Below are 70,508 nucleotides of genomic sequence, written 5' to 3'. Positions count from 1 at the left end.
TAGTTTTAGCATGAAACTTGGTTCATCACTGTGATTCAAAACGGGAAGACACGGTTGAAGAGACAACAGAGAAAGGAATTCTAAAGGGTGCAAAGGAGTGAATTTTATATTGCTGAAAAGATTGATATTATAAAAAATGTGTTGGAACGAGAGAAAGGTTGAAGAAAAGGTGGAAATTTGTAAGGCTTATGTTGTGCAGAGGAATAGATCGTTGGTGAATGATGAGATGGGAAACCAGAGCCAGCCACAGGCCCACAGCCAACATAGCAAATTATAAACTTCTTGAAATTGATACTCCACTCGCTAGTGCCTTAAGCCATAAGATCACTCCGTCTTCTCCAGGACAAAAACAAATTTCCCAGCCGCTGTTTGGTGAAAGTGTCAGGTCTGCAAAATCTGCGGATAAAAAATTTCCTCCCAAAACTTGGAGGGAAAATGTGATTAACTTGTGCAATTATTTTGGTAATTAATTACTCACGACCTTTCCAATACTGGAAATTCTCACTTAAATTAACAGTGATTAATTAAATTTGAACTTTGAACATTATCCTAACTTTACAATAACAACAACAGTATGTAAAAGGCCAAAGGACTCTCTCCCATCTAAGTATTAATTTTTAAATATATTTTTATTAAGATGATTTTTTATTAATATATATATTTTTTATAATTTTAAGCTAGATATTTATTATAATTCATAAATTTATTATAAAACCCTCGATCAAATAAATAATATAATCAATATATACAATTAAACAATAATAATCTGCCAAGTCTTCCAATCCAATTTGAATTATATATAACAATTTATTTATTTTTATGACAAAAAGCGACAATAAATACAAAAACACAGGGAAAAAGGCTTGAAGATGAAAAGCATTCATTTTATTAGAATCAAGATATTTTTGACAAATGGAAGGGTCAAAAAGTGGAGTGGTGTCACTAAAAGTGTCAATTCCCCATTTAGTAGTCAAACTAACGTCATTAACTATAACTTTTTAATTTTATATTTGAAATTATTAAAATATATGTAGATTTTACATAAAAATAAATGTGAAACGTATTTGTTAATTGTATATAATCTGAATTAATTAAAATAATTAAATCTTCTAAAGTAAGCAATCTTGGGACAGTAGGGAGCTAGGGATGGCAATTTTGATTCAATTTTAGGGGTTTTGACCATCTTTAATCTTAATAAAGAAGGGATTTTCTGATAAAAACAGAGAAATAGATGGATACGAGAATAAAAAAAATTTTGTAATCGAGAACAGAGATATATATGTTCCCTCCCTATCTTACCTTGCCCCCCCCCCCCCCCCACCACCACCTCTGTCCCCGTCGTCATCCCCATCTCTATCTTCGTCCCTTTATATTAATATATTTATTTAAAATATTAATATATTTTTATAAATTTAGATTTTTTAAATTTATTTAGGTTTTTGTTATACATATTAAAGTGGTTAATATATTATATTTATTATATTTGAAATAGTAGATTGATTTTAATTTTACTTAATTTTATTATTTAATATATTTATATTGTGTTTAAAAAATATAAAAAAGAGATTTTTTTCTTGTGGATATGAGGATGAGATTTTTTCTCACGGGGATGAGAAGAGGATGGAGAGGAGATTTTTCTTTATAAGGAGGGGATGGAGAAATCATTTTTATCCTCGTAACGGGAAGGGGATTGAGATCCTCTCCTCGCCTCTCTCTGTTGCTATCCCTATAGGGAGCCTCTTTGGCGGACTTCTTGTTTTAATGTTGTCCAGTATGCACAATTTGATTTAATACACTTTAAAAAAAAAATTATATTAAATTAAATTAAATAAACTATTTAAAATTTTAAATCAAACAAAAGAAATATAGTATGATTTGATTTTAATTACAGTTTAAATATAATAAAATTATTTATTTTTTCATATATGTTATTTAATTAAATAAATTGAATTATAATTTTTTAAAATATAAGATAAACATATAATATATATATATATATATATATATATATATATATATATATATATATATATATATATATATATATATAATACACATGTAAACAAATGATAAAATAAATATAAAAAATGTTATACTCCTAATTGTTTATTAAAAAATTATATCATATGTAATTATATGTGTATTTTACAAAATACGGTTTATAATTTGATTCATTTGAAAATCACCCAAATAATAACCTAAACTGAAAACTGTTTTTAAAAAATTTGTCAATTCAAACCTAACCATTTTATAAACTAAACCAAATTATAATTTTCTAATAGTTTGATCCAATTTTATACTTTGAACTAAATTATGCCCAAACATAATGATATCCTTACCAAATAAGAGTTAAACTTATTTAATTAAATATATAAATAGTTTCCATTAATATAATGATAAGATTTCTAACCCATTATATTCACCCGGTTTCATTGCTCTAATTTTAATTATTAGTTTGTTTGGTAACATAAGAAAATAAGTTAACAAATCTAATGGTCAAAATTGGTCCATAATGTTAGGATAGAAAAAAATATATTTTGCCTCATTATTAATATTTACGCTAACTTATAATTAACAATTACAAATGTTATTTATATAAATATAAAAAATAATATTATATATACATATTTTTTATATATAATTTAAATAAATAGATAATATATTATTATATAAATAAATATTATTTTATTTTTAATTTTAAAAAAATTAATTATATAATAATATATTATTTATATTGTTAAATTATATTAAAAAATTTATGATTATGATCAATGGACAACTATAAATGTCGTTGTCACAATCTATTAATGCCCATTTATGAAATAAAATTTGAAATTCAAAAGGTAATAATTCATTGAATTTTGTTGGTATGGGCTGGCAGCACCAAATCATTTTCAATAATCTGTTTGAACTTTCAAAATCAATCATATCTTGTTTATGCCATTTTTTGAAAAATTATAAATTAAAATATTAACCCAATTAGGAAAATAATAAAGAAAGGAAAAAAACACACAATGTTGCAAGAGCTACTAAGTTGGGTTTCGGTTTATGAATGCATAGAAGCCCGATCCATTACAAGTATTAAAATTTTTGAAGAAAAATTAGATTCGAGTTTTTACCACATAAAAACTTGATTTGAATTATTTATAAAAAGGAATAATAAATTATAAAAATTAATAAAAAATTAAAATTATATAATACATACTTATAATATACAAAAAGTAATTTAATAAAATTTACAATAACTAATCAATTAGTTAATCAACTTCGAATTTTCATCTCATTAGATGGATGAGTAACTTATCATCATTTCCTTAATGACAAGAGCCCTTGCCCGATTGATAGTAACAAGGCACAAATAAACATGTTCTTCAAGCTCTTCAACTTGCTTCTGAAATCCAACATGGCTCTTCTTAATCTCCTTCACCAAATGCAAACAAAATTTATCATCTTTCCTATCCAAACAGAATTTAACCATCGCCTTATTGTGTTCAATTTCATCGTGAAGCCTCTCAACAAGTCTCCCCATCGTGTCAAAATCCCTGTTCAAAATATAAGTCCCTTTGGCCGCCACATCGATCTGCTCTCGAACTTTTGTCAGGAATCTGCTCCTTAAGAATTTGAAGCTGAATTGCTTTATCCGGAAACACTTCGCCGGGAAGCTGAACAGCACTGGCCCCATGAGAAAGGCCGTAAGGGTATGTGCCGCAAGAACGACCGCTGTGACAGCGATTAGGCTGCAAGCTGCGGTTATGCAAATTCGTGTTGCTTTATTTGCATACTTGATCAGCTTGATTTTCCGAGTAATCTTTTTTCTTTTCGATTTTAAATGGTGCAACACTGCTGAGTACTTCTCGTGAATGAGATTGAAGTCGGTTTTATTCGGATTGGAAAGCGGATTGTTTAGTATAACGAACGAGTTCAGCTTGGAGAAGATCGAAGGGACTTTTTCCGGAGAATAATAGTAGTCTTCAATGGAGTCGAGTGCGCATTGAATGAACCGATATTGGCATTGGATACGGCCGATTTTCTTGAGAAGATGGGCGCAAATAATTGAAGCTTCAGCGCTTATGTCAAAATAATTAAGCACGAGGCTCTTCAGGTCAGGCAGTTTTGAAAGAATAGCCGATTCCAGAAGGCTCGAGATCGTCTCTTGATCAGGTTCCAGGAGGATTTCTGAAAACTTTTTGTGGCAATAAGATGGAGAAGAAGGCTCGTCGTTGACCAATAATTGAGCTTTTGAGAAGAATTCTGCATAAGATTTTGTTCTTAATGCACTAACATATTCTTCGTTCACATTCAAGCGTACTCCCTTTTTGTCATCATCTGAAATTCATAGTAAAATTTCCATTTAACTATATATAATATAAGATACATATATATGCATGTATACATGATCAGATAAATATTTCAACATACCAGATTTTTTGAATTTTGCAGCTCTAAGTTTTCCCCACATCTTGAGTTCTATCTGAATTTTACAGGAACAAAAACTCAACAGTTCTAAAAAATTCAAGGAGAAATTCAGAAACCCAGGTAGATTCTTTATAAGATTTAAAAAGGAAAGGAAGAACCAGAAAGGTTTAAAGAGCTATTGATTATCAAGATCATCAACTTTTATCAGCTGAATTAAGGATTTTGTTTGGTTTATATGCATAAAGCCTATCCAAACGGTGGTTTAAGAATTGTATTTGAAGCTACAGAAATATTTTGGATAAGCTATAAAAACCCTAATCTGATGAAGAAGAAGGGAAAAAGAAAAAAGATTTACTTGTTTATCCAATATTTGCTAATTTACAAGCTTTATTGCTGATTATTTGGTGAAGAACGTTCCTTTATTGCTCTTCTAGCCTCCTCTATTGTGTCTTGGCCTTCATTATGCATGTAACTTGTCGTCGTTACATTGTTGCAAGATTTTGTAAACTACTTGGTATGAGGCCACCGATGTTTTCCTCCTTTGCAAGTATGGCATGCAATTACCATACTACCCTTCATACTAATCACATACATAATATATATATATATATATATATATATATATATATATATATATATATATATATATATATATATATATATATAAACTCTTCCTTTACTTCCATCGATCATTTTATGATCATTGACTAAATTCTATGAGCTTGATTATATAAGTTTAATGTTGAGTTACATGTTAGATATGGGAAACCAACAAGCTAGTATCTATCAATATCACTTTCGTCATCCTCAATAAATGTTATTAATAATTTAATTTCCTTTTACGGGTCTCCAACCTTATTTAACATCTATCTTCATGGTGTAGCCATGAATTTTTATAGAAAAATGGCAAACAAAATAATAAATTACAAGGGCATAAAAGGCAATAATTCTCCTGGTATATAGTTGGGTTTCGTTTGGAGAACAGTTAAAAGGAAGATTGAGGTTTGGTTGCAGGAGAAGACAACCTGGAAAGTGTAAAGGGAGAAGGAGAAGCCGATCTTCCTAACAACCCTCATGTTTTTCTGCTGTGAATTAGTGTCTTAAATATTACTAAAGTCTTTTTTTTTTTTTTTTTTGAATAAACAAGGGGTCTGTTGATGTATATGATATATACAAATGTGGAGCTTATAATATATAGTTTTCATGAATCATGCACGAGAAAATTAACACATTCAAAGAACTAACAGGTTGAGAAGAGATAAAGCCATGTATGCAAGCAATCAATCTCTCTCTTGAAGAATTAATATTCAACCTATGCAAAGGAGAAGTGAATAGATATTTCAATTAGATCATATGACAAATTTGGCCCGAATTTAAGTTGTTCGCCTTACCTTTACTCTAATGGAGAAGGGAATCCCTAACAAAAGTAGAGAAAAATATAATGACAAGGATACATATGTGTCTTACCTTGTATCTATCATCATCCCAATCCTGTGATTTTATATTAATATATTTATTTAAAATATTAACATATTCTTATAGTTTTAAATTTATTTATTTATTTAGTTTATGCAAATTAAAGTGGTTAATATATTTTATTCCTGACATTTAAAATAGTGAGTTTGTTTTAATTTTAGTTAATTTTATTATTTAATTTGTTTATATTAGTTTATTTAGAAGGTATGAGAGGAAGAGATTTTTTTCTCACAGCTAAAAGATGAGGAAGAGATTTTTTTCTACAAATAAGAGACAGAAATTTTTTTTCATCCCCACAACAAAGATAGTTTACGGAGGAAGATTAATATCTCATGTGGGGACGAAAAATAAGATATTCGATCACACCCCTTCTTTTATCATCCCTAATCTCAATTTTGTGAGAAACAAGGTAAATTAATTCAAATAATTATTTTTAATCAAGTAAACATTTTGTCAAATGTTTATCATCAAATAAAATTACCTAAATTAACCAGAATTAAGATATAGATTTTTGAAATAAAATAAGCATGTTTGTTATTATATGTTTAAGGATTAAGTAAATTATTAGGTATTACCTTAAAATAAATTTTTTTATTTTCATAATTTTAAAAGTCTATAAAATATTTATAAATTATTGTTTTTCACCCAAATTTTAGCCCAATCTCGACCCACACCCACGAGAGATAACAAGCTCAAACTTCCATCCATAGCCAAACTTCTGTTAATTTTTTTCTATTAAAAAAAGGGGTAAAATAATTATTTTATTGTTTATATTAAAAGTTATAAAGTTTATTACTCCCTCCAGGTTTTAGAAACTTAACATCTCAACTTTACTTAAAGTTTTAAAACTTTAAAAAATAACATTTTCACCCTCAAACCTAAGGTTTTCATATTTTTCAAACTTAGTCGCCCCTCATAACTTTCAAAAACAGCAATTTCACTCTTACTTTTCAACTTTATCTTCCGACATCGTCTCCGGTCTCCTCCTTTCTTCTGGTGAGACTGCAATGATGCGATAATGAGATCTCTTTTCGTCGCACCACCTAGATGATGAAAGACAATGAAATGTCGTCCTTCGTATGTTCTTTTAGATTTGAACGACTTTTCGTCATCCTTCGTCATCCTTTGTAACCGAAGATGGGAGATCGGTGAAAAGTGTTGGTCGTCGATGGTGGTCAGAGAATGAAGTAAACCCTAGGGGTGAAATATAAATTTTTCAAACTTTAAAAATGAGTTAAAGATTAGTTTTTAAAACTTGGAGGGGGAAAATAATAAAAATTTTAAAGTTTTAAAGTTTATAGGTAAAATGATGATTTTACTCTTATCTCTAATTGAAAATTTGAATGATAGTTTGACTATGGGTGAGAGTTTAGGTTTTTTTATCTCTCGTAAGTGTGAATTTGAGATTGGGATAAAATTTGCGTGGGAAATAGTCATTTTCCCTCAATAATATTATTGCTTGTACACATCAATAAGGCCCATCTCTTCATAATGATAACATTTTATTTTCCAGAATATTGTAGAGTGTGAGCGACTGAGTTCGTTGTCCACAACAATTCAAATTTCTGCTGTATTCAAACTTAAATAAAAAGAAATCTCAATATGGAGATAATTAAAATTAACCTTATTTATTTATTTATATTAGTTCTAAATCCGATTAATTTAAATTCAGAATCCTTACCAAGTTTTATAATTTCTCCAATGTGGGGGGTTGAGTTTAGCAGCGGCGAAAATTCAGTACGAACGGTTGAAATTTCTTGCTTCTTCTTAATTCACTGATACTTTCGGCCATGTTACATCAATTAATCAAATGAGTGCAAGACACGCCACGTTAACGAAATCCAATCTCTTCATTTCGACCATATAATTAATCTAATTAATTTTGTTCTTTTCTCATCAATCATTTTGGTTTAAAGTTTTAATTTAATTTAGTTTAATCTAATCTAATCTAATCCAATTATGGTTTTAATTGGAAACTAATGTAAGTAAAAATAAAGTGAAATTTAATGGTTCTAAATAAATATTGAAATCAAGTTTATTCAACTAATTTTGTTTACCATTTGGCAAATAACAATAGTAATGTAATATCCTTCATACTGAATTGATTAACTCACTTAAATGAAATTTATATTTAATAATCGTTCCTATAAATACTACACTTTCCCTCCTATTTTTTAATGTATTTCCGAATAAAAAATATCATTTTTATTAATGATAAAGATATAATCTTTGTCAATAATGAAAACGATTATTTTCGTTTCGAAGATGATATATTTGTGTTCTTCATCTAAAAATGCATAGGAAAAGAGAGAAAGAGTGAAATTAAGCCAATAATAACAACAACAAAATAGATAAAAGAAAGAAATTTTAAGAAAAATAAAATATTTAAAATTTTAAATATAAAAAATTGATTAATTTTTTAAATTTAAAAAAATTAATTAATTATATTAATTTTAACCACCAATTTACGAATGCAACCAACAGGACCTTCGGCCATTAAGTCTCTCGATCTTTGGAATAGTCAATTGCGAAATCCTAAGTTAGGATGCCACATCACAGGCCTTGAGACCCATATTGAATTGATAATGGGCCGGGTTAATCCATGGACCATGCTTTTCACCGTGGGTACTTCACCCAGATCCAACGATTGATAATAATCCACACACCAATTCCAAATCGACACGACGCCCTGACTTAACCAGTCAAAATTAAAATCATTCTGTCATCCATCGTTTAATAAATGGCCAAAATCTGTTAAAAATGCCACACTCTTCCCACCAAAGGTTTAATGTAAATCAAACTCCCACCCACCAACTTTCCAAATCCAAAATCTTACCCATATATCAAATTTAGTTAAAACACTCAATTAAATTTGAGGGTAAAACTATTATTTCAATAACAATATTAAAAAAATATATAATTTGTTATATTATTTTTTTATGTTTTAAAAACTAATAATTTTATTTTTATTAAAGTTTTTCAGTTTTAAAAAATCATATTTTTTATCCAAATTTAGATTTTTGTTTCACTTCTCTAACCATTATTTTCATATCCAACGATTATCGAATCTACCCTAAATGATTGCCATGAAAGTCCCTTCACCTCTTGGCCACAAGACTCGTTATCTAGACAAATCCTTTGGAAGCGTCGTTATTTAGAAAGAAGATTTCAGAACCATCTTTTATCTTCATTCCCAACTTCATTTTGTCAACAACCATCGACAAAATAGAAGAGATAAAAGATAGATAGCCGACGAGAAATCAAAGAAAAAGAGAGAGGTCATTTGAGAGAAAAAGAGTGTTGACTGATACATTCAATGAAAATAGATTAATGATAATATTTTAAAGGCCAAACGACTATTTCCCACCCAAGGTTTGATGATTTCTCAAGTTTCCACCCTTTAACTATGAAAACACCAAACACCCACCCATGGCCGGTTAGATTTAACAAAACTCTAACAGTGGTAAATTTAATCTCATTTTCCCCCTTAAAAGTTTAAAAACTAACATTTTTTCCCTAAGCTAAGTTTGAAAATATCACATTCCCCCCCCTTAGGGTTTGAAAATATCGCATTTCCCCCCTAGGGTTTATCTCTCCGGTGCCATCACCGACCATCTTTCCCTTTCGATGGTTTCTCTTCCACCGACGACCGCCCTAAACTCTTGCACTACTCATCCGACGCAGAGATAAGTCGTCTGGGATGAAGATGAAGATTATCTGACGACGATGATCGCAGTTTTCTTCATCGTAGTTGGAAGATGAAGACGAAGATTAAGCCCGATCGCAGTTGGAAGATGAAGACGACGACGACTGGGAAGACGAAGTTCTTCGTCTTCCACGGCTTCTCCGACTCCGATGGGGGGTCCAAATGGGAGGAAAGAGATCGTCGGAAGGAGAGGATGTTTCGGGAGGGAGAGACCGTCGGTAATGGAGCCGGAGATGTCGCCGGAGATTTCAAAAAGAAACCCTAGGGTGAAACTGCGATTTTTTAAAACTTAGGCTAGGGAAAAATTTTAGTTTTTAAAGTTTAGGGGGGCAAAATAGATTCTATTTAAGTTCATTTTTAATATTATAGAGAAAATGACGATTTTACCCTTGCCACCGTTAGGGTTTTATTAAATCTAATTGGTCATGGGTGGGTGTTTGGTGTTTCCATAATTAAAGGGTGAAAACTTGAGAAAACGTCAAACCTTAGGTGGGAAAATAGTCATTTGGCCTATTTTAAAAGCTAAAACCCTTAAGGTAGGAGTGAAACAATGTTTAAAAACATTAGAAAAAATTATTATTTTTCAAAAGTAAGGTGAAAAAAGTTAAATTTTTATTTTTTATTAATATTATTGAAATAACAGTATATTTTTTAATATAGGTTGAGTTATAGGTGAGATTTTTAATTTTTAAAAGTTGATGGATAAAACCTTTCATTTACATTAAACTTTGGGTGTGACAACTCTTTTGGCCGTAACCTGACTGTCTCGATCCTTCCGTTTACTGTCAGCTGTCACAGCCTCCGCCACTGTACCGCACCACCACAACGACGAACCACACGCTCTCCATCACTTTTTTCACTCAGTCACAGAGTCCTCAGTCAGAGTCAGTCTCCCTGACCCTGATCCCAACAGAATAACAAACCAGAAACGCGTCGACAAATTCCCAGACCCTAGAAAACACATTTTGTTATTTTAATTTAAACTAAACAGTGAAGAAGCCGAGTCAAAAGAGAGATAAATCTAGAGGGAATTGTTCAGTAGAGGACCCCTGAAATGGCGTCCTCTAAACTCATGAAATCTTCTAATTCGCCAAATTCGGATCTCTCTAAACGTCCTTCTTCTTCTTCTGTAAAACTACAGACTCAACAACAACAGCAACAACCACAACGGCAGCAGACTCTCGCATCAGCAATGACGGTGGATGGAATTCTCCGCAACGTGTACAACTCGACGGCGGTGTCGACGACGACGGAGGCCACTATGATTGACGCGCGGATCACGTTGATCGAGACGAACGATCATAATATTGATAGTAAATATGGTACTAATGATCAGAGTGAGGAGCAGAACAGTGTCGTTTCCATGAGTTTGGGGAAGAGTGTGGATGACGTGTGGAGGGAGATCGTGTCGGGGGAGAAAAACGAGATGAAGGAGGAGGCGCCGAACGAGATAATAACGCTGGAGGATTTTTTGGCGAAGGCTGGAGCTGTCGATGACGTGGATGAGAAAGGTGGAGCTGACGTCGACTTGAAGTTGCCGATTACGGAGCGGTTGAGTGGTGGGGTGTATGCATTTGATCCGGTCCCATCGCCTAGTCCCTTTCAAGTGGAAGACGCGATTGTGGGGTTCGGAAATGGAGTGGAAGTGATTGGTAGTGGTGGTGGAATGAGTGGAGGGAGAGGTAAGAGAAGGAGAGTGATGTTGGAGCCTTTGGATAAGGCAGCGCAGCAGCGGCAGAGGAGGATGATCAAGAATCGTGAGTCCGCTGCAAGGTCTAGGGAAAGGAAGCAGGTTGAAGATCGTGCTTTCTTTTTGTGGAAATGATTGTTTTTTTTTTCAGAAACGTAATTTATTTTATTTGTTTATATATTATATTTATTTATTTTGCAGGCCTATCAAGTGGAATTGGAGTCCTTGGCAGTGAGGTTGGAAGAAGAGAATGGGCGGCTGTTGAAAGAGAAGGTAATTCTACTAGTAGAATGGTTTGACCGAAGGATATTTGTTTAGTTAATTGTATTTTTTTAGCAGCTTTCTATACTTTTTATTTGATATTGGTGATAGTTATAGTGTCTGAAACCTATTTGAGAAATTATCATTGTTCACTGGGGAAACTGAATAAGATTAATGACTGATTTATGATATCTTGCAGGCAGTCTAGATTTTTTTTTTTTTTTCTGAGTAGTAGTACTATATATGTTTATTAGATTCTCAAATGGTTTTATTAGTTATCAGTTTCCAAACGGTTTTATGAGTTATTAGTTTAATGTTATTGTGCTGTGTGAGTGCAGTTATGTTTAGCTGCCTGGTATTTTGCCTTACGAGCTCCTATGTTGTAGTTATTTGTGCATATGTGAATGATTTTATTTAGTTTGTTTGGGATGAAGGGGTGAGATGATATTCTCTAAAAGCAGATATCAAACATAGCTCATTTGTGTTCCTTCTGTGACATTGTCATATCTCTTATTCTATGTGGGTAATTTGGTCAGGTTATGAAACACAAATGTATTTCTGTGCCTTAAGTTTAAGTATTTTGGTCTTTTTACAATCAAGAAATAATGCTTTTCCCTTGTAATCTCTTAGATTCATATTCCTGGTCTCCTTGACCTCATGTTTTTCAATTCCATTTATTGTTAGATGTGCCTTGACTTCTCTGGTAAATCTCTGTTAAGTTACTTACAGATGGCACAAGTCGAGAATCTCTTTACATTTATGAAATATGAATTGATTCAGTTTATTAACCTTTTCTTGGAGAACTGAACTGATTGTTTTAATGCATATTGGACTAGTCAGTATAGACCACAACACTGACAATGTCATAACAACATCAAAAACTGCATTTCTTAATTATGCTCTGTTCGTTTGCTAATTCATTGGTCCCCAATTGAAATTTGAAATTTTAAACCTTTTGGCTCTCTTAAACTTTGTAATTGACTTGATAGAAAAATTTTGGCTTATCTAATTAGATGGTCCTAGTAGCCCATCCGATGAACATCTTTTTTCTGTTGGTTTTCTTGATGCACATTTGGTTTATATTTCCTAAAGTATGAAATTATATAGACTTGTGAAATTAGAACATGTGACGATGACTATGGCACTGTTTCCAGAAATAGTGTGTATATATTTTACAGAACTAGTCGCTTATAGTTTATGGCATTTCCAGCAATGTTTGTAATGCCAATAAGTTTGAGGGAAGACTAGTTTTGAAAGAAAAGAAAAAGAGATTGAAAACCTATTAGTCTGATTGGTCATAATGGATGTAGTTAGGGTGAATTCGCTTTAAATAAAGTGAAGAATATGGATGATTATAACAGTGTATCTCAGGATCACTTGTTACTTTTTTCATTCCCTTTGTTTTATCGTTCCAAGTGCTCCTTTTTAATTGAAATGGATACATTATATCTCAACGATAGTAGCTACAAGAGCCTTAGAGAAATTTAGCTTTATTGTAACGTTTTGTGCTCATTGTTATATTCTTCTGCATCTGATTTATGCTATAAAATTATGTATAATAATTTATGTAGGTTGGTAGTTGAATTATTACTGATTCCATTGTGGTCCAAAAATGTGGTTATATTGAACTTTGTATAAATTTCTACTCTATTGTTTGGTTGGTGCAATGTGGTTTAGATTTCTGCTTTTGTCCAATTTGATTTAAATGATAGCTTGGTCTGTAATTTATATGTGAACAGAAATTTGCTCAAGTTGCATTATTATACCAATTGATGTTTAGAACCTAGTATTCTATTTCAGTTTTCTTTAGGTCTTGTTGGCAAGTTGGAATTTTCTTATTCCTGACTAACTTAATGTCTTCATGTGTAGGCTGAGAGCACCAAGGAAAGGTATAAGCAGGTACAGTTTTTGTTGTCTTCTTCTCAATAAGCAATCATTGCATTTTGGTATAGGAAATGATTATCAGGTCATTGGTGAACTAATTCAGGACCAAAACAAGAAATCCCTTTTCTGAGCTATATTCAGGTTTGCAATTATATATGTAATAAGGGACAAGCAAAATTGGACAATTATATGCTGAGAATGATAACTCTGTTAGCATACACACTTCAGACAATCTTAGTATCTTACATCTTTAGTAGTCAGTATGATTTGGATCACTTTTTTAAATTAAAAAAAGAGTTTTGTAAATTAAATATAAATTGGCTATTACCCATTATCTTTACTAATGTTTTCTAATTTTATAATAGTATATATACATAATTGGTTCAGTTTGGTTTTTGAGATATGATACATCTCTAATCGCTGAAGTGAATCAAATATAAATGTGTTTTAAATTGCACGAACATGGAACTGTAGAAAGCCAAATAGGTTGGATTGGCTTAGTTTTTTGATGCAACATGTTCTCTTTCAGAGCCCTATCTGTTAATACACAACCTTCAAAACATTTTCAAAATGGATCATTATCTCTTATCCAAGTACTTGTGTATCTAGTTAGAACATTCTTGGAAACATTTTTCTTTAAATAATCTGAACTTGAGGACCATAAGTCTTCTAGGTGCTCCCTGACCAGTTAAGTTTGTAGTATAAGATGTTATTCTCAGGTCTCAAAACTCAACATCTTATTGTGCTTAAGGGAATTATGTCTGCATTGTCTTTTCTTTTAAATTTACTAGTTATTTCATTTATCAGAAACTAAAAGAAGAGCTAATGTGAAGGAAACTGATTTACTGAATTAGTTACTTCATTAATGATTTGACCTTCAGGTGTTGATTTCACGAGACATTAAATAACTAGGACAGTAAACTGAGTTACTCCTTATCTGATTTGATTGTTGATTTATACTGCAGCTCATGGAAAAAGTGGTTCCAGTTGTTGAGAAGCAAAGACAACCACGTATTCTTCGGAGAGTTCTCTCAATGGAATGGTAGGTTATGCTTTGTTCTGAGTGTCATGCCAAACAAACACCTTTCTCTACTCTGATATTGGGATGAAGTATTCCACCAACATCATTTTGGTGAAATATCTTTATTTTAAAAGTAGTTATTTCAACCAGGTGATCGTTTGAGAGCAGAAGAAGTGATTATTAATACAAAGATGGAAATTAGATTCCATCCTCTAGAGTCATTGAAAATTCCTTACTATTAAAAGAGAGAGAGATGACTTGCTCCAAGTGAGATAATGTAGATAGTGTAAGTAGATTTGTCTAGCTAGGGGGTGTCGCTATGAGGAACTTACTGTGTTTCTGTGTTGATGAGTAAATGTCAGCTCTTTAACACAATATAGATTGCTTTGCTGAAAATTCCTTGCTTTGTGAAGTTTCTGGAGTATTAGTGGATGACAAATTTATGTCATTTCCATGGGATGTCATATGTCATATTGCTGGTTTCTAACACATGGATAAAACGATTGGACCCCGGAGAACCTGATTATTTGCCAATAATATATATATTTATATATATATATATATTGATTTACTAGTTCAATATGAATCTGTAGTTCCAAAGTTTTCTGAATTCAGATTGGTTTGATTCCTTTCTCTGCAATTATGTGATAAGCTTTTGTTCTGTGTAAACCTTCACACGGTTATGCTTTTAAAAGTGACAGTTTCCCAGCAACAATACTGGGGATAGCATAGCTAAAGCAAATCAAGATCCATGTGAATTAACAATTGATGCAGGTTCCACGCGGAAGCAACTGTTAGGAAAATGGAAGAACAGCAGGTGCTCATGTTTTGTCCTCCTATTCCTATGCTACTGCTTTTGATAATTTTATTATTAACACTTTTATCGTCTTCATCTTGGCCTCTTTTGTACATGCTTTTTGAAAAAGCACTTTTGTTACTCTCGATCCCATTGTCTTTTAGCTATTGTCTTTACGTTTTCAGCAGAACTTGGCTGCAGCTGCATTGAAAGTTGCAATTTGTATTAAAGCTCTTGCTCCATATACCCACCATTACAGTTTAAAAGTACTTTAAAAAATTCTTTTACAAAGAAGCACTTAAAAAATAAGCACTTGGGCATTTTTACTTATAATTTTCCTGTCAAGTATACTCTAGAATTGTTCTTATTTTTATTTTTTATGAAACCAATATGATGAGGTTGAAGGAACATAAAGTAAAACGGAGGGAAGCTGAATTGTTGTCTTTTATACTGAGAAAAATCTTGTAGTATCTTAATTTTACAGCAACTTTTATGTCGTTTTCTTCAAACCCTTCCGTATGTGTTCTCCTTGTCCTTTTAATCTTGTCTTTTTCATCTGTAATTCATTCCTTTTGTTTAAATATTTATTTGTTAGAGTTCTTCCAACACTTGAATTTCTTTTGAAAATCATGTTTGCATTTAGAAAATTAGGAAGATTGAGAGAGAAAAAAGAAATTTTATGTGACATGAAGAAAGTTTTAGTCTTTTGAGAGAGCCCTTAAATCATGTTGAACTTGGCTTAATTTTCAAGATGATATTTATTGTATGACCAAAGCTTCTTCTTTTTCATTTTGCCGGTAAGCATGTATGAAATTTCTTTAAAAACAAACTACTAATAGAGGCTGCAAAATTTCTTAGTTAATTCTCTATGGTACACAAAATGGCAGGTGTTTCTGCCTTCAGTTTGACTATAATATGGATTTTTTTTATAACAAATAATCTTATTCGAATTGAATCATTATATTTGTGATGGAATTAATCGTATCGAGCAAGATAAACTTTAAATTTAGTGATTAATCTTATAATTACTAAATATGGTAAGTTAAGAGTTAGATCATGATATGTTATTAAAAGATATTTGAATTTATACTCTTTTATATATAAAGATTATTTTTTTATAGTTTACACAATCTTGAAGGTTAATATGGACTTTTTTATTTCGGAAAGCTATTTTGCATATATAAGAAATGTTAACTTCCCTGTCTCAAGGTAAAAAGCGAGATTTTATTCCCTCAAAAAACATGAAAATGTGGGCACCATTACATTAAACAAAGCAATAAAAAAAAGGTAAAGAAAAGTTAAAGATTTCATAAAAGAAAGTAAATTAGATTCCCCACAAACAAACACTCGTAAATTCTCTGTTGTTTATAAAGACTGCATGGAGATTTGCAAATATAATATAATAATAATATTATTATTAATCACAGAGCTAATCATTTTAGAATAATAAACCCAATCGTTTTTTACAGTCATAACCCAATCCAATTTTCCTTTTATTTTAAAATTATTTCATTTTACTTTTTTTTTTTTTAAATAAAGTTAAGAGGTTTGTTTTTTCCACCAACAAAATCATCCCAACTTTTATTGTTTAAAATAATAATAAAATCTGACAGTCTCCCACTTTCATTCTCAAAAATCTTTCATGGCAAGCCAACTAGCCGAGCAGCTCTGACATCTCCTACTTCTTTCTCCCCCACCATGTTTCACCCACATAAACGTATACAATTTTTTTTCTTTTTTTATATCTTAAAATTCATGTAGGTGCTCATGAACAAACTCAAATCCCTGCTGAATTCAATAATTTTTTGGGACAAACCCAAATTTAAAACTGAATTGGAGCTCTCATCAAAACCAACAATTTTAGAAAAATAGTAAAATATTGAGCTTTTGACTATGTAGGTTTCCATGAGAAAGTTTCGAACCTTGAAAACTTTCTGAAGCAGTCAACAAGAGAAAGCTTTTGATTATGTAAGTACCTATGAGAAAACTCCAACTTCAAACCCCATCCTATCAAACCATAAATATGTTAAACAATCAAGATAGATGTATTTTAATTTGGATATTAACAGTAATAACTCATTATATAATTAAATTTTATTTTATTATAAATTTAAAATTATTTAATTATATAATAAATTATTATTATTATTTAAATTAATATTAATTATGGATTATTCAACTAAACCCTATAAATAAATATACATTGATTTTACAAGAACGTCATCATAACTCATTGTTTTCTTGAGTTATTGACGAGAGATCTCACGTGAGCTAATTCATTTACATTAATTTGGATTTAATAATTGAATTTACAATTATTAAGTCAGATAATTCAATAATATCATCTTATTTTGATGTTAGTATACCTCGAATTTATATATTTTCTTAAATCTTATACAAGGATTTCACAGCTTTCACTATAGATGGAGGGCAATATTTGTTTTAATATAAAGGTCTCGGATTAAAACACAAATATTTGCGGGAACTTTTGTGCACTAAATAATGTCGAATTGTGAAGGTGAACTGTAATGGTAATGGTGGCAATATTACTGATGCCATGTATGCACATTTTTCAAAATTCTCTCTTCTTTTTCTATTTTTTTATTTGATGTGACAAAAATCATTTTTCTTTTGCTGTTAACGCAGTTGCCTGCCAGCAAGATAAAGTCACAGAGGCCTTAACCCTTTGAAAACTAATCATTTCATTAACCCTGCCTGCTTCCCTCACTTCACTTGAAGAAGATGCAAATGCCATCTTTCCTTCTCATTTTCTTCCTTTCTCTTCTCTCTCTTTTCTCTCAACCTTCTCATTCCACCACCATTCTTGTTGATGGTGTTTCAGAGTGGAAGAATCCAACTGTTCATGTAGGAGATTCCATCAGTAAGTAGTTTTTTTTCCCTTGTTTTCTTTGTTTTTGCTGCCACACTTGTATAAGTTGCTTCATCTTTCTCCATTTTTGCTCAGTTTTCAAAAGCAAGTATAACTACAGCCTCTACATTTTCAAGAACAAGGATGCCTTCAATCTCTGCAATTTCACTCAAGCCACTCTTCTCACCCGAAAAAACTCCACCTCTTACACAGTAAATCACTCAAAAATCTCTTTTTTTCTATAAAAATTTTGTTTTGAACTCTAACATTTCATATAATGTCTCTTTAAGTGGCATCCTTCACGCTCTGGTTTCTTCTACTTCACCTTCAACAATGGCTTGCTGAAAACGTGCCAAGACGCTCAAAAGCTCTCCATAGAGGTGTTGTTATCGCATGATGCAAGCATTATTTCTCCGCAACACCCTCCAATGGAGGCTCCGGCACCGGTTTCAGGCGGTGGTATTTCGTCTTCTCCAGCATATCCATGGCCTTTCCGCCCCCGCCAAGAGGGTGCTTCTCCAGGTCCAGCACCGGTTAGTGGCGAAGCTACTTCTCCTGTGACAATGCCATCATTGGGGCCGGATAAAGGAGGCGGCATGCCTTTTATTAACAGTAACCCCGCCGTTCCTTTGCCTACTGGTGAAGTGGATTCTGCTACTATAAGACCTCTGCCCACTTCAGGCCAATCCAGACAGGTACATAAATTCATTCATAATTTTGCACTAACAATAACAAAGACACGAGGATTTATCAAAATATTTTGCAAATCTCTAAGAGGGTTAACATCATTCCAAATGCTGGGAAGAATCCGACCTCTGAGAACTTTCAATATATATACATAGGTGAATGATTTTTTTAAAATTCTTTTCAAGAAACAAAGTGATAAAAAATGGAGAGTTTGTAAGTAAACTTGCACAATTTTAACTCTCAATAGCTTTTGAAAATAACAAGGATGTGGTTCATGCTAAAGTGGAAAATGCACGGGGGTTGGTTTGATGCAGAGTTGATTGGGAGTTGCTTTTGATAATGGTTTGTCTTGTTGGGTGAAAAATGCAGGTGGTGGTGGGGTTTGTGGCAGGTCAAATGGTCATATTTTCTGCAGTTTTCCTGCTGCTGTAAAAAGAGGTGAGACAAAAAATTGTGGGCATTTGTATAAAGGCAAGTAAACAATTATGTAGAAGCTAGCAGCAGTAGTTTCAGGCTTTAGTAGTTTTTTGGTTATTAAGAGAGAGTAAAGTAGCTTTAAGAGTTATTATATGTAATTTACCATATTGCAGGATGTATGGTGATTGATGCTTTCTTTCTGGTCTCTACTTTGGAATCATTATTAGCACTTTTGATCTTTTGTTTTGATTTGATTTATGCCATTTGATTGCCTGCTTTTTTTTTTTTTTTTCTCTTTATTCCCACCTCTTTGCCTGCTTATCTTAATCGGATCACTGATGGCATTTTGAATTCCTAGGACCTCTGACCTATTGGGGAAAGTGAGTATTTCCCCTTTGGGCCTATTTGGGAGTTAGGACTCAACACAATGGATAAGACTAAACTATTTTCTGGGATTTTAGTCCAGCTCCATCTTTAAAAATTCGGTCTAATTTGACCCAATATTGTATTTTCTAACACGAGTTTATAATATTTAACAGTTTAAATTCAGGCAAAAAAAAACTTGTCTATCCAAGATTTAATTAATTATCAAACTCCCGCTTATTAAATTTTAAAAATTTAAATATTAATCTATTAAATATTAAAATTTAACAAAATTTATTAAATTTAAATATATAATTATTATTTAATTAATAATATTAAAAAAATAAAATTTTATTTTATTTTCTAACCTAAATAGTAAAAACTAATAACTTCTTTACGAATTAAATTTTGAAAACTTAATTTTTCCCTTCTATGGTTTTTCTCCAGCAATGGAATCTGGCCAATGGACATCCCATATTCTTCCTCCTTTGAAACCAAATGCATTTGCTCTTCCCCCAAATGAAGATGAAGTCAGCGCACTATGTCTGATTCAGCGTTTGTTTGCTCGAGTTTCACTTGAATCGAGAGTGATGCATTCAATGCTCTTCGTCCGATTTGGCCCTTTGGTTTTGCCGGTGGAAGAGCAGACATTTTAGGGAAGAAAATGATTTGATTAAGTATACTCTAGAAGCAATAAGTTAGTGGAGAGATCGGAGATAAGTCGACGGCTAAATTTTTAGGAGAAAAGGGAGAAAACCCTAAAAGCAATAAGTCGGCTGTTTTTGACAGAATGAAATTGAAGATAGAGAAAGCGAGAGAGCCAACGAAGATAGATGGAAAGACAAAGTCGGCTGGTTAAATTTTGTCACCGAAAAAGAAAGAAACTCTAGTGAGAAATCTTAAATAGAAGGGAAATTGTTAATTTTGAAAATTTTAAAAAGAAAATAAAATAAAATAATATATATTTTTTAATATTATTAGTAATTTTGGGAGGAAACATGAAATGATTTTAAACTAAATGTGTAAAATGGTGATTCTTGAAGGGAACTTGATCCGGTATATTCATTTTTTTCAAAGAAATTTCTGAGGCAAATGATGAAGTTGTTCAATTCTGCATTGAGTTTCACCTTTGCTTGGAAAATTCAAAGATTGTTTGCTTTGGCCTTCTGCATATAATATTCTTTCTTTGCAATGATGTAGAAAGTTTTCTAAAGGCCTTTTGAGTATTCCATGTTAAAAGTTTTTTTTTAAATCAAATCCATCAAGACGTGCTCATAAGTTTATACAAAAAATATTAAACAAATTGACGTCAATATAAAGAATTACAGCAGAAATCATGTTTTGGTATCAACAAATTGACATTACTTCTCACTAAAGGCCAGAAAAGTTATATGTGGAGAAGCAATGAATATATGCTTTTTTCTCGTGAATAAACACCAAGAATCTCTGTTAGCTAAACCTGTTAAAATGCCTTTGGCCTTCATGTTTCTGTTCCATTTCTCAACTTACTATTACTAGCTAAGAACAAGTAAAACAAGGGTAGCAATGGAGCTTGAATTAGAACTCAAGATCACCCATAACAGGGATGATTTGACTTCGAAAATGGCTGATTTTAAGATCATAAAAGACCCCTCTGGCCCTCTCTTCATGTCTTCAGAAACTGAATCCAAGTTCATCCTTATTGGCCATCTCCAAGGTCTCTTGTTAATTTCTAGTCCATTTAATCTCAATTTTTATGCTTTATATTGGTATAGTGTTCCATTTGTGTCTTATTTTTGTGCTAATTACACAAAATGCAGGTTTCAGGAGAGAGAACATTGATATTGAGATAAATGAAACCGGAAATCGAATTGCAATTAATGGGAAGAAGCCTGTTCAGGAGATGGTGTTGAAGGGTTGGATTATGTGCAGGAAAGAGGTGGAGGTAAGGGCTTTCAGGAAAGTGTTTCGGATTCCAGAGAGGGTGAAGTTAGATAAAATTAAGGCCAACCTGAATGATGAAACATCAACTCTAAAAATTGTTATGCCAAAGTCGGAGAAGGGAGTTTTTGGGGTTGGGATTGAGGAAGTGGAGGAAGAGGGGGAAGATAGAAGGAGAATTGAAGCTGATAAGGCTCCTGGAATTGAGAAAGCTGAAGAGGAAATTCAGAAAGAGTCCGAAAAGCCAATAGAAAAGGAAGAAAATAACCAGGTTGTGGAAAGGGAGGTTCCTGAAACTATACGCCAAAAGAACGGAGGTTTGGGGGATTTTGGTCAGTTTTTGGAAAAAGTAAGTGATCAGGGAGGAGACTACGCTGGGGAGGCTGTAAAGGAAAGACCTGAAGCATCCAAGGAAAAAATTTCTTTGGAAGAGCAAAGGGTTGATCAGGATGAGTCTAGGACATTACCAAATGAAGCTGAAGAGGTTCCGGAAAGAGTTGAAGAGCAAGTCGAGGAAGAAACCAAAGAGCCTGAAGTTAAACGATCGGAAGAAAACGACCAGGTTATGGAGAAATCACATGGAGGCCCTGAAACAGAGCCTCAGGCCAGTACTGACAAGGAGGAAGCAGCTGAGAAAGAGAGTGATCGTTCACAGAAAACAGAACCACGACCAACAGAAGAAACTCAGAGAGAAAATCATCCCGAAGAAAGAGCACAGGTACAACAATTGGAGGAACTGGTTCGTAGTCCAGAAAACGCTGAATATAAAAATCTTGGAGATGCTCAAGTGACTGCTCCAATGGAACCTTTAAATTCAAAATCAAATGAGATTGAAGAGGAAGAAACAACTCAAGAAAAGTATCAACGGGAAACTGAAAAGCCTGGAGAATCACCAAGACGGGAACCTGGAGAAGAAGTTCAAGAATCAACAAAGCCTGGATCCCATCAGGAAACTGAGCAGCAAAAAACTTCAAATCTGAATAACTTGGCAGATCAAGCTAGTGAAGAACCTCAAGGGAAAGAACATAAAGAAACAGAAACCAGAGAAGAAACATTTGAAGAAAAAGTCCAGGAACATGCATCTCAGGAATTGAAGGAACAAAAATCCCAGAATGAGGAAGCACCAGGAATGAAGAAGCAAGCTACCAAAAAGTCCAAGATGCCTCCTCCCCTTGTGGTTGCAGGATCAGCCTTACTTGTATATATTTTAGTGCTCGTTTCCAACTTCCTTAAAGCTAAGAAAAGATAAATAACCATGGGTGGGGTTGTGATAAATCACGCATATTTCTTTTTCTTTTTACACATTATTTATTAATCATTAAATCAATATAATTCTCTGCTTTTTACTGATGTGACTGACAAAATTTTATATCAAATGCGATTCACAAATATTGATGCTGCTTTTTTTAATTTTTCTAATCAATATAAATATATAATTAATTGACAAAATTTAATCAACTTTTCAACGCGTTAGTCTATGTAATATAATCTTGTCGGGGATGATAATGAAGCTATTGAACAGTGTGTGCAGATTAAAAATAGAGAATATTTATTATGTAGTTCGGCTTATTGTTCGATACCGTAAAGTCAATTATTACATCTGTGTAATCATTAAATTGTGTTTTTTTTATCGTGATTTTTTCTCTTAAAAGTAGATGAATGTTCTCGATATGATTGAATTTTGATGAAAAGATTGGTACATATCAATTGATTATGAGAATTTTACATTCACATTAAGTGTTCATTTAAAAAACATACATAATTATGATATTTTCTTACTAAATACACAAGTAATATAGTAGAACTATCATAGTATTAAATATCCATCAAAAGATAATAACAAATCTCACTTATCAAAGTTGTTTGCCGATGGCTTAGTGCAATATATGGATGCAAATTGTGTAGATATGTCTATTAGACTAATCCGACAAAAAGATTTCCTATAGGTGCTTACTCCAGTATTTATAGAATATATTATTTATGATGATACATGTGATCATTCCACTTGAGATCATTGGATCGTCTTGTGCAATGATCGATATAGTTTGACACTAGTTTAACGTAATCCTTGAGAAATAATTATCAAAATTATGGTAATCGATCATATACAGAGATGTACAAAGGTTATGATGGATCAACAAATGATTCAAAAACTTCAAGTATATGAGTTAATATCTTAGATAGACTTGCTAATGGATATCAATGACTATTGAAACTTGCTGCTACAATAGGATTAAGTCATTGTTCAGTCCAATGTTATTTGATCATTGATAGAGACGTCAATCAACGCATATTGAGAATTCCTTGAGGTAGACACCAATTTTGTATCTCAATCTCAAAATAAAAGTCGTATCATAAAATGATTGAATTATATGATAACCATATTGTTGACATATTAAAGTGAATCACTAACACTTTGTTTGATGAGTTATTATGATGTCTTGTTAGAAGGTAATCCTGGTTTGTGTATAAATGGTTGTTGGATTGTAGATTGAATCTGTTCATTACCAATATAGCAAAGAGCTTATTGGTCATACAAAATAGGGATAGATGTTGATTTCAAAGGTTTTGGGTTGTATGTAGTGATCCCAAGATGCCTTTCTACACCTCCTATATTTCTACCACCAACAAAAGTTGATAAATGCAGCATTTTGGATGCCATAACTTCACATGGTTACTTCTTAAGAGAATGCAGTGTAATGCACTCCATGGTTCACCAAACGTAGAGACTGGATTTGAGCTTCAGGATATTATGACGATGGCTGCAGACTACAACCAAACTGAATCTGAAATCGCATCTCTGCTTGTGGGAGGAAAGGTTCCAATTGTTGTTGGACAGAACACGAAAATCAAGAATTGCATCATCGGCACATTATTGCAAATGGTGATGGTGTTAAGGAAGCCGAGAGACGAAATGAAGGATTTTACCTAACGGTTGGGATTACAGTCATTATGAAAAAAGCAACAATTAACGATGAAAACAAGAAATGGTTGATAAGTTGCACAAACTGTGTACTGCTGCCAGGGGATTGAATCAGGAAAAGATTCTGGGGCTGACGGGAATTTAAGAAGATCCTAAATGACAGGGAACAGCAGTGGACTGCTGGAAGGTGAAATAAGGGAGATGGAACGGACAGAATGGGGGAAGAAAAACGTATTATGAAAATGTTTTGGGCAGCCATTGGCTAAAAGAGGTCCTGGCACTTCGAATTGCTGGGTTTTTATTTTAATTTGCTGCCGTTTTATCTTATATCAATTGCAAGAGAGCTGTATGTGAATATTGTGTTGCTCCTTGTTCATGTATAAAAGAGCAGTACAATTTTCTGGGTTGCTGGTCTATTTCATTTTCTGGAAAATTGCAATTTGTTATGTGTGTGAACTGGTTAGGGTCTTAAGATAGCAGAGGAACCTCTGCAATTATAGAAAAATAAAGCCCCCAGGTTTACTTTTGTTTGTTCTCTTCTTAGCAAACTCATGAAACAAAATTCAACAGAGAAGCAATCAAGTCTTTCTTAGCATCACACACACACAGGCAATGCAAGTCATCTTCATATAATTAAAAGCTCAATAACAGTTAGCAAAAATATAGATATTCAATCTTGAGACAGTATTTGAGCTGTTCAACTCCAACCAGATAAGAAAAGAAGACTACTTGTGAATAATAAAAGCTTACAAGCTTTGCCAGCTAACAAGGTATTATGGTGAGGACCGCTGCTCTGGCTAGCATCTCCAACTCCTTCGGTAGATATGACCAGAATTCAAATTGACCGGGTGGGGATGTTACGTGCCACCAACTGTGCCACTGCTTGATGTCAGGGATGGGACAGCAGAGAGTAAGGGACCCTTTTAACCATCCGAGATAAAGACATGAATTTGTGTGAACTTGAGGCACAAAATTAACAGTGAAGAATTTAGGATCCATACCTGTTGAGCACAGATGAAATACCTTGCTGTAGCAGAAGAGCTAGAAGCAATGACAAAGGAGTCTTCATGAGCAGAATGAAGAAATTTACCTGTGAAAATTTATACAAGTATATGATATCCATATAAATGACAGGGCAGAAGTATATATTTAACTAAAAGCTCTTTCTCAAGACTCTAGATAAATTATTCTGTCGACAACAGAAGCAATTTCTAGCATTTCTACCAGGAGACTGCACCATGTTTGTAGAAATCATTTGAAGGAACTATAAGAGCAGGGGACACAGGTAGCCTAAAATGAGGCAAAAAAGATGTACTGAAGCCAGTATCATGAACATTAAACATACAAAGCTAGAATACAACAGCATAACCAACACTTGAATCCATATCTGAGACCAATATAGAATAACCTTCTCTGGTGATATCCATTATCCCAGCTGAAAATAAAGAATTATGTCAGAGCCAGATTTCTGTGACAGTCATGTAATTTAGGTAATACCTTTACATAAGACACCAGTAATAAAATTATAGTCATCCCGACGTTTCAAGTAAACACAAGGCCATCGAAATCAACTTATATCCTGACTTTCAAATGTTTAGATTCAGATTAAACAATAGACACCAAAATTCAATTGCTTGTCATATCGAACTCCACAATTGAATGCTTTAGGTAATCTTTGCACAAAACAGATTACAAAATACCCGAGAATAATTTCATTTGGAAGTACTTGGGGAAAAGATTCATGATTTCTTAGGGATATCACCAGCAGAAACTCCATCTTCTATGATAATTAACGTTGGAACATTAATCATGGAGTTTAAGAACAGAATATAAAAATCCTGTATTTTCATTCCTACAACAAAAATATTATATTATAGGAAATGGAACAGAGCACCATTTGTATTTGCTAGAGTCATCATATATGGAGAACTCGCAAATGCAAGTAGAATATCCCTTACTTCATATCAGAAGAGGTAACTGGTTCCATAAGCAAGAGAAGTCAGAAAAAAGTGAAAAGCAAGATTGTGAACATCGGCTGTCATGCAAATTATGACAGCAGATTAAACAACCCCACTGAGACAAAACTCATCAGCGTAAAAGAATAAAGAATGAATCCCAACGTCCTCAACTCTTCTTAAACAACTTCACCACATTTCGTAGCTTGGCCACATTATTTAAAATCATTTAAACTCTCTAAATACAGTGAAACATTGAACACTCAATTGATACTCTATGCAGCTTGTAATTGCATTGAAAACAAAAATATAATAACAAAAATTTATGGTGAGACTTTGCTCTTTCCAACGCACAGCATGAACAGAAGCCAAAATTAGGGGGAAAACAGCCAAAACAAAAACAATTGCAAAACCAAGATGCAATTTACTCAGAAATTAGTTTATACAACAGAAACACAAAAGATGGACATCAGCATCGTGCAATGCGACATTCTCATTCCATATCCTACTTTCTTGACACAATATATGCTGTTAATACAATGAAAATTTTCCTTCTTACCCCGTTTATTTCCAGCGCCATCCTCAAACAGTCTACCTTCATCTTCCAGACATTCACAAAAAAGCCGAGATACCACAAACCCATTTGCAATTTTCACATTTGACACCTATAATCAGATTTTCAAATAGAAACTATTCAGGACCGTGCGTCCTTCCCAAGCAATCAAGCCCTTCGGTTCGGCTGCGCACGATCTTATGGAACACCTCTCTCACTTGTCTTTCCAACGGGTCCAATCCCTCCTTTATTGTTTCAAAAACCGTTGACAATTCTTGCACACTTTCTCTCACCTCGTTCTCCTTCTCCTCAGTCAGTGGATACTGAATAGAGTCCAACAGCTCATTCATCAACCTCGTGCTTTTCTCAATCTGATGAATCTCCTTCATCAATCCACAAGCATTTCTCCTGTCTCGTTTCTTCGACTCCTCCAAAATCTTCTCGTGCAATACCGTCATCGGCCCCACCCAAATAAACTGCCTGGACAACGGAAAATGCACTTGCAAACCACGATCCTGACAGGGAATAGCCGCCACAAGCGCCCACATTACAAACAACAACACAGAACTCATGGTGAACACCAACACAGCAAGCCCATTTGTAGACATAATGTCATTACCCCTTGGAGCATACAAATTATTCCCAATCGCCTGCAACTGCCGGGCAGCCGACCAAGACCTCGAAACACTCCACGACAACGATCGAAAATGCGCCAAGGTTCGATCCTTCATGTTATTCCTTCCAAAAGACCGGTTCCTATGGGCCAAAGCAGAGCCGGAATCTTTCTCATCAAGCATACTAACAGCCAAATCAATCACAGCCTTCTTAGCTCGCCGAACATGTCCTTCACACAACATTCTCCGATCATCCAAAGCAATAAGAACGATTTCAATAAGCTTCTGCCACTGTCTGATCTGCTCAATCCCATCCCGAATAGCATTACAAACATCAAGCGCCTTCACGCTCCGTTCATAATACTCCGCAATAAGCCGATCCATCGGCGCCTTCTGAAGCTGCGACTGATTATTAAACAAAGCAACACGAAACTCATCTTGCGAAACGAGGAACAAATCCAGAAGCTTCTGAATCCAGGCAAGCGAGAGCAACTCGTCCGAACCGGACGACAACTCCATGAAACGGTCCGAAATCTTCCGCTGGAAAGCCTCTAAGTCGACCTCGAGCTCGGAACCGGAGACGTTGTCGGCATCCATGGAATGTATGGCTTGATCACGGCGGATACTAACAACGGGACGGTTGAGATTGCAGAAAGGCGCCGGCGATGATCCCTGACAATCGGTGGCGGGCATGATTGTACGAAAGAACGGAAATTGAGATGGTAATGAGCGGAATGGGGGATTTTATTGAGGGAGCTTGGACCGCGTAATTTGGTTGTTGGAAAGAGAGAGCTCTTCGAACAATCGTGCAAGTCATTGTTACTATAAAAGGATTTTACTATTAATTAATATTAATTAATCAAATAAAATTCTATGACGTTTTAATTATATTTTATATGATATTTATTTCTCACACCATAGGTTATTTTTTTTAATTATATGAAATTTTTTTCTTCATTTTAATCCAATAATTTTTGCGTTTGATATTCCTATTCCTGTACACGCGGTACGGTAGGACACGCAGCGGACACGGCCACTCGGAAGACATCAGAGCCGTTGATTCAAAACAAATCTTTGTTTGGTTTGTCCACGCGGCAGGAAGCCACTTTTTAACTGACAACTGCCACGTCATTCCGGAGGTTTACGACATGCGGCAGCTCCAGCCGAGTCTTCATTTGCAGGGGAGTGACTTGTTCTTTTCTTTATATTATTTCTTCTGGAAGAACACACCTCGTATTGACGATATTACCCCTAATAACACCACAGTATTATCCCTATCTTCTTTCCAATTTATCCACAAAATTCGGTAGGAATATATATAGTTATGGTTATTTTTTTAAATAAATAAGTTTTAAAATTGATAATTTAATTAAATTTCTAAAAAAAAAATCATTTTACGCATAACTGAAAATGGAAGTTGTCAATTTAAATTGATAAAACAATAATAATAAAATTATCTAGAAACTATAGATTTTGACAAGTTGACCATATGGGACACATCAATAATAATAATAAAAAATTTATTTATTAAGAAAATATATTGAAATGCCTTTAAGTAATATGCAATGGACAAGTCTAAATTATGGAATTGTCATCTTCTAATATAGTTTTTTTTTTTTTTAATTTGACGTAATGATTTCAATAATTTAATGCTGATTGAATAATATTATTTATCACAAAATAAAGGAAATAGTATTTTTATACATTTTAAAATGATAGAGATATATGGCAAATAAGAATCTTAATCTTGATTAAAAGGATGTTTAACCTATTTTTTAATAAATTTTTAAAGTTATCTTGAAAAGCCAACTATGATTAGGACAACTTCCAACATAGCATCGCCACGTATGCATGTTTCAGAGACTCAGGAGGGATTCCGTCTTAATCAAAAAAACAAATGACGCACGCGAGCAGAATGTGATTTTCCCGATATAATTATTTTACATAAATTATTTTTTAATATTATTTTTTTCTTGAGGAGAGACAAAAAAAAGGGTCCAGGGCTTCAACATTTAAGAGATTTTCTGAAGAATCTGTACCCATGTTTATTTTTTTTTCCGTAACTCTTGTTTTTGGTTTGTTGAAATCGTCAGTACAATATTTGGCCTCTGGAGGCAACTTGATTTGGTCAAAGAATTGTTGAATATGCACCTGCTCAATTCATAAAATGGCCAATTTATGCCGAGACAAGTCTAATACAAATGGGTCTTAAAAGTTGGGTGTTGAGAATATCCAGAAGTAATGGCTAGAAGATTCAACCGAATTTTTCACATTGCATTGACATTTAATGAATGAATCTAGGATCACATCTCTTTTAAGTAATTTATTTTACTCTTAATTTAGAATAAGGTCGAGATCATAATGCGTAACAATAAAATTATGAGTATTCATTTTAGATAAACAAATATATACACACTTATATGTATCATCATATGATCAGATAATTTTAAATTAAAAATAAAATAACACTCAATTATAAATAACATATATTTATATACACTTAATTATATACCTAAAATAAATACACATAGTATTACTCAATACTTAAAGCTATTATTTGATGAGTAATATTACGCATATTTGACTTCAAGGGTTAACAAATCTAGTGAAACATTAAAACTTTAAGTCAGATGACCTGAATTCAAATATCTATCAAACTTGTGAAACCCTACGACTTAGGCTCAACCATACATACATAAAATAATACACACTTACATATATTATCACGTGATTGAGTATATGTGTACTTAAAATGGGTATAGTTTTATTGGTATTTGATTTCATCTTTGAATTATTTTATCAAAACTACATTCTAAAATTCTATAATATTTGGAGTATTTAAAACATACATGATTTTATCATAAAAAGAGAGAGATGTTTTGTTAAAGTCTCATATGATAGATTTTAGTGATGATTAATTTATAAGGATTATGATGCATTTTACTTCATACAAAAACAGTTATATCTAAAAAGTAAATAAATATTATATTCTTTTATTCTTTGTTTTTTTAACAAAGAACTATTACTCGAATTAGATCATCCCTTCGAACTTGAACTAATCACAACAAATAGAAAAAATTTTAAATCTAATCATTGATCTCACAACTATTATATTAGTTGAATCAATAATTTGATTTTGATATATCTCCAACAAATTTTAAACTTATCTCCTTTTGCTTGGGTACCCTTGCATTTTTCCACTCAAACTAACCCTTGGACGCTTTCTCTTCTTTTTCACCTTCCTCCTCCTCTTTCGTCTTCTACCAATTCTTCTCCTTCCTCTTCTCTCCTCTACCACCTCTTTCTCTTTCCTTCACAATGGTGGTTATGACTTGTTGAGATGGTTTTATGGCAGTAATGGTTTTTGGGTTGTTGAGATTGTTTTGTGGTGGTAATGGCTTTCAGTTGTTTAGTTTCATGGTAGTAGATTGTAGGAGATTTGGTTCAAAGATAACAACAATAGGTGTTGGGAATGGTTTTGGGTTTTTGAGTTTCATGGGAGTGGATTATATGGGATTAAATTTAACGACGACAATGGTTGATGGTGGTAATGGTTTTGAGTTTTTAGGTTTCATGAGAGCAAATTATAAGGGATTCAATTTAGCAACGATGATGGCAGATAGTGGTAATGGTTTTAGGTTGTTAAGTTTTGTGAAAGTGAATTGCAAAAATTTGATTCAATGATTGTAGTAAAAATTGTGGTAATGGTGTTAAGTTGTTGACTTTTGTGGAGTAAATTGTAAAGGGTTTGGTTTGGCAATGGTAACAACAAGTGGTGGTAATGGTTTTGGGATGTTAAATGCCTTGAGTTTCTTTCCTTTTTCCAAGTCAAATCAATATCTCCTCACCATCTAACAACTAACGTGATTTACCACCATTGATTTCACCAACATGAAAACACTAACAAAGTTGGTTAAAAAAGAAAGATACATGACATTGCAAAAAGTTGAAAAAAATAGAGAGAACCGGGATGTAAAGTAAAAGAATTAAAAAAATGAAGTGAAATGATAATTTCTATCGGTTATTATATCACAGTTAAGTCATTGTAATTTTGGTTTTGTGATTATTCTATCCGATGCGATTTTGGTCACTAGTCAATGAAAGCAAAATAACACTTTTTTCTCTTTTATCATAATTTTTTTTTTTACAAACCTAGTTTTTTTTTTCTTTGGAAAATATGGTTAATGCATTCAACAGACGAAAATTGTTTTTCCACCAAACCTTGGGTGGTAAAATTAATTCACTGTTTATGCATACAAATAAAGAATGGGGTCAGTCACTTAATGACATGGGGACGATAACATTATTATTTAATTTTTGAACGATCAATAAGATTTGGGATTTCTTGTTCTTAGCTTAAGTAGCAAGTAACCAAAACTCTCGCCAGAAAATGCATATTCAGTGCAACAAAAGCTGCCATCAAATTTAACACATGTTCAAGAAAAAGAGAAGTATACTATTTTCAAAAGCTAGATGTAAGTTTATTTATTTCTAATCTATGATAAAGTAAAATAATTTGATAGATAGAGCATACCTTCCAGCCACTTAGAGATTAATTTGTTTTTGGCATTTTTGGCCAGCCTTGGAGAAGCTTGCGACTGGGACGTGTCTGCCTTCTTATTGAATGGTCAAATAATTGTGATCAAAATCTATGGTGGGCCTATGCCACCATTTGATATTGAAAGGACAGGACTTATCTTATTGCATAGATGAAGTTGTCTTCTTTTTCTTCTCCACTTTGTTTTTCCATAACAAAAGCTTGACTTCAAGCACGTTTCTACCAGGCTTAGGTTAGGCAGCATATATGACATAAGAAGACTCATGAATATAATAATCAATGAACTATTAGGCACAATAATTGATTCTTTGGTCCTACTACATTATTGTTGAAATGAAAAATCTGATAAACATTATCCAAATGGGTTTTTATAATTATTGAAGCTCACATTGAACATGTTCATTTACTCGTAATATCACTAGAAGAAATTAGGTCTTAATTTATTGTCACAAGATTGATACATCAATGGAAATAGCTAGCAGTCGGTAGATTGTTGCTTTAAGTGATGATCTCAAAGATGGGACCCTAACTCTTGTTTCTCGTGACATGCCCAAATACTATCAAAAACCCCACAAAGCTCCCCAACCAGACAACACAAGCAGGCTCTAGTCTATAATCTCTCGCCACCTTGACTATGAAAGAATCCATCAATTTCAACCGAATAACTCAAAACAATGACCACAAACAACCACAAGTTTCTCTCTCCATGCTTATTTACTTAAACCCACAGAAATTTGCAGCTCAAAAAGATTGTTGAGTTGATTATAATACTAAAAAAGGAGGGTTAGGGAGATAACAGATAAAGTTTTGGAATCATTCAACCACCATTCAAACTAACAAGTTGTAGTGGGGGGTGGTTTTCACATTTTTTTATTCGCCCAGGGCAAAAAGGATAAAGTTTGAGTGAAAAGATAAAGAAAAAGAATCTCCAGGATCCTCGGCGGCATTAAAGAAGGCCACGTGAAAGTTAAACTGGGAATAAACTGTCTTAGAGAAGCCGAAAAAAGCCATAAATTTCTCCAGGCAGCAAAGGATTTCTGTCGATTGAATGATTATGATAGCAATATTAATGGCCGAAACTTATGGACCAACTCAAAAAAGTATTTGATAGTTAGAGAAAATCATATCGGTAAAAGCATATTATAAATATTGCAAACATCGAGTAGTCTAGAATCAGAGAATCCAATCACATCTCACTTACTTTTCTTCTTCTCAATAGTTTGGTCTTAACGACTCGAGAATCCCAGTCAACATTGCTGAAGGCGACTATGCTTGACAAATACGTAACACTAAACGTAATTTCCAATACATCGACTTTTGGCGGACAGTCAAAACTGAAATCATGCTTCATATATATGTAATTTTGTGCACAGGAATATAAAAATCCATTCATTTACCTTGCGGAATGCATTTTGTCTCAATGAATTGACTGCTTGACTGGAGCATGTGTGGATTCGCTGAAATGACTGCTACCAAATATTGAGGTCAATGGTTCTGATTTACCCAAATTCTTTGACGTGTAACTAAAAAGTAACTTCAAAGATGAGAGGATAGCTGAACCACCACTAGGGACATTGGCTAATGCGACCTTTCAACAAGTTTATATCACTCTCTTTAGCTCCAACATCAACCACGAAAATGCTGCCTGAATCAGACCATCCACCCAATACATCCCTGTCAGAGCACTGCACCACAAATTCACATGAAAAACAGGAGATTACCATCATTTCTCATCTATTAACACCACAAAAAGTTCTCATCATACAGAATAAATAGCTGCAGATTCATAACTGATTGAATGTCACCACTAAATTATATGTTTTACAACTCTACTTGTCTAAAGTATTGTACAGGTTACCATACAGCTACAAAAAATCAAACCTATTCATGAACAAAATGAAAAACTTTCAAAGCAAACATATATTATTGCTTTTCTTCACAACCGAATATCCAGGGTTCAACTTCAAACAGAAAAAGTTAGCCCTGGACCTTATTGGACCTAGAAAACTATTTAAGCCTACAAGAGAATCGTGTCAGTATTCACATGGATGATGGTGAGATAGTCCATAGCTGCTGACACATAATTAAGAAGAATATAATACCTTACTGAATCCAAGCCAGTTTGAGTCTCCTCTAAATGAAAATACCTTACTGCTTCCTTTCCACTGCCCACAGAAGACCTGTAAATATACATTATATATCAAAACAGCAGAGAACAAAAGGAAACTCTTACAAATTGTAAACTACTAAGAAAGATGATCAACATTTTGCGTATATTGCAGATTAACACCACAAAATACTCAACTTCAGCAGTTTAACTATCACATGAAGGTGGTATAATTAATATTTAGCATCAAGTAAGCTGTTTCTCATGCTATTATGGTAACAGCCAAGCACATGTGAAAGTGAATCATGCCATTCCACAGCACAATTTTGTGAACATACATAACAGCATGTGGTCCACTGACTCCCATCTTATCTTTTGGGGCTATGCTAAAATATTTCCTTTTACATAAGTTTATTTACTACCAAATAAGAATCATTCATATCCAGTGCAATTTGTAATGATAAAGGCCAAATTAAATAATTATCTAAGCAGCAATCTGAAATCAGGAATGGAATTAAAGCTAGTTAGCACATGGAGATTCATTTTCTCCTTTAACCAGAAGAGAAAAATTAATTGAAGCATGTTTCGAAATATATTAATGTGGTTCAGGATGATTAAGTTAAGTGATCAAAAGGTGGAGTGACTACAACATCTAGTTTCAAGCATCAAGAAAAAGCAATAATTAAGAGGAAAAGGACCAGTGCACCAAATATTCAAAAGTAATCACCTCATAATCAACCCCTTGCACATAGATGTAATCAGAGTTGATTGATGAAAAAGCAAGTCCTGTTATCTGAAATACCAAGAAAGAAAAGTTATCTTGGGTGGCGACAATGTGTCCCAACAGCCAATCCACAAGCTTAATAAGTTTGAACAAAACAGTGAAAAATTCATTTAACATAAATGTAGCAAAATATAAGTTACTTATTGAAAGGAAATGCATGTCCATCACATTAAATTCTTTTTAGATTTTGTGTTTCCCTGAAGTTAGAAGCCTCATGGGTATTATTCTCTCATCACACAAGCTTATATCCTAGTTCATATAATCTTTATAAGAGTGTTCCACCAACAAATCCACAGCCTCAACACATAACAAAATTTTCGGAACCTTGGTAACTTCAGTAGACATTCAGGAACTAAAAATAACTAGTCTCACTTAGCTGAGGCAAAAATCATCTGCAAAGTAAAGTGTTGACTATATTTGAAGAATATAAGACATAATAAAAAACCAAGTCAACAATGTAACACAACTTTGCAGAATATAGTCCAAAATAATAATCCTGCTCAGCTTTTACTGTAAAGAATGCTACAATTGGACCAGACCTTATAAATATGTTATTATGATCACCTTTATAGGTGATAAAAGAAACATATAATAATAACCGGCAGGTTGTGGATTAAAGGGGTTCTAATGGAGGCTGGTTAAGATTTAATGATAGATGGAGCATCATTAGGCTAGGTTGACTCCAAAGGCCTGGCATATTCGTAGTGGGAAAGAAGTAGGGCTGGATTCGAGCCGAGCCGAGCTCGGCTCGCAGCCAGCTCGGGCTCGGCTCGGCTTTTTGAGGGCCGGCTCGAGTTCGGCTCGTTTTCAGTTCGGCTCGGTAACGGCTCGGCTCGGCTCGTTTTTTATATCAAAACGACACCGTTTTGTATATATATAAAAATCAAAACGACGCCGTTTTGTATAAAAAAATTTTTAAAAAAATATACCGAGCCAACCCGAGCCAGCTCGGGCTCGGCTCGAGCTCGATCGAGCCGAGCTGAGCCCGGCTCGTTTCGGGCTCGAACCGAGCCGAGCCGAGCTCGAGCCCGAGCTGGCTCGGCTCGAATCCAGCCCTAGAAAGAAGTATATTTTTTACTACAAAATTCTTAAATTGCAGCAGTCGAAGAGGCCAGAAGGTCAGTATAAATTAATTGCTGTAACACCTAAATCTGAATAATGGAATAGACTAATTTGAAAAGGGCCCAAAATAATGACAGGAACGGATAAGAGAGTCATTATATCTATTAACTGACCTCATATTTTGAACAGTGAACCCATCTTGATAGTGCCGACCATCTACATACAAGACAATATAAAAATTAAGAGTTAATTCTGTTCAAGATGATGCTTTTGACACCCCCATTCTCACTTCTATGCTAACAAATGGACACGAAAATTAAAATACCATTCTAAAGGGAGGATGAACTACTCAGTCATGCATATTCTAGAACAAAATAAATTAAAAAAAAAACCACAACGATTAGAATGTATCTTGTGCATTGTTCAGATCAATTATGACAAACCTGCGAGGATCATAAATTGTCACAGTACGGTCAGCTCCTGCCACTGCAACATTACCAGTTGGAGAACCACAAACAGCATATAAGTTATCACCAACAGAGCTGCAAATTCGACGTAGACAACCACCATTTTCTTTCATTCTCAAGTCCCATAAAGTCAGCTGTAGTAATTCCAAAAGTTGAAGCAGAAAAGCAAGCATGTAAAGTACAGAGATCTAACTCATCAATACACTTAAGACATTCAAATATACAACAGCACAAAATTTACCTGGCAGCCTTCTGTGACAGCTAATATAGAACTTCCATTTTCATTACTTAAATTCTGCATGAAGCTCAATGAAGATGGATACCAGAGTCTGAAACATAGTTATATGAAAAGAAATCCATGAAAATATAACCACAATTAGGTAACCAAAGTCAAACAAATTGCCTGAACAACAAGAAAATGTCAAGGATTCATATTAACAGAATATTCTAAAAGGAATATAATATAATAGTAAAAGTAACCTACTAAAATGCCAGGGAATAGACAAAGCCCAAAAACTAATTGCTCTAGTCTTATAGTCATACAGTAGCAATTAAAAATAGGCAGTGAAGCATTCAATACAGAGTCACTAATATATACCACATATACATCCAAAATTAAATTTAAACTGAATCCATAGATCTGCATCACAATCATACCATCCCCAATCACGAGATTCTATATTACACATCTCTATCTGAAGTGTGAACATCAAATTTGAAAAATAATCAAGCAAGTTCATAAATTCAACATATTTTCACGCTTCATTTCCTCCAGGTGATATCAATACCAGCATAGTGATAAATGGAGATCATACAAACATACACAATATTACAGACTGTGACGACTATTCAAAGTAACAAGCGGAAAAAGAGTATCAACCATCATACATGAAACTTACGTGCGTAAAGTCCTCAGGTGGATATCTTGATCATAAACATCAATGCTTTTGCTAAAGCAACGTGCAACAGCTGCCTAGAATGAGAAACTAATTAGTGAAAAGGAAACATAATTGAGTTACAAAAGAGTTTAGTCCAGATAAAAAGAAAAAAATACATTTAAAATTTTAAATGACTTAAATACACACAAGAGAAATGCGCAGAAAACAAAAGGAGAAGAGAAAGACATTTATCTTTCGTCCCCTCGAAAAAATTGCCGTGAGCAAAACAAGTTGCATAAATTCACACTGCTCAGTGACTTGTAGATAAATAATATTTAGTTGTCTTGGCCAAAAGATCTACCTCTAATTCTCTTTAAATTGCAACAAGAAAGTACAACACATTAATTCTGGGAAGTACCACAGATGCTCTACAAACTAATGTTACAGATTTTTGAAATGATAACTTCAATCAGTTAGTAAGTTATATACCCACAGGTTGTAGGATGTTTCAACATGCACACTGACTTACCAAACACAGTGAAAACATAATGCCATGACATTTCAGCCAGTAGATCAGAGAAACAGTGTGAAAACTATAGTCTTCAAGATTCTACAGTATTAGATTCACCAATTTTTTTTCCTGCTAACTGACCCATCTATAACATGACCAAACATATAACATTTTCAATAAAGAGACTAGGTACCATGGACCATTGGCTTGGACTGAAGCATAGCCCCGCCCAGCTGCCTTCTCCTACACCACAATCCTGAGGCAATACTGAATAGGTAAGCCTGTCAACATCTGAAAATTTTCAAAGGAAAATTTTGATAAGACATTACATTAATAGGAAACCCAATAGAAATTAAGCAGAAGCTGCTAGGAATTTAATGGATGAAACACAGCTATAACACTTTCATGCAACAAATAAAATGTGTATCATATATCCCTCAGACCAAGTCAAATCATGCAACAATCATTCAGGAAAAGATTGTATGAGTATTAAATCAGGGACAAATACACAAAAAAAAAGTTGCACTTAGCAAACCCAGAAAGGTGGAACAAGAACTGCAGAACATTGCAGGACAATAAGAATAAAATTCAATAGAAAATATAGTTACAGACCACCAATGGCAAATTACTGCTGAAACAAACCAATTAAGAAAGCCCAGAATCAGAAGGATCCTACTTTGCTTCTAATTACAATAATTGAGTGAATGCTAATATTTCCATTATGACAATGGTTCAGACTTCATAGAGATGAGGGAGCAAAGAGTGGTGGCTGGATTTAAACATTTAGCCAAAAGAGAATTGTAAAGATATTATGGATCTTATCAGTGACTGCAATAAAAATGCCTGAACCCGCCAAAAAGAAAAGGGTGGTATAAATTCTCTCTTTTGGGTTTAGGCAATGCCTGCATGCATACAGCATACTGAATACTCAATTTATGAGAAGTATAAGAAAAAAAATAAAGACTAGTAACATAGGCTGAATAATTCCATGCCTTTAAACAAATTTACAAAGAAGGATGGCTTCCTGTTTACACTGTTTCAGAATAGAAATATGTAATACAGGTTTACAATCCAATCCTTATAACAATCTATACAAAGATAGTGAACAATAAATATAAGGAATGTACCTTTACCACTAGTATCCAGTTTTGATACAATGAAGTGACCATAAGAATCCACACTTCCCAACACAAAGTAACCATTACCTACACAGATATGAGTTGCTGTAATTAACAATTTAACTATGCAAGAACAATAGGGGGAATTTCACTGACTTCCTTATACTTTGGTGTAAATACACACAAGTCCCATGAACTAGAAAATAATTAAAAAAAATCCATTACATTAGAGCCTGTTGTTGTCCAACATATTCAAAACTCTCACATGTTTAAGTCCTTTAACTATCATTTCATTCAAATTAAAAAGTTGAAAAATACAATAATTTTCTTTCAGTACTAAGTTGACTACATAATTCCTGTTATTAGATACAAAGTCTTAAGAAATTTGAATTAAAATTTATTCATTTATCTCTTTTAAACTTAAACATCATCTAATACTATCTTCAAGAAGATATGATGAACCAAAAATGTAGCATTCCACTCCAAGAATACACAAGTTACTTACTATCAGTTTCCGCAAGCACAATACTCTGAATTTCTGAACGATGAGGACATCGTTTAAGTAATGAAGCATCCATAGCCTTGGAAAAAAAAGTCAGAGGAAAATGCTGATGGGGTCAATGCAGAACTCAATAGAGAAAAAAATGACATGAATTCCTCTTAATCTCATATAAGAAGAAAACTCCCAAATAGACAATAAAGTCAGGAATTGAAATACTTGTGTCTGTTCAGGGATCAGCAGACTCTCTTTCCCTTTATTGACCAAGGAATCTTCCATCATAATCTACAAGAAGGAAAAAGAATCCAAATTAATTGCTTAAACAGACATTAACAACAAATGATTTCGCTTGTTCTAGGACTAAGAAATTGGCTTCATTTTGCTGTGGCTCCTATAAGCGTTAACTTATAATCTTATATAAATAGAGATTTAAACATAAACTCTTATTTGTTAGACTATTAACCATGTCTTTTAGTTAAAAAAAAAAAAAAAAAACTGTGAAATTACGAGCACACATCACTTTTGAATTCATAAAACAAGAAGGAAAGCTACATTGCACATTTTCACATTATAGATAAATTTAAAAAAAAAAAAAAAAAATAGAGAGAGCTTATCGTCAAACTCTCAAACTGCAAACAAACAACAACAAAAACTGAAAACAGATTTTGGCGTTAGAACAATCTAGAAATTCCAAAATCCACAGTCCACACAAACAGAAGCAAGATTTACAAATTAGCTAAGCAAAACATTTCTATCAAATTAAGCTAAACTGAAAATCATAATCTGAACAATTAAACACTTACAGAAACGAAATTACCTGGACTTTGTAGATGTGGCAGCCAGAGGCAATGTAAACCAAGCACGAAGAGGCGTCCTCATTAACCTGACCAGAAAAGAAAAATAAAAAGAAACCGAATATGAAAAATAGAAGCCAAAGAAGAAAAATAAAGAAATAAATAAAGCGAGAGAGAGATACATGAAGAGCGAGACGAGTTGACTGGATATTTCCAGGAGATGGATAGTCTATTAGAGTTGATGGCACCACTGCCTTTCTCAGATTCTTGACCTCCAGGGACGCCATTGCTGGACGCTTGGTCGCTCGTTTTGGCGGGAATTTTGTTTGTTTGGTTGGTTTGAGGTGATTGAAAGTAATGCAGGGAGGGTTTTGGTCGGGTAGGGATGGAGGGAAAGATGATAAAGGGTTTTCTGTATGTTTAGAAATGATTTAGTAGAAGGGTTTTGTGTTTAAGAAATTTTAAGGATAAAACTACACAAAGAAAGAGTGATTATGATTTTATACCTGAATAAATATTATTTTATTTTTAATTTAAAATTATTTAATTATAATATAATAAATTATTATTTAAATATAAAATTATAAAAGTATTTATACATATAACATTACTCATATTTTATTCTAACTTTTGAGATGGGATTGGATTAATTTAGCGGATAATGTCTAATAAAATTATAATAATACTGTGTATATAATTTTATATATAAATAATAATATATTATTATATAATTAAATATTATTTTATTTTTAATTATCAACTATCTAATTATATAATAATATAGTTATTTATGTATAAGATTATATGTAAAAATTATGTGCATATAAAAAAGTTGACATAAGTCAAAGAAAAAATTTATAGACTGAAATACAAAAGATAGGTGATAGATTTTTAGGTAATTAACAATCATTTTTAAATAAAAGTAAATTACTATTCTTCACCAAGGTAGCCCTGCCATGGTTCATGAACCAACGGTTCAATTTGGAGCCACTAATTCACAATAAAAAAAAATAAAAACTTTAAACTAAACTATGACAAATCAGTTCGTAACTGGCTCAAAATCAACATTGAACTACCGATTCCGATTTATGTCCCTTATTTATTTTTTAAGTAATAATTATAATAATTAAAAATTTTAAAAAAACTTTGACTTAATTTTTCAATTAAATTTTCTACGTATCCTTTTAGGGTTTAGAAGAATTAAAATCTACGTAATTATTTTATCTTCGTGTACCAAATAGCTAGAGATACTCCCTTATCTTATCACTCGTCTTTGCTTTCTTGACTACTAGTTCTCGTCATCGAATTATCTATAGTTAAACCAAAGTGTTTTTCATTGAAGTCCACTTTTATATCTTATTGGCGTAATTCAGTGTTTATCCAATCATCCACACATACTTGGGTTTTAATAGATTGGAGAGTCAAATTTGATCGCCTCTTGCCCGATATATTGTCCCCTTGATTAAAAGTTTGTTCCACTATGACAATTAATATCGAGGCTATTAGGACTTGTTTAGTAATAGTTACTAATGTTGGAAAGATTGATGCATACAACTCACTATTCTAAAATTGAAAAGTTTTTACCTATATTGTTATCATCAAACTTAAAAGTAATGGTTCAATAAATTTCAAGCTCTGAGGTGACGTTTAATATTTCTCTTGGTCTTTCACCTCTTTGCATTATAATACGATCACCATAACTAATATTTTTTGTTTGTGATGAGGCAATAGGTGGTAAAAAGAAAGAACCATTTTGGTTATTATAAACTAATGAATATTCAGCATAAATTTGTTTAATTAAATTCATAATGATAACTATAGTTAATTGAATATTAACTTCATCACCATCATCTAATTGCATGCATTTATAATATAATGTTAAATAATATGTAAAATCTAGAATTTAAAAAAAAAAAAAGCAACAAGAAAATTTTCTGGAATTTCTTTATAAGAATTTAACCATTTTGTTTATATTAAAAAAATTGTTTCATTTAAAATAACATCTTTTTTGGTCTTTTGTAAAGCCGCAATAACATTAAGGACTTTATTTAAAAATAAATGAGAAATAGAAGAATAAACCTTACTCAAAATAAAAATTGCATTATTAAAATTTCTTTAAACTTCTAAAATTGTCTTACAAATATCTCAATATTAGAGATATAGCATAACTTGTGACACATTTTGTGAAATAAATGTGCACAATAATTCCCTATAATCAAAAAACTCATTAAGTAATTTATATATTGAATTCCAACGAGTTGACATATCTTTAGGAAATTTTTTTGGTTTTTTGTTATATATTTTATAAAAATTTACCCCATTCTTTTATTGTTTTGGGATATATTCATAAAAATAAAATTGTTATTTTTATTGAACTAATAAAATTATTAAAATATCTTAAATTATCTTGTACATATAAATTTAACATATGCATACACATCTAATATAAAAAAATCTACTACCTAAATTGGGTTACAAATTTTTGTTAAATCAATAATCAAGATCATATTTATAGTTGCATTATCAAATGAAACTGAAATTTTTTTAAAAATTAATTTATATTCTTTTAATTATTCTATAGATATTATCCGACGTATGTCGATCATCAAACACCCTGTATGGTAAATTCTTTTTTGTAATTGAAAATTATTATCTATCCAAGTTATACTCATATAAAAGTGAACTTGTCAATGATTATTCCAAATATTACTACATATAGATACACGTCTATCTGAATTTGTAAATAACTGAATTATTTTTTTTTTGTTTTTATATAAAACTAATAATGATATTTTTAATGTGTTTATAAGAATAGTTTTATATGCAGTATTTAATACGGTTTTACACTAATTACTAAAATCTAAATTTTTATCAAAACTAAATACTAAGCGATCTATTGCTATCATTTTTGTAAATTATTCTTTACTTTTATTATAATTATAAATAAATAGAGATTTATGTGGAAAACCATACTCAATTATTTGTGTCTGACCTCCATTTTGCCTAATTTTTTTCGGATGCTTCGACTCAAAGTGCCTTTTGAATATTCCATATTCACCTCCTTGTTTGAATTTATAAACTTGTTTACAATAATTGTAAATAACTTCAAAATTATCTTTTTCTTTTTATATTTTTTAAAATGAATTTTGAAAATATCAGAGATAAAAAATTTTTGTGGTTGTTGTTCAATCTTCACTTCTTGTTGTTGTTGCTCCACCTCCACATATTAACTTTCAATTTCTTGTGTTGAAAAATTTTCTACAAATTGATTTTCACACACATTTGATGTATATGAATATTGACCAAATCTTTTATTACGTGAAGAATTTTCATTACTTGTTATTTTTTTATAATAAATAAAATTAATTATATAATTAATTATGAAAGATAATAAGAAAAATAATAATAGTAAATAATAAATAAAATTAATTATAAAGACAAATTTTATAATTAATTATGAAATTGTATAATAGAAAGATAATAATAATTAAATTATAGGATTTAAAATTGGAATTGATTTTATTTAAAAATAAAAAAAGAATTTGAGAGAATTTGATTGAAAGATTGAGAGAGTATTGATAATTGAAAAAATGAGAAATAAAAATAAATAAATGAGAAAGTTGAATGATTGAATGAGTATTTATAAGTAAAATTTTATATAAAAAATAAAAAAATTAATAAACCTAACGAGCCTTTGCAAAATTTGTAGGGACTGTTATAGTCCCCTACAAATTTATACTTTTTTTAATTAAATGAATTTTAATTATTTTTATTTAAAATTAATAAATTTTTTAATTAAATTATTGAGCTGCCAGTTCATAAATCAACAATTCAAAAAAGGAAAATCTGAATTAAACCGTCGAATCTGACGCTGATTCTAATTTAGATTGATTCTGAAAGTTCCAGTTCCCTTTTTACATGGGTCGGTTCTGGTCTGGTTCATGGGTCAAACCAACTCGTGGCTAGGACTACACCAAGGTTTAACAAAATTACATATCACCTGTAAAATTTAGAAACTACTAACATCTATGCCAGAATCGGTTTGAATCGGAATCAGAATTTGATTTTGATAGTTTGATTCAAGTTTTTCTTTATTTTAACTGTCGGTTCATGAACTAGCAGTTCAATAATTTAATTAAAAAAAATTATTAATTTTAAAGGAAAATGATTAAATTTTCTTAATTAAAAAAAGTATAAATGTGACATAGATTATGAAAATGGGTAATGTTGTATGATCTTTGGCCTAGGTTTAAAGTCACTACTGTATAATTTCTAATTCACGAATCCATGTGAAAGTAAAAGGATTATAACTAGATACTTATGAAATGTTTTATGCAAGCGTTGGTATGGGGGAACCAAGGGTGTCAATCTTACAATTCATATGTAATTATGTGCATGAAAAAGGGAAACAACACCAATTATTTCTTATGTGGTCAACGAGAAGCTTCATGTACGCATCCGCAATAGTACCATTTTCGGAAAGCTTTTCATAACAGTCCATTTAGTAAATGCACATATAGAAAAGGGGGGCTGCATCAATGATTTCTCATCCAGCCAGAGCATCAATGCTTAGGAACCCCAAGCTTGACCAACATATGCTATGTGCAAATGGAATATGAGAATTAAATGCAGTGGAAGCATTTTTTAGCTTTCTTCCATGCAGTGGAACCCAGGAGTGCAAGCAAGGAAGAATTCAATGCAGAGAATTAAAAAAAGGGAAATCTTTAAATTCAATGGAGCTCTACCGCATGGAAAAAAAACTAAAAAAATAAAAATAAATCCAATCCGTTCTTCATTTGAAAATTTTTCAAATTTAAATTTTCGTATTTTATAATCATTAATATAACATTAAACAATATTATAACAATTTTAAATAATAAAAACAACATAAAATGACAACATTAAACAATCTAACAATATAAAATCACAACAAAATTAAATTTCACATAAAATCATGAACATAAATCTATCATACATTATTTGATTTTAAATTTTCATAAAGAAAACACATAACATACAGGTTTTATTGTTCAATCACGTATCTTCTCTGTTGAAGATTTTTTTTTTCCATACTGCAAAAATTCCTTCCTCACTAGAAGGCTGAAGAAAAAAAGAGAGATGATATTCTCTTTTTTTGTATGAGCAACATCAATTGAGATATTTTAAAAAAATAAAATACTATTATGATATTTTTATTTAAGTTTTAGAATGAGTGAGATATATATATATATATATATATATATATACACGGTAAACCAAAAAAAGGAATAATTTTATCAATTAAAGCAATAGAAGCAATATCCCCTGTTCAAACACTGAAGCTTTCCCTGGTCTCCCAAGGGCACATTAGAGCTGCAATTTTTCTTCATATCGGAAAACAGCAATCACTTTCAACTCAGTTAAACTGAAAGCAACAAAATTTAAATCACGATCGGTCATCTAAAAACAGTGGGAGAAACTTAGTTTTAAATGCTGTTGCTTCACAAAACAATTTACAAACTAGAATTTCTATAACTTCATTAGCATGAAAATTTTACTTCACAAATGGATTGATAATTTCGTGGTGAAAAGATAAGCCCTCAGATCTCAAAGCTACAAACAGCTTGTATATAGTTTAATGCTAGTGGCATTCATCAACACCCTTACATACCACCCAATAAACAGAAACTTGGAATGGCTGACAGTCTCAAAGAAAAGAAAGAACGAAAGAAAGATGATGACAAAGTGCAAGCGCGTGCGAGAGAGAGAGAGAGAGAAAGGGAACGGTGGCATGTAGTGAGTATTGAGAAACCATGCAGCGACTCTATACAATTCAATTTTCCATCATTGGGCATTCATAAGATCCATTATTCATGAAGATACCATAATCCCATTATCAAATATTGCAACATGAGCTTCCATGTTCAAGCTCATACAGTTTGTATAAAAGTAATAAAAATAAAATTTACATGAGCATAGGCCTCAGATCTCCTACCCAAAACCATGCAATTCACGGCAAAGGTTTTCAATGAAAGCCATCCCTCATCTTAAATGGTGATCAAAAGAACACCACTGCCACCACCACAACAACAACCATCAACAGTGATAACAACAACAACAACAATAATAATAATAATAATAACAATAATAATTCCAAGAAGAAGAAGAAGAAGAAGAAGGTGCCGATGGTTAACATGATGAAGAAAGAGAGAAAGGGCAGTTGTTAACACTTATGAATGGTGGTATAGAGCAGTGGCAAAACTGAGGGCTAACAGTGAAAACTAAAAAGCACTCATCAAATGAGTTTGCATCATTGACCAATGCAATCAATCATACTTCTAAAAGTTTTTTTCGACGTATATGAGGAAAAAAACTCAATTTCTACTTATAGCAAGCAAAACAATCAAAACAAAAGTACTGTAAGATTATTAAAACTCCACCAGACCTTGCAATAGTTTATTAAGTAACCAGCGATTGAAAGTAATCTAAAACATACATGAGAAGTACTATGTCTCATTCAATGTCATCCAATTCAACCTAGCACCTATTAGATTGAGAGAAATATTAATGCAAATCTCGTGAGCATAAACAATTTCTAGACTTTCACCATTGATGGAGACCAAAACTCATGTCAAAATAAATGTGACTATTATTTGTAAAATTACATTCAAAGATCAAAAATACCCCAAGTAAAATGAAGAAATAAAAAGATATTAAATTATAAAATAGAAAGAAACTGAAGACCTCAGAACTTACAAATCATAATTCACAGATGGTGAAGTTCAAGATTTCAGTTAAAAGCCCATCCACAGCACCAATTATATAGAGAAATGGAAAGAATGGCAACAGCAACAACCGCAACCACCTGTAATGCTGGGAGAATTTGACAAGGGATGATGGAGGCCATAATTAAAATTAAAGCATCCATCCTATTTAATAAGTTCCCATCTTTGGGCAGATGTAAAAGAATTTAAAGAACTTTACCCTGTAAAAGCAAAGAATAACCCCCATATATGCAGGCTTTACATTGAAACTCACACAATTCCTAAGTAAACCATTAATACTCAAATAATATAAGTAGGGGAAAACAAAGACGTGTGAAGTATAGTAGCTGGAACCTAAATAAGAAAAGCAAACATAGCTAATGCAAAAAAATGTTCCATGTTAAACGAAAATTTGAAAATTTAGCAATGGAAGCATAACACCAAACGTGGAAATAAGCACGACTACAAATGAAATAGTGACAGGATAAAACATATGAAGAGGCCATCATTTAACACTTCAATTAACTGATTGAGTTCTTTAGTCCTTTAAAATACCAAAACTAGAGAAATAGTCAGAGAGTAAAACACCTCTAAGATTCAGAGGCATCGAAAAATGACATAAAACTTCTAAAAACTAATAGCCCTCAGATCTCATAGCTATAGTCGGTCATTCATGGTATAGAAAAATGGTTCTCATTAAGAGCCCTTACATATCATTATCCATTGTAACAGGAAGATAGATAGACCCATAGAGAGATAGAAAGAATAGAAAGAGAGAGAAAGAGAGATAAAGAAAGTAAAGATGATAGATTGATTATGATGATTGATGGCACTTATAAAAAAAATGAAGTAAAGGCTCAAAACGACAATCCATGCTACCACTCCACACTATGAGTTTTCCATCATTGGGCAAGAGTATACCAAAAAATGGTTAAAATGCATACCAACTTTTAACAAACTATCAGTTAAATGGCTATAAACATAGAACCTATTAGAAATTCACAACAGAGAAATAATCACGGGGAAATTTCTTTTTTTTTTTTCAAAAAAGAGCAATTTTAATAAAGAAGGTGACAAATTTTCATATACCCACAAGTCGCCCGACCATTCAACACAACATCCGAATTTGTCAACCGTAATATGTCTGGATCTAACTTGTTCGGTAAATTAACACCATTATGCAATTAAGGAAGAAACTACCTTAAACAGGTGCAAATCATACTCGAATAGTTATCATATACCGCTTTCAAAGCTGCAGATTTCCATCAATAAAGAAGTTAAAAAATGCTAAAGAACCCGGTACACGTATCATCAACATTCAGTTGAAAGACTAAAATAAAATTAAAAGATTTCGTAAAGTCAATGTATGGTTTTAAAGTGCATGTGGAAGAGAAAGCGAAAGCCCTCAGATCTCATAGCTTAGAAGCAATCATCAGGAGCTTAGAGCTAAAGGCCCGTTCTTCAAAAGCCTTTACACACCACCACACAAAACAAAATGCACGTATATGTGTGTGTATGTATGTATTTATGCAAAAAGAGAAGGAGGTGGCGGTGGCGGAGATGATGCCGGCAGTGGTGAGTTAAGGCTAATGATTGAACAAAATCCCTTTAGCTTTAGCAAACCGGTCAATGAATTTCATTGTTGTCCATCATTGGGCCAAAAAAATTAAAAAATATCGAAAATTTATCAAAGAAAATTCAAAACCCTAGAACTAAATCACGAAACAAAACCCCCAAAAAAAAAAAAATTTCAGTGCCTCCGAGTACAGAGCGAGCTGTTCAGTTTACCTCATGAGAGTCGATTTGAGGGAGAAAACTGGGGTTAAAAAGAGTAGTGGGAAGAATTTTTGGGGGTGATCGGGCTGGGCTTCTTGTGTTTAAAGGCCCAATTGTTCCCTTCTTTTTCACCCCATAAGATAGAATGTTTATTCTTCTGAGAGAACCCATAACATAAATTAGGAGAGAATTTTTGGGAGTTGAAAATAAAAATGACAAAAATTTAGGGGTACTTAGAAAGTGATCAACTTTTTAGGGGTCATTTGATATAATTAAAACCCAAATTTAACCCTCATTTTTACAAACAAATATCACTACCGAACCCTATAATTGTAATTTCAAACTCAAAAAAGGATGCCTGTTACATCCAATCATTTATACAAACATCAATCAAACTTTCATTTATTTGATAATTGTGTTTTTTTCTTTTATTGAATTTATTTAATAATTTGAAAGTATATTTCAAAATTATGAATGATAAAATTGGTTGAAACACTATTTTCTCAATAGAGCATTAAGGGGTGGCTACTATTTTACAGATGCAGGGATCTTTTAATATTTTTCAAATGCAAGGGGGTTGATATTTTACATATGCAAGATGTTCTCTTCAAATGGTGCTTCATGTTTGTTCTATGCCCAAGAGCAACATTTGTAAATAATAATAAATAAGTTAATTTTCATGATATTTTCAATTTCTTATTCTAAAAAAAAAAAACAAAAAATTTGAAAAAATACACGTTAAAAACCCTAAAATGAAAAATACTAATTACCTCCAAATTAAAAAAAATATAAAAAACTCACATGTCACACATACCAAATAAAATTAAACAAGCATACTAGAAAATATAAAAAACTCTTATCATGCGTGATCTTTATGGTGAAAAATATTCAAAACCCTCACCATGTGCATCACACATACTTGAGACATATCCAAAACACTCATCTTCATCTAAATTCACCATGTGTAGCCAACAACATGACTGTGAATTAAGCATGATGATGAAATCACCCAAAATCTCTCATTTTCAAGCCCAATTTTACCAACAATCAATTCTAAACTTATTCTAACACAAAACCATTAACAAAATTCATTTGTATGACACAATTGCCACTATAGGGTAGTTCACAATAGAGTCCAATTTAGTATAGCAGTGCAATAGTGGTGTAGGTGAGTAGAATGCATAGTTAGCTCATACAGTCAAGGTGTCGGATCTCTGTCTTAACCTAGTCTAATCAACATAGTTATTTTTTTCAGTATACAAAGTATTTTGACTAAAACAAGTAAGAAGACATATGATTATCCCAATTTAGGATCCATAGAGATTTTTTAATGATTGAGCAAGACCATAGTTATTCTTGAGAGAGTAATATGAGATTTTAGAGCTTCTTGAGTATTTAGTTAAGAATAATAGAATCCACATCATCTCAGTTGGAGTTTATAAGTAAAATCCTGATGACCTAAATAAGGTGGATTAAGTCAAGTGCATTTTAGAGATTAAGTGAAAGTTTAAATATAGTCTTTTACTTATTGAGTGATTTTCATTCACTTTGCAACTTTTCATGTTTTGCAGGTACATATAATCGTAGTGGCTACAACTGGAGCAATGAATATAAATGTGGCATGAGAGCATACATGTGGCATGAGGGCATAGATGTCATCTCAAATTTTATGTATTTAATTTCAGTTATGATCCTTTGTATGGTTACCTTATATGTCACCTATTTACTTACGGAGGATACTCATGTGAAAGTGTTTTCGAAGAGTGTTACATATGCATATGAAAGTACTTGATATGTCACATATCTATTGAGTGTTTGATACTCATATATTCCCTTTTATTGTTTTGAAAGTATGAGATGAGATTGTTTACAAAAAAAAAAAAAAAGAAGTATGAATGAGATGATAGGGTTATAGGGAGAAGTGCAAGCCACTTGAGATAGATTGCATGGGGAGGGGTATTATAGTTTTCTTGTGATTTATATATATGTTCTTAGATATCTTTGGATTTGAGATTGTTTTTATTTAAGCACATTTATTACATTTTGGAATATGAATTGTGTTTATAGATTATTTTTTATTTAGATATTTTTACATATTTTTCAATATATTTCTATTTCATGCTTGTTAAATGCATTTGAATTATTTTTTAAGAAAATTAAGTTAACATATCTTTTTGGATATGTATTCACTTTGATAGGGATTCGTCTAGGAATGAGTACTACAATGGCCTTGTCATGCCCATAAAATTGTGGGTTTGGTTTGCTATGACCCACAACCATCTCTAGGCAGTTATTATGTTGGTTATGACAATGAAAATTGTTGATTATAACAATGAAGGTTATTGAGTTTTTAACTAAAGACTCCAATTTATCATTTTAGTATTAAATAAAAGAAAGATAGTTTCCCTTTTCTCCTGTTTTTAATATAATGCCTAAAAATCTTTGACACCTTATTATGCTATGTATTCTGAAAACTAGAAAGGGAAGACTTTGTTCTGGATTGACAATCAGTCGTTTCTGCGTCAATTCTTTGCAACAAAATGACATAAACATGTTTGTCTTAATCCATGATTTTATAACCTATTATGATTAAATTAAACAAATTGAGCAAAATAAATATGATTTGTAATTATGTAATTTTGTGGTAGTATGTTGATTTTGCTTACAAACATTGCATTTAATCCATCTATTTTCATGTTGAGAGATATTTTCCAACCGATCATAATTTTTCATATGCCATGACAATTTCCATGTTTGGTCCAAAAATTTCGAACTCTCCCCTTATCCACGACAATAGAAGCTTAACAATCAATAAAATAATTTACGGTTGAAAATTATTCAAACCAAAATTCAAATGGTAAAATGTTTTTTTTTTTTAATTTTAATTTTCTTATATCAAACCAAACTATTATGTAACTCAAACTAAACTAAACTGCAAAATTCAAATATTTCGGTCAAGTTTTATTATTTGAACCGTTTTTTGCACACTTTTACTAATAATTTTCCTAGAATCTAGTATAGTAAATGCAACAAATAATAAATATGTACTTTTCCAATAATTTTTTTTTATTTTCTATTTATTGATTTTCCAATAAGTCCAAAAAATTTCATGATATTTATATTTTTTTTAAAATAAAACTAAACAAGTTACAAAATAAGAAATTCCATAACATTGATCAATAAAATTTTTTAAAGGTTTTAACATTTCTTTTAAATAAATCCAATTTATCAATCATATTCAGTAAAAACTATATAATTAACACGATTCTTTTACTATGTATTAAAATATTTAGTAACTATATTTTTATAATCTTTCTAAGATTTTAACATTAAATGGGTTAAATTCTAATGAGTTTTAATATCGGTTTTTAATTTTTCTTTTTTAATCTCGTTTATTTACAAATGTTATAATATTGTTGTAATCGTGAATGTTATAAGTACATGTATTTTTATTTGTTTCCATTTCTGTATATGCTAAACTTATTCTATCTTGTGCAATTAAATTTATTATATGGTAGACACATCTAACATGAAATGTTTTATCATCAAAATGCATATTTAAATGTCGCAACATTAACTCTATAACTTTATCATTTTATTTAACATTATCAAATGTGATGAAAAAAATTATATATTTGATATTCACTAAAAGTGTTAGCTAATGCTCTATAAATGGTTGCATCAGGATATGAAAATTCAAAAACTCGAAATACAATAATTTTCTTTTGTAATTGTCAATTAGAATTAATAATGAGCCGTTGGATAAATATATCCTAAATATTGGTTATTAGATGTCTCTAAATAAAAATTATTAAAATAAACTCAATTATATTAACTAAGTTTATTTATAATTTTTATTTTTATTAATTTATAATTTTTAACAGCATTATTTTTTATTGTGTCTCTAGGAACTATTCTAACTTCAGGTTATAGACTGTTTTGTATAAACCATTATAAAATACTATTATCACCAAATAAAAATGGTTGATTAGTTGCGATAAGGTACCTAACATAAAATCTTTCATGTTTTGTTGATTATATATGAACTTAGACATTTCCCCATTATATAAGTGGATGAAATGGTGAACGAGGATTCATACACCAATTTTGAACTTGTGAACAAATTTTGTTATTGCCTTTTTAAGTGTTCCTTGACTTTTTTTTTTTACAATGCTCATTGATAGGAACTATTCTAATTTCAGGTTGTAGATTGTTTTGTATAAACCATTATAAAATACTATTATCACCAAATAAAAATAGTTGATTAGTTGCGATAAGGTATCTAACATAAAATCTTTCATGTTTTGTTGATTATATATGAAGTTAGACATTTTCCCATCATATAAGCGGATGAAACGGTGAAAGAGGATTCATACACCGATTTTGAACTTGTGAACAAATTTTGTTATTGCCCGTTTAAGTGTTTCTTGATTTTTTTTTTTTTTTTTTACAATGCTCGTTGATATACTTATGCATGAATCAACATTTTGAAGCTTTTTTTAACATGTTATTGATAAACCAACGTTAGCTGTAAACGTAGGAGCACCGACTTGGAATAGAAGAAACCACAAGGTGCTGATCTTTGAATAAGGGACAGCCTGAATACCATGCGGCATGCCAAACGAATTGAATAATTTCAAACGAATTGGCTAATTCAAAAAACAGTGCCTGTAAGACTGATCTATAGGTGATATAATATTGACTTCAGTTTTACCAGGCTTTGTGACAATTAGGTGCACTTGCTTATCCATCTCTGTCAAGTTCTCTTCTCCCCTAGACATGGTATCCACCAGAGAAACTTGCGGAATAGACAAACAGAAATGCTCAATATAAGTCGCAATATAAGCTTTTGTCAGATAGAAATTATTGGGTGGCTGCCAAAAGGTCTTGATAAAAGCAATATGAATACTAAGGAAAAGATTGCGATGGGCACATACTCTTAGCGGACAAAGGAAACATGGGGGAATCTTGTGTTGTTACTCTGGCAGGCCAAGATGCACCAAATTGAACAAAAACAGATGCTAAATTCCACAGGCAACCCACCTTGGAGACAATGACGACTTAACAAATTTTGTTTAACAGTGACAAAGGTGAAGCAGAGTCGGTGCATTATTTGCCAAAGATTAAATCCAATGATCAAACACAGACAATTTAAGGGGAAATTATTGCTGTCTTCAGGCTACGACAACAGCAAGTGAACAGAAAATAAGTTTACAATGTTCTTTCAGCTCATATTAATGAAAATGTGAGTTTAGTGAACGGAAAACATTCAATAATGAAACATTCAGAGCATACTAACTCGTAGAAATATGAAATTTTAAGGGGAAAAAAGAATACAGAAAAAGAGAGGAAAGATTCTTTGTCGAATGAGCACAGATGCTGTCCTGTAATTGCTAGTCCAACTAGTAGTTGTACGCTGCATAAAACAAACACCCTATAGATTCTAGGAGAGAAACAAGCAAGACCGACTAAAGTTTTCTATTTCTTACCATAATCGCTATTTTCTTCTATTCACATGCCAATTTGGTGTCGAAACTGCTCAAGCAGATTGCGAAAGCCTGAAATGCAGATAAAGGATACCGGTAGTCCATTGTGAACATATCCTTGCCAACCTTACCAAATTGCAGAATGATCTTGTCGTGATCCGACTGGGGTGGCTGTGATGGTGTGGGTGCACCAGCAGCAGGCTGTGTGGCAGCAATTAGCTGGAAGTTTTTCACTGAAGCAACAGTAACTCTTCCTCTAAAGTTGAGGCACCAACACTGCAGCTGCTCATGCCATCTTGGAGCCTTGTTCCGAAGAACTAATGGTCGCTCCTTTCCCTCCTCATCGTCATCACGAATGCCGGCTATGTCAGAAAATCGGGAGCTACTAAACTCAGTTGAACTATCTATTGATTTTGAGAAGTTCCTGAAGGAATCTTCAAGGGAGCGAGGATTAAGCTCTGCCTGGCCTGGGACACTACCACCAGGCTCAAGAGATGAGGCCGGAATTGAGTGCATGGTGCAGTGCATCCTCCGAGGTCCCCTGGTTCCTAAAACATTCAGCTCATATGTGACCTGAGCAATGTTGTAGCTACCAGTGGGAACCTTCGGTGAAACCTTTTTTGAATAGAACCTGCGGCTTCGGCCAGGTGGAGAAAGCTGGGCATTGTTGTAAGGAGGTTGTGTGTCATAAATGATGAATTTTGTGCCAAGAAAATTTGACCTGAAGCACAGAAACACATCATATTCTGTTGCCGTACATAACTATAAAGTTCTGTAAATCTAACGATCAATACTTGAGACCATTACATATAATGTGATTAATAAATTAAGTTGAACTCTCCATTCACACATCACACAATTTTAAAGTCACCAAACATGTTCATGACACTTAGAGCTTTTTTTTCAGTCAGATTTATAAAGAATTTAACTACATTTTGTTTTTTCAGAGCTATACCATACAGTTTATGATAGATTAATTGACAGAAAGATGAAGCTTTTAATATTGAAAATAGCCATATCCTACCTCAACTTTCCAATGTAAGTACTGCTTGATCTTGATATATTATCAGCATCCATGGAGATTACATACTCTGTGCAAGTGGTTCTCCTAGTCCGTTTTGCAGAAAGAAGAAACTTGCCATTTTCAACAAGCAAAGCTGCAAAAATACAATTAAATTAGAAAGTTTCAAAATAAACGATGTTAGGGAGTAGGAAATCTTATGAGTAGATAAGTTAACCGTCCTGTATAAACCTAAATGAATTTAAGAGTTTGGACTAAAATAAGAAAAATAAGTGATAATGGTACCATTATATAGTTGCATGAAAAAAGTACACAGATATGAATCAGATGATAATTTCCGGACTAATAGCAGGCATCAATTGTAGAAGTTTATAAGCAGAGCCACTTATAATTAACTCAAATTTCCCATACACAGCCTATGTAGTTGGAATCAATTACTATGAAATGCACAAAAAGCCAAAGAGATAATCAACATATACTAAGGCTATCTGATTCAACATTTGAATCAGATTTCTGAAAGATCCCCAACAAGCACCAGCAACTGTTTCCTATGACATAACATTTGAATTTCCACTTGTTTTTAAAAATGAAGTCTTCACTAACAGAACAAAATTACTAAAGACTAGAGAGGTTTTTAAAACATAACATAGGCTTGAACATATTTCTGGACGCTTACTTTAGAAATAGAGATCGTTTGAGCAGGTCAACAAGGTGATTCAACAAAGTTGGAAAATGTTTCCAACAGTCGTACTAGTATCTTTATTATAGAAACAAATCAGTAACTACTGATCAGTTATAAACATGTGTCACTGCTTGTCCCAGTATAACACAAAGCAAATCATAGCGTTGGAATAAATCCGAGGGCTACTCATTGGAAGATTAATACAGCATCATTGAATCGCATAAAAAGAATTAGTAGCCATACTGTTTGATAAAAAACCTTGTTAGTAAACCAACACATATTTAGCCCAAAAAAAAAAAAAATTGACAAGAATAAGAGTTAAGAATCCATAAGTTTTTTGTTCAAGAAAATAACCTCTAATAATAATAAACAAAAACAGTTTTCAATTTTTTTCCATTTAATCCCTAAATACACAAACATGAAATTTTAAAGAATCGTAAGAAATTACTAATAAGGTCATCATAGGTACATTTAAAGGCCAATGGGTGGTCAAACTTCATCATACCAATGCCCACCTATATTTTAGCCTCCACAACACTATACCACTTTTTTATCTCACTCTTTCTTCATTTCTTTTCATCTAAGAGTAGTCTTTTTCTTTTTGACACAGTGCATCTTTCCTGGGCAAGTTTGAATATGACACTAAGGCAAAGCCACCATTTACCTCAATTGAGATTTAACAGGCACATCATGTTAAGACAAAAATTTTGGGGCAAACAAAATATAGAAGAGAAGCTTACCAGGGCTAAGGCAAAGGAAAAGATGGTAAGTCAAATTAGATTTATCCCTCTTAATGAAGCACTGAATAGCCCCATCCCTGGGACCTGGCTGTAAGTGAGAAACAAAACCAAAACCTGGTCAGTCCACATCTGTCTCAATGAAAACATCTCATTAATGTGAAATATATATGTATGCATCAGAATGTTTATACTAAGACTAACAATTCAACAGATACAGAAGTAAAGTAACTGCATATAAAAAAAATTACTAGCTTTTTCCATATAAACCTATCTTATAAGCACAGCAGAAATTATAAAAGTTTCACCTGTTTCAGGGAAACCGGAAAAGTAATCTTCCCACAGAATTCAGGGCTTCTGACAATTTCTTTGCACATTTCCCTCCATGATCTACACACAGCAGCACATGCAACAACATTTTTGCGAGCAGGCCATGTAGTCTCACTTGCCTCCAATCTCTTGATCACATCACGCAAAAGCTCAGGTGGGAGGCCTGCCCATCGGCTGTTTTGGATGACTATGGGCTGGTCATGCAACTCGTGCACTGAACCATGTGATTTTCCCCTATGATGATGACCAGGCAGCCTCACCTCAAAGCTTCGTCTTGATAAACTCCCAAATCCATCCCTCACATCACGAACTATACTTCGGAAAGACATTTAATCCCGCAACTTAAATAACTGATGACTTAATGTAACTTTACAAATGATTGCATAAAGTTATTCGCTTAAGTAATCACCAATCCAAAAACTGTAAAGTTCTCGTATAAGTTACAACTGCAAATAAAAAAAAAAAAAAAGATTTTATATTCAAGATTGAATGCTTAATAACCAAGAAATAAAGAGAAAGATGAAAGACATATAAGGAAAAGAACAAAGCCAGAAAAAGAAGATTCCCAGAAATGAAAAGCTTCAGATGGACCAAAAGCACCAAAAATACCATACTTTTATCAGAAACCATCTTTTGGAAGGTTTTTAAACTGATCTCAAAACCCAAAATCACCATTTATTCAAATCTAAATTTCCAATTCTGCATAATTTTAATCAAAAGAAGAATCTTAACGAAAGAGCAGCAGAATTTAAAAAAAAAAAGGATCAATCTTTTCCCAATAACAAATACAGTCTTGAACTCTAACATATGACTCTAACAAAGATGCAAGAGAATTAAACAAAACAAAGCAAGTAGATAATAAAAAAATCATTTCTTTTCCACACAGTTGAATTTATGTCTCGGCCTTGAAATTTTGTCCTCGATATTCGTGCTTTTTACGTATTCACAAAAATTAAAACTTGAAATATTAAATTAATTTGAGAAAACACCTTAAAATCACAAGCAATGCTTAGATATTAGAACCAACCTCTCATAAGATAACCAAAGATTGATCAAAGATCCATTCTTTCACTTTCACCTCAACACAAAGACCAAAGCTTTCACATTAATTCTGCAGAAAACCAAAAATAAAAACCCAAAATAATAATAAATAGAAAGAAATTCAACCCACTGTGATATCCACAAAAATTCCATCATAAATGGCCTTTTTTGAAAAAAAAAATCAACATAGCAAGCAGAAATGCAGCGTTTTGAAACTCCAGTTCAAGAATTTGAGAAAAACCCCGAAAAGGAAACCTAAAAATCACCCGATCAGACACCCAAAAACCACACGCATCTTCGCAAAACTTCACCGGGAAACAAACAGAAAATGAGCCCCTCAGACAAAACGGAAAAAAAATCATAAAAAAGAAGCGATCTAAAAGAACAGAACAGAACGAGAGATACGATGAAACAAGATCACAAGCGAAACTCACCATCTTCAACTTCATGATGTTTGTTGTCTGTATCAGATCCTTCACTTTTTCACCACACAGAAACACAGTTTCTAACTTTTCTCTCTCTTCAAGACACTAAATCCAGTTTTGTGCTGTGTTAGTTTTGTCCTGATGAAGGAAGATCCGGACTTGAAACTTTTATTCAATCCGCCTTTGGAACTGCCTCAAAGGGAAAAGTTACTTATATTTTTATGATCTTCTCGATATTATTAAGTAATTAATTAGTTTAATAATTCTGCTAACAATGATAAAAAAAAAAAAACCAATACTGCTACTATGTGCTCCGTTAACTATTTTTTTTTTATTAGACATGTAATTACTAATTTACCCGTCACGTTGACTTTTCCGTATTGAATTTCCTTTATCTGATAACCACTGTTTTAACGTCGCGTGCCACCTGTAGCTATGACATAAACTTGGTGACAATTTACCGGCAGAACCATAAGGTTTTCCCTTTTTTAAATCCCTTTTATTATATTATTGTCCGATTCGAGTTTACTTAAGTTTGAAAATTAATTTAGTGTAATTTGATTTAATTTGAATTAAAAAGTTTAACTTGTTTTTTAAATTAATTCAAACACAACTTAAAGAGAATTCTATTCAATTTAATTTATAAATTAAGTAAATGAGTTAATTTAGTTTAAATTTAATTTATGATTCGATTCAAATTATATTAAATAATTATTAAATAATAATCATTCATCTATTATAAAATAAAAAAATATTATTTTATTTATTATTAGATAAAAAATAAGCTCTATTTTTAATTATTCTTATCATATTTCTTATTGATGCTCAAGAATTTCTTTGATTTACATGTGTTTTATAGTAATAATACAATAATAGCCATATATCACTTATTTATTTCCTGTTTAAGTGAGATTAATATTACCCTTTCAAAACTAATTAATTTCTTATTTCAAAGCATATGAAAGCTCGATTTAATACATCAATAAAATTATATATATAAATAATATATATAATTTTGTAAATAAATAACGATATGGACAAATATATTTTCTCAAACTATTAAATTATAATATTTTCTTTTTTGTCTTTCCAGTAGGATTAAATTTAAATTAAACTTATTTAAGTTTGAATTCAAATTAAATTTAAATAAGTTTAAAATAAACTTAGTTTAAACTCAAGATTGATTATAAATTTGAATATTTTTGCACTCAAATTTCAGAGAACGTATTTAACTCGTCAAACTCACAAGTTAAAATTTTCGATATAAAACTATATCGTTTTAATCAATATACGTTAAAACAATATCGTTTTCGTATCGAGTTAAATTCAAAACTCGATTCAAACTTGAATTCTAGTTCAACTCTTTTAAAATTAGTCGAGCTCAAAATTTTTTTAATTGAGTTAGATGAGATTAAACTCAATATTATACAAATTAAATTGAATTTAAATTGAATTCAATTTGAATTTTATTTTACCTTATATCCACATGTAAATATATATTTTTCAACGTATGGGCATGTGGGATATTTTACTTTGACCCTCTTTCTAATTGAGAAGTTGAAGATGTACGAAGATGAAGGGCATTTATAAATATAGATAATTTGAAGCATTTCATGCGAACAAAATAATGACATGGGGCACGCCGTCATCATGGACCTTAGTGGAGAGTACGAATGGCACTTGTGCCCACAACAAAATTACTAATCTATCCAACTATTCATTTCTATTTTTATTTAATTTTTTTATTTAAAGTTTTATTACGTATCCCCCCACAAATAATTTTTCCTAACCATATTGTTTCCTTGTGGTAGTTGAGTTAGGCACTAAACAATGGGGTCGGAGAAACTGAAAGGGCGCAATTGACATGATAGGTTAGGCAATCAAATATCCAATCTACTAATTAAGCATCATTAATTGCCATTTAGGCATTCTTCCGCAACATAATTGACATAATTTCTTTCTAAAGTATAGGGTCCATTCAAAAAACGATAAAACAATAAGAACAATTATCGTAAATTTATATATAAATAATAATATATTATTATATAATTAAATAATTTTAAATTAAATATAAAATAATATCAAATTATATTATAATATATCTTTATTTATATATAAATTTATATTTATTGTTTGTATATGTAATATTACTTTTAGAAAACGTTTAGTTTAAGTAATGTTTTATTATCAAAATAGGGAGATTTTCTTGAAGATAGATTATTTAAAAAATTACTGAATATAAATTATTATTATATTTGATCAAATTTGATAAGTATAAATAATTATTGTTTTTCGTTAAAGGTAATAAAAGAATATTAGTAAATTATTTTACTTAAATATCTGTGAATATAATTATTTTTAAATATTTTTAAATTATTTATTATATTAATTAAAAATAATTTTTTTTGGTCTAAAAAAATTATTAATATAATATAATTATAATAAAATTAATATTACCTTGATAATACTTTAATACCTAAGTTAAAAGTGATAATCAGATTATCACTTATATTATCTGTCACGTCAACATTAATAATAGAAACTTACCATAATCTTTTATTACTGACAAACTAAATAAAGTAATAAAAAGTAAATTATTAAAATAATATTTAAATATTAGAACCAAACGACCTTAAAGGAAAACTTTTATAAACTATAAATATCTTAACTTGGTTTATAAATCAAAGGCCAAATCACCATTTCCCATCCATGGTTTGATGAAATAACATATTCTTACTAGTTAAATTTGAAAAAGTCAATTTCTCACATATATGTCAAAATCAATTGATAATTTTAATAGTTATAAAATATTTATATCATTTTATTTAAATATTATAATAGATGTGTATTCTTGGGCATCAATGTTATTTTTTCAAAACTTACTAATAGTGAATGAATATTTTCTTTATTTTATTTAGAAAATTATTATATTCACCTTATATTGTGAAAATGTAATATATTTTCAATATTTTATAATATGATATTTACATTCTTTATTTATTATGTATTTTAGGGTGTAATTATCAATTTTGAATCTACTGAAAGACATATTAAAATTTAAAAAAATTTTAAAATACCTTTAAACATGTTGAAATTAAAAAAACACCTTAAATTTTCATTAGCACCTTAACATATTTAAAAATTACAACTTATCTTTAAACATATGATTATACGTCATTGACACCACTATCTATATTTGTATCAATAATTTTTTTATTATTTTTAATTAAAATTAATATAAAAGAGGGTATAAAATTATTTAATTAAAATTTCGAGTAAAGTATTATTTAATTTGAAAACTTTTTTGTCTCTTCAGTAATTTTATAAAAATGAAAATTAACAAAATTGTTTGAAAAATTAACAAATGGGTGAGAAATTGAATCATTCAAACTTAATAGATACAAATTGTTATTTCATCAAACCTTGGTGGGAATCAATTATTTGGCCTAAATCAAATTCCAAACTAGAATTTGGTCAACTCGACGATGTATGAACGCAAAAAAAGTGAAAAACAAAGACATGCTTTAAATCTTGAAAACAAATAAATAATTAAAAGTTGAAAAAAAAAAAAACACATTAGGTTTTGGATTTTGGTAATTGATCGGTAACATTATTGAGTTTTTTCGAACTTTATTTTGTAAATCCAAATTTGAAACAAGAATCTCATTTTTTTTTCTTTTTTTTTCAACAAACAGACAATTAAAAATTAAAAATGCCAAAAGACTTATTTTAAGAAAGATTTAGTATAAACTTAAACTCATACTTTCTAATTTTAAAAAATTAAATATTCATCAATCTATTAAATTTTATTGAAATAAATTTGAGTTTTTGTTATTAATAGATAAATAAGTATTTAAGTTTTCAGAAGTTAATAGATATAAATTTGAGTTTACACTAAATCTGGGTGGAAATAAGTATTTTGGCCAATTAAAAATAAATAAAAAATGTAAACTAATCCAAATAATTTGTCATGAGCAAGTTGTGTTGTGGGCACAAGGGATAGTATTTTTTTTTTAATTAAAAATTTAAAACTAAGTTTAAAAATTAAAGTAAAATTGAAGTTTTGGTGTGAACACAAATTGCGAAGCCACTTGCACATTTATAATTCACCTGATGATGTTTTGTAGAGCATGACAGCCATGTATATATTTTTATACTATTATTTATATTTTGATTTATTATAGTTAAATAAGAATTTTAAACCAAATTAATTGCCCACTCTACAACCAAAAATGCTTCTTTATCATGGTGGGATTTTTTTTTTTTTAATTAAAGTATGTATAGTCTAAAGATATGGTTTAAGAGAAGCACATTCTCTCTATATTTAAACATATATAATGCGGTGTTTTTTTTTGTTTTTAGACTTTTTTTTTGGTTTACATTTTCCTTTAGAATAATAAATAATAATTGCATCGAATAAGTGTCTAGTCACGTGGTGAGTGACTAACTATGTAAGCAATATTTAGTGACTACATATGTCATCTATATGTAGGATGACCCATTAGATAAGTAAGAGTTTTTTTACCGAAAATTAGTGAGAATAATAAGTTTTAACGATTGGGTAATTTGGTCAACAATATTTCATCTCTAACTTCCACTTTTATAAGATAGCGATCATATCATAATTATACAAGATAATATAATTAATGAATGTCCTTGAACATATGGATTTACAATAAAATTATGTATAAAAACGATGGATATAAATTTGTACACAAACAATGATATGTTTATCATAATTGAACATGTTGGCAAATTGTTTTCTCATTTCATTGTTGCTTGAGTAGAATTATACCTTTAGTTTTTCATATTTCTGTTGGGTGGATATTTACCAACAATTATTTGGCACTTAAAGGATAACCTTTGAAAAGTTCTTCTTGTTCATCTCGATCAAAGCACTTTTGCCCTGACTCTTTGTGGAAGAAACACATGATCAAAGAATGCCACAAGTGGTCCAGACTACTAAAGCCAGTTAGTTTATTCCAGCCTGTAGAACAACCCATACTTCTTGTTGAGAATTAACTTGCACCACCAATTGAAAGAACAACCAATACTACTTAATATGAAGGCACAATTGAATGATGCTTTCGGAGGTCTAACCAATATCGTCAACACTTTGATCCATTGAATGGATAATATTGTCCCAGTAGCATTAATTGGGACCCATATCTCCTCCCCGTAGCTAGTCATTAAAAGGTCGCAAGCTTCTTATATAGCCTCTCATTTTTGCCATTAGAGACAATAGTAATCCTTTGCGACGTGCATCGCACCATGAACTTGCTATTTTCCTTCAAAATTTCAACATACAATGTGTATATAACAATCTACGTAATAAATGTGTCAAATCTCAATATGTAAAAAATGACTCACGTTAAGCAAATAATATTCCTCATTGTGTAGATAATAACTCATCTATTGTAGGTTTAATTAACTCTATGCTACTGTGCAATAGTAAAAGGAGTGTTTTTGATAAGTTCAAATTAAACTACTTTTTATTCAAGTCCAACTTTAATCAAAGGGTGTTTGAGTTTGATTCGATTCATATTCACCTTTATTCACAAATATGCCTATTGTTAATAGTATTTGAGTTTCTGAAATTGCTCATTTACTCCTTATCTCTAAAACCCTTCATCTTAAATGATTTGTTGGAGTCAAAACTGTTGTATCATGATAATGTTTAAAGGTTAATTTTGAAATTAATTAAAATTTAAACATTATCATGTTGTATGTCAACAAGTTAATAAGCAATGCTTCTTATTTCCTAATATATTTGCTGATTTTAGAAGGTGGAATGTGCTTATGTTGCTTCCTTGTGGAATTGGCATGATTCATTATGTTGTAATTTTTATGTTACAACTCAATAAGCAATGCTTATGTTGGATGTCAACAAGTCAATACACGATTCTTGACTTAATTATAAGTTACTGTGGTACGAAGAAGAAATGGATCAGGTAGGATATAGTTAGCATCTTGTTTGAACAGGCCATGGTTCCAGATTTTATTTTTTTAGGATTTGATCTATTTTGGTTCATGCATTTTCAGTAGGCACCGAAACCCTCATGCCTGTAAGAAGCTACTTGTTGGTTTCATCACCTCTTGAAAATAGTTGTTCTTACAGTTCTTCAAACAATTCCATGTAATTAAAAGGTTTTTTCACCATTAAACCTCCTAGGAATTGTAGTTCAAGAGAAAGATAAAACCTTGAAGTCCTATTTGGAGCACTTCAATGTGGAATTCTCGAAGGTAGCTTACGCCCTATAAAAAAACAGTTTACATGAAGTTCGCCCATAAAAAAAATTTTGGCCTAAACTGCAAGCCAAAGAATGTGTGTCATTGGCGATTTTATATCAGATATCTAAAAAATAGGGTTGAATTTAAAATGAATTTGCTCAAGTTAAAAAATGAATGCAATTCAAATAAGTTCGAAACATGTTTGATTTAGCCTAACTCGAATGCAGTATCCAAAGATGTGAGTATACTCTCGCGGCCTAAAGTTATAAAGTGAGATTGCACCAAGTGAGATCATAAGAAGTTTTGTTGTTACCACAATGACATTGAGCACAACATGAACTGAAGACCTCATTAGGAGAGGATATTTGAAGGAATTTGTGAACTAGTCATGCCCTGCTAGGCAGCAAACCCACAATGTTGAACAATGTAGAGAGCCTCAAGAGACGGTTAACAAGATAAGAAACATTTTCGGAGAACCAATTGTTTGGGGAACGTCTAAACGTGTCTAGAATAAGTATGTCAAAGAGGTGAGGATGTGACCTTCTATCAGCCTCCACACCCTTTAACAAAGAACTTCGAAGTGTTTAAAAAAGGAAGCTGAAACGATCAACTTGAGGAGCAAGATGCTAGGTGGGTCTATCACCCTCACAAAGTAGACAACATTGAAGTCCACGAAATCCTGGTCAACAATGTAAGTGCAATGGTAGGAGATGAGAGTGACAGTTGTGTACAGATGCCAGGTCTGTTAAACTTCTGTAGGAGATGAGAGTGCAATGGTAGGAGATGAGAGTAACAATATAAACAGAATTCATGTAAAACTTCTGTAATTTTCTGGAAAAGGAAATAAAGTTCAGAGGTATTATTCAGTATTAGATTGTCTTTGCATGCAAGTATTTCTAAAAGTTTCCCATTGGACTTTATCCTCACTAATTTTGGGTTAGCATATTTTTTGAGAATGAAAAATCAAAAGATGTTGTTGGTTTCTTTTATGAAGGGGTGTACTATGCACAAATAACTGCTGTTAGAAGTAACTGCTCAAAGTACAAGTTCAGAGATGCTTTGTAAGATGGCACTGTTATTGTTCTGTTGGTGGGAGTGTAAAAAAGGGTGATTCCTCTTTCTCTTTGACTCTCATTCAATTCTTTTGTGTTTTATGGTTAGTAAATTCAATCATTGTTTTTGCTCTTGACTTGAAGGATTGCCAGCATTTACATGTAGTGTGTATGAAAGGATTGTGTGTTGAATTCAAAAATAGATAATAAAAGATTAGGTTAGGTACTTTTTTAGAAATTTTGTTTTGCTCTTTCTGAATTAACTTTTGTTTCTTTGATCTGATATCAGAACCACAAACTTGCCTCAAAATGGCACAAGACTCAAAATTTTCCGGTCTACCAAATGAACTTGCGAAAGAGCACATTTCAAGAACGAACATGTACATCAGTCAGTCTTCTTCACAATTTGAAGGTTTATCACTCTCAAATCTTCAAGTGGTTAGTCCAAAGTTGAACTGTGATCTTGAAGATCATCTTACAGGTTTTGAGATTTGTCCTTCACCTTTGCTTGATGTTAAACCTGATTCTGAAATGCATGCTATCAAGTAAACTAATCCTCAATATACTATTTGGAAATAAATTCATAACTTTTTAATGAGCTAGTTGTTACGGTTTATTTCTGAAGCAATATTTAGCCATCTATCTTGTTCAAGAAGGAGTTGTAAATATAGTGACACAAACTAAAGCCCTTGGTATTGAAAACGAAGTTAAAAATATCAAATCCAATGCTAATGCAGCTGGGCGAAATAAGTATTCTTATGATTAATGGCATTAGTGGGAGTAGTCAGCAAGAGTAGAGCAATATGTCAATTGGCAGTTCTCAAACTCAATTTGTTCCTGAAAAAACCTTTATGAATCAAGGTAGAGGCAAAGGGAAGGCAGGTCATAGTGGCTTGTTATGCTATCACGGTAGGATGCAAGTTACCATGGTAGTCAGCCTATCCAGTCTCATCAGATTTTTACTGCTAGTCAACTCACCAATCTACAAATCAATTTTCTCGCCCATCACAAGGTCTCATGGCGGCCCCTTTTACTGCTGATGATCCAAGTTGGTATATAGATTTGGGGGCTACTGATCATGTGACTTCAAATCTGTAGCATCTTGCTATTAAAGTTGATTACACAGTAAAACAGTGGCTCAATGATTGAACATAACCTACACATGTTCAACTACTTTTTAGCTTCAGTTTTTCCCTATAAGCATCTTAAAAACATCTTACATGTACACAGAATAAAAAAAATCTTTTGAGAGCATCTAAATTCACTAAAGAAGACAATGTCGTTGAATTCTCATCAAATTCTTGTATCGTGGAGGACAAGGACACAAGGATCTCTCTTTTTCAAGGTGTGAATAAAGGAATAAATCAGCTAAGCATACCATCTGCATCACATTTTTGTGTGCCATCAGCCTACTTTCCAAACCATTTTGCACACATAAAAGAAAAAGTTATTGCTGAAGAATTATTCTCTGGTAAAAATATTCCTCTGTGTGGGAATAAAACAGACTTTATTACTTGGCATAGAAGACTAGGACATCCTTGCATGCAAAATGTTTCCAATGTTCTTAAAATTTTTAAACTTTCCTATTTCTAGAATAAATGAATTTCTTTTGTTCAGATTGTTAGTTTGGAAAAGCACATCAAAGCTACCTTTTCTTTGTCAAACTTTAGAGTCTTTGCATCTGTAGAGTTAGTTTATAGTGATGTATGGGAACCATTTTTAGTCGTTGCTAAAGAGAGATTTAGATACTATGTGCATTTTTCAGATAATTATTCTAGGTTTATTTGGATTTTTCTATTGAAAGCTAAATTAGAAGTAAAAGACATGTTTATACGATTTCAAGAACTTGCTAAAGGGCAATTTGATATAAAGCTCAAAACTTTTCAAAGTGATTGGGGAGCATAATATAAAAGTTTGTTGCCCCAGAAAAAAACAAAGAATCAAATTTAGATATCCTTGTCCTCACACTCACTAACAAAAAGAGAGACTTAAGATCAAAAATAGGTATACCGTTTAAATAGATTTAGTTTTGTTTTCACAAGTAGGTATGTTTTTTACATTTTGGTGGGAAGTTTTTCAAACAACCACTTATCTAATTATTAATCAAACACATTCTTCAATTTTAGATTTTATGTCACTTTTTAAATTCTATTTAACAAACAATAAAATTATAAATTAATATGAATCTTAAAAGAATTACACTTTAAAATTTTAAAAAAGGGAAATCGGCTATATTTATTGTGCAAACAAAAAAATCCACCAAATATTGATGAGAACCGATGAGAAAGGAACCGATTTTGAGACTGTGCATTGTAGAAAAAAGGAAGATGAAAGGTTAAGAGAAAAGAAAGAACCAGACAGTGGCTGCAAGGTAAACAATGGAGAAGAATATGACAATAATCCTACCCGAATTCTGTCCAACCCAAAACCCGACCCAGTCCAAAAATCATACCATATAATTCAAACCCAAACAAATCTAAATTAAAACCCAACCTTAGTTTCCAAAAATCAAACACAGGACAATTTTTTTTAATTAATCCTACCACCAACCCAATCAAAATATTTGATCCAGACCCAAATATCAATTTTATATCCACCCACCCTAATGTCAGTTGTTCTTTAACAAGCCTAACACATATTTCATATTTAGAAAACCCACATCCAGCCCAAAATCTTAATCCACTAAAACTCAAATTTAAAAACCTAAAACCAAAAAATATTTCACCCAAAACCCAGTAGGGTCAATCCCATTTCTCAATACTCCATCAGCCCAAATACAACATATTCCCAAGCCCAATCTAATCTACAATTCCTAATAACCCTCACCCCAACCCAAATATACTTAACAACCACACTCTTTCCACTTACGCAGCCGACCCACCAAACCAATCCAATTACACAGCTCCCTTCAAATCAATCCGCACAACTCAGCTCACTTATGGCACTAATTTCAGTCCGCAAATCCAATTACCTGACCCAAAATGCACCTACCCAGCATCTAAGTTGCAGAACCAAAGTCCATTAACCCAATAAACCAAGCTGACCTGAATTGGCCTGCTGCCTCCTAGTCACATGTGCCCAATCCAACCCAACCCTCTAACACTCACTTGCAAAATTCTTCTCCTTCACTGGTTTATTATCCAACCACTAACACCAGTATTCCCCAAACCCAACAGAGCCATGACAGGTATTCAAGACATACCTCCCCTCACCGCTTACATGTCACCACCATGGAATAACGATCTATTGCAATCAAAGCATCGACGTCATGTTCTCCAAATCTGAAAGTTTTACTCACTCACAATGGAACGCCCGAGTCATCGACGTGCTCCAAGCATTCTCACCATTGCCTTGAAAAGATTGCAGAGTGGGAGGTTTGGGAAACTGAACAAAAGAGTGAGTTTTCCTGAGACTTTAGGTCTTAAACCTTTATATGAGTGAAAAAGGAGGTGACGCAGATGTTTACAAGCTTTATGCAATTGTTGTCCATGTAGATATACTTAATGCATCTTTTTTTGGTCATTACATATGCCATGTCAAGGATTTAGTGGAAACCGGAACAGAGTTGATGACTACAAGGTTATGAGTCTGGAACTGAAAGAAGCACTTTCTCAAGGAGCATGTATGCTTTTATATAACAGAGTTGCACCTCGGTCTTCATATTTAATTACTGATGAACCTCCAAGTAAAGAGCAGGTGAAAGCACGAATTGGGGAAATGGAGAGCCCAAATGAAAATGTAGACTATGGAGTACAGATGAAAGGGCATTTAATATTTTTAGTTGCATGTTGTGGTGCTTTTAGTAGCATAAATAATCTAAAGGTCACTTTTGTTCACTCAGGCAATTCTGTGGCGGCAAAACACTTGAACGATGGAAGAAAATATGTTAGTTTGATCAAGTCCTACGTTGTGTTTCGAGGGGTGTCAATACCATCTACTTCAACTCACATTAGGCAATTTAATCTCTATTTTGAGATAGTCGTGGTTGCCGTGTTCAATGGGTCGATCTCCCATGCTAATAGATTGATAGATGTAGCAACTTGTTTGCAAAGTGTGAATCTAACAAGTGGCTTCCAAGTGTAGATCAATGTCAACAACATTGTAATCTCAATTATAAAATTATGCATCCTCCTGGTGATGTGCATTCTAAAGCGCATACTCTCCTGTGTTAATTCCCAATCATGAATCAATCGAGAAAAAAGATTCGCATTTTTTTGCAACAGTGCCTGGAGAGTCAGTTAGAGTTATTGGGATTCCTAACCTTGGAAAAGGTGAATAGATTGATGTGTTCATAGGCAATATTAAACCTAAAGCAGAATTACTTACTAAATGGGATGGCCTTTCAGACAACGAGAATTCCTGGGTGTTGTACAAAAACCCTGAACAATTCTTTCCTCATTTGCACCTTGAGGACAAGGTGTCTTTGGATGGGCGATACAATTTTACGGCCAAAGTTTATACTAGGCAATTTTATCTGATAGAATTCTTTCTAACTCAAGTTTTAGACATCTTTACCTTGCTTAAGTTCACCTCAAACATTACACTCTCAGAATTCGTTCTCTACTATTGACCAGAAAGTTGTAATTCCCCCTGTACCAGTGAAGCAACAAGAGCTGATTCCGAGTCACATGTATCTGTTGACTCTATGCATCTTG

At 32.1% G+C, this 70,508-nt stretch overlaps 8 protein-coding genes and 1 long non-coding RNA gene across 23 annotated transcripts in view; 3 read left to right on the top strand and 6 right to left on the bottom strand.

Moving 5' to 3' along the window:
- The window catches only part of LOC123229983 (sterol 3-beta-glucosyltransferase UGT80B1-like), a 10,317-nt gene extending 9,897 nt beyond the window's left edge, over nt 1-420 (bottom strand). Inside the window, exon 1 of the mRNA XM_044656060.1 lies at nt 1-420. This exon is cut by the window's left edge and continues 67 nt beyond it. The gene's annotated coding sequence lies outside the window, so the exon portion shown is untranslated.
- Nucleotides 421-3,173: 2,753 nt separating this feature from the next.
- On the bottom strand, nt 3,174-4,902 carry LOC123230097 (UPF0496 protein At1g20180-like). The gene is made up of 2 exons (XM_044656217.1): nt 4,420-4,902; nt 3,174-4,326 (listed from the first exon to the last, which is right to left on the bottom strand). Exons 1-2 carry the CDS (start codon nt 4,457-4,459, stop codon nt 3,284-3,286), a joined length of 1,083 nt encoding a protein of 360 aa, XP_044512152.1. The 5' UTR covers nt 4,460-4,902; the 3' UTR covers nt 3,174-3,283.
- A 5,436-nt stretch (nt 4,903-10,338) lies between these two features.
- Nucleotides 10,339-15,858, top strand: LOC123229856 (G-box-binding factor 4-like). Of its 9 annotated transcripts, none has more exons than XM_044655844.1 (6): nt 10,339-11,390; nt 11,490-11,561; nt 13,419-13,448; nt 14,399-14,475; nt 15,229-15,271; nt 15,436-15,858. In XM_044655844.1, the coding sequence occupies exons 1-6, from the start codon at nt 10,653-10,655 to the stop codon at nt 15,523-15,525; spliced, it is 1,050 nt and encodes a 349-aa protein (XP_044511779.1). In that variant the 5' UTR covers nt 10,339-10,652; the 3' UTR covers nt 15,526-15,858. The 9 variants fall into 9 exon arrangements, 5 of the variants coding, with proteins under 5 accessions (XP_044511779.1, XP_044511783.1, XP_044511780.1 ...); XM_044655848.1 differs by having other exon boundaries at nt 13,419-13,438; nt 15,436-15,503; XR_006504952.1 differs by having other exon boundaries at nt 13,419-13,438; nt 15,156-15,271; nt 15,436-15,503.
- Nucleotides 15,859-17,892: 2,034 nt separating this feature from the next.
- Nucleotides 17,893-19,432, top strand: LOC123229216 (early nodulin-like protein 1). The gene is made up of 4 exons (XM_044654870.1): nt 17,893-18,131; nt 18,216-18,331; nt 18,410-18,814; nt 19,176-19,432. Exons 1-4 carry the CDS (start codon nt 17,993-17,995, stop codon nt 19,236-19,238), a joined length of 723 nt encoding a protein of 240 aa, XP_044510805.1. The 5' UTR covers nt 17,893-17,992; the 3' UTR covers nt 19,239-19,432.
- Nucleotides 19,433-20,800: 1,368 nt separating this feature from the next.
- LOC123229267 (enolase-phosphatase E1-like) lies at nt 20,801-22,840 on the top strand. The gene is made up of 2 exons (XM_044654930.1): nt 20,801-21,282; nt 21,386-22,840. Exons 1-2 carry the CDS (start codon nt 21,132-21,134, stop codon nt 22,753-22,755), a joined length of 1,521 nt encoding a protein of 506 aa, XP_044510865.1. The 5' UTR covers nt 20,801-21,131; the 3' UTR covers nt 22,756-22,840.
- Nucleotides 22,841-25,037: 2,197 nt separating this feature from the next.
- LOC123229500 (protein ROH1-like) lies at nt 25,038-28,358 on the bottom strand. 3 transcript variants are annotated; one of them, XM_044655355.1, is made up of 3 exons: nt 26,944-28,358; nt 25,431-25,519; nt 25,038-25,349 (listed from the first exon to the last, which is right to left on the bottom strand). In XM_044655355.1, exon 1 carries the CDS (start codon nt 28,242-28,244, stop codon nt 27,075-27,077), a length of 1,170 nt encoding a protein of 389 aa, XP_044511290.1. In that variant the 5' UTR covers nt 28,245-28,358; the 3' UTR covers nt 25,038-25,349; nt 25,431-25,519; nt 26,944-27,074. The 3 variants fall into 3 exon arrangements, with proteins under 3 accessions (XP_044511290.1, XP_044511288.1, XP_044511289.1); XM_044655353.1 differs by having other exon boundaries at nt 25,038-25,308; XM_044655354.1 differs by having other exon boundaries at nt 25,038-25,519.
- Nucleotides 28,359-33,220: 4,862 nt separating this feature from the next.
- LOC123228850 lies at nt 33,221-40,794 on the bottom strand. Its single transcript, XM_044654325.1, has 13 exons — nt 40,512-40,794; nt 40,353-40,418; nt 39,755-39,820; nt 39,542-39,617; nt 39,046-39,123; nt 38,112-38,209; nt 37,429-37,502; nt 36,771-36,858; nt 36,506-36,663; nt 36,236-36,278; nt 34,944-35,009; nt 34,212-34,289; nt 33,221-33,794 (listed from the first exon to the last, which is right to left on the bottom strand). Exons 1-13 carry the CDS (start codon nt 40,614-40,616, stop codon nt 33,675-33,677), a joined length of 1,116 nt encoding a protein of 371 aa, XP_044510260.1. The 5' UTR covers nt 40,617-40,794; the 3' UTR covers nt 33,221-33,674.
- A 4,789-nt stretch (nt 40,795-45,583) lies between these two features.
- On the bottom strand, nt 45,584-48,966 carry LOC123228601. Of its 3 annotated transcripts, XR_006504735.1 has the most exons (3): nt 48,861-48,966; nt 47,065-48,324; nt 45,584-45,733 (listed from the first exon to the last, which is right to left on the bottom strand). It is a non-coding gene; the product is annotated as an uncharacterized LOC123228601 (long non-coding RNA). The 3 variants fall into 3 exon arrangements; XR_006504736.1 differs by lacking the exon at nt 48,861-48,966 and having other exon boundaries at nt 45,584-46,380; nt 47,065-48,854; XR_006504734.1 differs by lacking the exon at nt 48,861-48,966 and having other exon boundaries at nt 47,065-48,854.
- A 5,088-nt stretch (nt 48,967-54,054) lies between these two features.
- LOC123229517 (tubby-like F-box protein 8) lies at nt 54,055-58,760 on the bottom strand. 3 transcript variants are annotated; one of them, XM_044655380.1, is made up of 7 exons: nt 58,580-58,760; nt 58,412-58,450; nt 58,132-58,215; nt 57,083-57,550; nt 56,778-56,865; nt 55,359-55,491; nt 54,055-55,055 (listed from the first exon to the last, which is right to left on the bottom strand). In XM_044655380.1, the coding sequence occupies exons 4-7, from the start codon at nt 57,431-57,433 to the stop codon at nt 54,356-54,358; spliced, it is 1,272 nt and encodes a 423-aa protein (XP_044511315.1). In that variant the 5' UTR covers nt 57,434-57,550; nt 58,132-58,215; nt 58,412-58,450; nt 58,580-58,760; the 3' UTR covers nt 54,055-54,355. The 3 variants fall into 3 exon arrangements, with proteins under 3 accessions (XP_044511315.1, XP_044511313.1, XP_044511314.1); XM_044655378.1 differs by lacking the exon at nt 58,412-58,450; XM_044655379.1 differs by lacking the exons at nt 58,132-58,215; nt 58,412-58,450.
- Nucleotides 58,761-70,508: the final 11,748 nt, after the last annotated feature.

This window comes from Mangifera indica, chromosome 11, assembly GCF_011075055.1.
Source record: "Mangifera indica cultivar Alphonso chromosome 11, CATAS_Mindica_2.1, whole genome shotgun sequence".
Classification (NCBI taxonomy): Eukaryota; Viridiplantae; Streptophyta; class Magnoliopsida; order Sapindales; family Anacardiaceae; genus Mangifera; species Mangifera indica.
The sequence above is the reverse complement of the archived record's forward strand: the minus strand, read 5'-3'. Positions and strand labels throughout refer to the sequence as shown.

Bases quoted from the DNA above. Each gene is read 5' to 3' on its own strand.
- LOC123229856 (XM_044655843.1), top strand. From the start codon at position 10,653: ATGGCGTCCTCTAAACTCATGAAATCTTCTAATTCGCCAAATTCGGAT. The intron at 11,562-13,418 runs GTAATTCTACTA...CTTCATGTGTAG, and splicing joins GGCGGCTGTTGAAAGAGAAG to GCTGAGAGCACCAAGGAAAG. The intron at 14,476-15,228 runs GTAGGTTATGCT...CAATTGATGCAG, and splicing joins AGAGTTCTCTCAATGGAATG to GTTCCACGCGGAAGCAACTG.
- LOC123228850 (XM_044654325.1), bottom strand. From the start codon at position 40,616: ATGGCGTCCCTGGAGGTCAAGAATCTGAGAAAGGCAGTGGTGCCATCA. The intron at 36,859-37,428 runs GTAAGTTTCATG...ACTATGTTTCAG, and splicing joins CACCTGAGGACTTTACGCAC to ACTCTGGTATCCATCTTCAT. The intron at 34,290-34,943 runs GTGATTACTTTT...GTATATTTACAG, and splicing joins TGCAAGGGGTTGATTATGAG to GTCTTCTGTGGGCAGTGGAA.
- LOC123229517 (XM_044655380.1), bottom strand. From the start codon at position 57,433: ATGTCTTTCCGAAGTATAGTTCGTGATGTGAGGGATGGATTTGGGAGT. The intron at 56,866-57,082 runs GTGAAACTTTTA...TCTCACTTACAG, and splicing joins TTCCGGTTTCCCTGAAACAG to CCAGGTCCCAGGGATGGGGC. The intron at 55,056-55,358 runs GTAGGATATGGC...TCTGTGCTTCAG, and splicing joins ACTTACATTGGAAAGTTGAG to GTCAAATTTTCTTGGCACAA.
- LOC123229216 (XM_044654870.1), top strand. From the start codon at position 17,993: ATGCAAATGCCATCTTTCCTTCTCATTTTCTTCCTTTCTCTTCTCTCT. The intron at 18,132-18,215 runs GTAAGTAGTTTT...ATTTTTGCTCAG, and splicing joins TCATGTAGGAGATTCCATCA to TTTTCAAAAGCAAGTATAAC. The intron at 18,815-19,175 runs GTACATAAATTC...TGAAAAATGCAG, and splicing joins CTTCAGGCCAATCCAGACAG to GTGGTGGTGGGGTTTGTGGC.
- LOC123229500 (XM_044655354.1), bottom strand. From the start codon at position 28,244: ATGCCCGCCACCGATTGTCAGGGATCATCGCCGGCGCCTTTCTGCAAT.
- LOC123230097 (XM_044656217.1), bottom strand. From the start codon at position 4,459: ATGTGGGGAAAACTTAGAGCTGCAAAATTCAAAAAATCTG. The intron at 4,327-4,419 runs GTATGTTGAAAT...TATGAATTTCAG, and splicing joins TGCAAAATTCAAAAAATCTG to ATGATGACAAAAAGGGAGTA.
- LOC123229267 (XM_044654930.1), top strand. From the start codon at position 21,132: ATGGAGCTTGAATTAGAACTCAAGATCACCCATAACAGGGATGATTTG. The intron at 21,283-21,385 runs GTCTCTTGTTAA...CACAAAATGCAG, and splicing joins CCTTATTGGCCATCTCCAAG to GTTTCAGGAGAGAGAACATT.